The sequence below is a fragment of the Tenrec ecaudatus genome, chromosome 1 (assembly GCF_050624435.1).
Source record: "Tenrec ecaudatus isolate mTenEca1 chromosome 1, mTenEca1.hap1, whole genome shotgun sequence".
NCBI classification, from domain to species: domain Eukaryota; kingdom Metazoa; phylum Chordata; class Mammalia; order Afrosoricida; family Tenrecidae; genus Tenrec; species Tenrec ecaudatus.
Window position 1 is genome coordinate 256,218,064 of NC_134530.1, and position 60,948 is coordinate 256,279,011.

Here is a 60,948-nt window from a genome sequence, read left to right on the forward strand (position 1 = left end):
ATTGGATGTTGTTTTTCAAATATGGCTGTGGTAGTTACATAATTTCATGTCAACTTGCAGGGGTGGAGTCTAGCTCGTCAGTCAGGTCATAGCCTGATGAGACCTCCTTGTGGACATGGCCTTCTCATACGAGGGTCTTGGGAAACCCCCCCCCCCTTCACCTTCCTGCTGACTGACACTAATGGCAGCCAGAACCCTAGAGATGTGTTCGCCACCATTGGATCCCAAAACCCACCAGCCTGTGATCTTATTGCATTTTACATCATTGCATGTGGCTGCATGAGTCTGAAGAGGAAATTGTGGACTAACATCAGACTTATGGATTTGAGTTGGACTGGGCTGGGTTTTCCTGGTGTATAATTAGTTCTTGATATAAAGTTCTCTCTCTTATACATATGTGAATGTCACTGGATTTGTTTCTCTAGTCAACCCATTCTAACACAATAACCTTTATTATGTTGATGAATTTCTCTGCCATTCCTGGTTTTTAAAAATCATTTTATTGGGGGCTCTTACAGCTCTTATCACAGTACATACATACATACATACATACATACATACATACATTGTGTCAAGCACATTTGAACATGTTTCCATCATCATTTTCAAAACATTTTCTTTCTACTTGAGCCCTTAGTATCACCTCCTCATCCCCCCTTTCTCCCTTCCCCTCCCTCATGAACCCTTGAAAATTCATAAATTATTATTATTTTGTCATGTCTTAGACTGTCGGATGTCTCCCTTCACCCACTTTTCTGTTGTTCATCCCCCTGGGGGTTGTAAGTCAATCTTTGTTATTGATTCCCTTTCTCCCCCCACCTTCCTTGTACCCTCCTGGTATGGCTAGTCTCAATATTGATCCTGAGGGGTTTATCTGTCCTGGATTCCCTGTGTTTCGGGCTCTTATCTATACCAGTGTACATCCTCTGGTCTAGCCAGATTTGTAAGGTAGAATTGGGGTCATGATAGTGTTGGTGAAGAAGTATTAAAGAACCAGAGGAAAGTTGTATGTTTCATTGCACCCTGACTGGCTCATCTTTTCCTTGTGACCCTTCTGTGAGGGGATGTCCAATAGTCTACAGATGATCGTTGCGTCTCCACTCCGCCCTCCCCCTCATTCACATTGATTTAATTTTTTGTTCTGGATCTTTGATGCCTGATCCCTGATCCCTGATGATCACACAGGCTGGTGTGCTTCTTCCATGTGGGTTTTGTTGTTTGTCAACTAGATGGCTGCTTGTTCATCGTCAAGTCTTTAAGACCCCAGATGCTATATCTTTTGATAGCCAAGAACCCTCAGCTTTTTTCACATTTTCTTATGCACCCATTTTGCCTTCAATGATTGTGTCAGGAAGGTGAGCATCACAAAATGTTGGGTCATTAGAACAAAGTGTTTTTGCATTGGGGGAGTACTTGAGTAGAGGCCCAATATCTGTCTGCTACATTAATATTTAACATATAAATATATGTACATAGATCTATTTCTCTATCAGTATATATAAATATATTCATATATAAACACACCTGTATTTAGACCTCTATAAATGTCTTTTGCTCCTAGGTCTTTCTTCTGTTTCCTTTTACTTTCCTCTTTTCCCACTATCATGTTCGGCCTTCATTCAGCTTTCATTAATGTAGCTACATTGCACTTGAGCAAGCCTCCACAGGCATCGTACGCCCTCCACACTATCAATTTTAGATCATTTGCTGTTCCCTTATCCCTTTCTTTCCCTTACCTCCCCCTCTTCCATGTCCCCTCAGAACCTTTGGTTCCATTGTTTTCCTTTCCAGATTGTTTATCCCACTTAACTTACCTAGCTAGACAAGCAAAAACAATAATAAACACAAAACAAGACAACAAAAACCAAAACAATAACAAAAAAGAAAAGCCAATAAATAGTTCCAGGCCTGTTTGTTGATCTTTCAGAAATGGATGTTGGATATTGTCAAATGCCTTTTATGCTTCCATTGATATGATTATGTGGTTCTTATTCTTTGTCATGTTTACGTAGTAGATTATATTTATTGTTTTCTAATATTGAATTATCCTTGTATCAATCCCACTTGTCACTAATCCTACTTGATCATGGTGAATTATTTTTTATTAATATGTTGTTGAATTTTATTGGCAAGAATTATTTTTGAGAATTATTATATTTGTGCTCATGAAGGATCGTGGTCTTTAGTTTCCTGTCTTTTTTTTTTTAACATTTTATTAGGGACTCATACAACTCTTATCACAATCCATACATACATCAATTGTGTAAAGTACATCTGTACATTCTTTGCCCTTATCATTTTCAAAGCATTTGTTCTCCACTTAAGCCCTTTGCATCAGGTCCTCTTTTTTTCCCCCCTCCCTCCCTAGTTTTCTGTCTTTATGGAGTCTTTGTCTAATTGTGGTATCAGTGTTTTGCTCACTTCATAGATCGAGTTTAGGACTTTGATTTTCTACATTCCAGAATAGTCTCTTTAGAATTGGTAACATCTCTTAACTGAATATTTGGTGGAATTCCCCTTTGAAGCCATTTGGTCCTTCTTTCTGGTTTGGAAATTTCTCGATGGACTTATCTGTTTCTTCTATTGTTTTGGGCCTGTTGAGGTTTTCTACATAAGTCTACTCTAATTTGGGCAATTGATGTATTTCTAGATGTTTGTCCATTTCTTCTAGATTATCAAGCTTGTTGCAGTACAGTCTTTCATAGTACTGTGTTATTATTCTTTTTATTTCACTTAGACCTGTTATGATGTTGCCCTTTATATATCTAATTCTAGATATTTGCATCTTCTCTTTCTTTTCCTTCATTAAGTTTGCCAGTGGCTGTCTATTTTGTTAGTCCTTTCAAAGAACTGAGTTATTTGTAAGTTTAATGGGAATATAATTCACAAATAATATCATTTAATAGTTCAATCATATTGAGTTGTGGAATTATTACCACAGTACATTTGAGAACATTTTCTTCTTTCTTGTATTAATTGTTATTAGCTTCCCATTTCCCCCCAAACTCTCCTGACATAACCCTAAGAGACCATTAATTCAGATACAGTGTCTATAGATTTACCTACCTTGGATTTTATATACAGAAAGACATGTAAAGGTGAAAACTAACAACCATAACAAAGTAAAACAAAGAAAAATGTCAATAGAAAAGAAAACAGAGATTATTTAAAAGTAGAACAAATTAAAAATGGGTCAAGAAGGAGATCAAATGATAAGATATGGCATTTAACCTAACTCCATCTGCCATAGTCAACTTTATAATGCTCCCTGATAACAAGGTTATTCACATTCCCCCACTGGGATCAGAGGGAATTCCCTGGAGAGTTAAACTACTTGTGTAGCCTGTAAAACTGATTTGGGCTTCCCCTGTCATCCACGACCTTCTGCAAACCAGGTGTTCACAATTTAAACTCTGATTCCACGCTCTCCTTCAGATTGGGATTCTATTATTTATAATCCTTGGGTCACACAGGCTGGTGTGCTTCTTCCAGGTAGACTTAGTCGCTGTCTCACTTAGATGATTTCTTGTTAGAAGACAAACCTTTAAAACCCAGATAAAAAAACAAAATAAAACCCCAGATGTTATTTTTCCTGATAGCTGGGCCCAATCTAGTTTCTTAGCTGCGCTATAACTTCAGTGATCTTTCCATGAGAATGAACATCAAAGAGGCCATGTCATGAGAACTAATTTTCTTAGACTGGAGCTAAGTGGGACTCCAAAATCAATTCATATATCTATGGTTTATATAGGCCTCTGGCTCCAATGGAAGGAGCTCTGTGGCATAGAGGTTGCACATTGTTCTGTTAACCACAAACTCAGCCATTCAAATCCACCAGCTGCTCTGACGTCTACTTCCATGACGACTTGTATGTAGTCTTGGAAACGCACGGTGGGCAGTTCTACCCCGTCCAATAGGATCACTATGAGTCAGCATCAACTCAATGGCCCTTGGTGTGGGTTTCTTTCGGTTTCCAAGGGCTCTAGATGAGCTTATCAGGCTTGAGGAGCAAGAGCTGAGAGATGCGCCCTCCAGCGGCCGAAGAATAAGGGAGCTCTAGCATCCTTTTACAACAATCCCTGTCATGTTGGAGGAAGGACAATTTCACGTTTCACTTGACAAAATAGATCTTGTATTTGACAGCTGGCAGTAAACCTGCTTTGTGACGATTAGAAATCTCGCAGAGAAACATGTAAGCTATCTGAATTCCCCATCGAGAGACTAATTGACACTAAAATTTTCAACTACATTTTTCTTTAGAGCTTACATGATTTCAATTTTTTATTAATTCATTTGGGACTTATTTTAAGCAAAAATGAGAAAACAAAATTTTAAAGTGAAAGAATGCTGTTGTTTGTAAAAATTGCAAATATATTTGTTTGTTCAAAATAGAAAGCTATTAGTGGATCCAATCTTACTGGACAAAGGTGTGGCTGTAAAGGCACACAGGAGAATTCTAACACAATAGTCTCTCTGTAATGCTGTCTCAAGGAGCAAGTCAGCCTGCAGGACAAGAGCAAGGGAACTGCCAAGTGCTCTCTGTTCTTTCACGAAGTAACCACAAAGATGAACTCAATGTTATGTCAGTATAACTGGATGGTAGCTTGTTCCTGAGGCATTCATGTGTGCATGGGATTATCATTCCAAAGGTCACTTCTGATTATTGTAGATGACTCTGGAGATATCAATTTTCAACCTACTAAATATTAACATCGCTTCTCAGTCATTTTCCAATTTGTTCACACGACCTTTCCTCTACTGTGCAAGCCTTCCAGACAAAGCCAACCTATCACTCTATAAAGATAGACAAAGGCATAGGGAGCTGAGCGCTTTTCCCATTTTACTTAGTAAACACCTGCTATCTTTTGAGAAACTGCAAGGCAACACTGACTCTGATTTGTTTTGTTTTGACAGATGTTTTCTTTAACGAGAGGTGAAGACATTCATCAGGCTTTCCATTCACTTCTGAGATTAGCAAACCAGGAACAGAGGACTTGCTCAGTAAGCCAACAATCTCTTTGGCGAGAAGACATGATTTCCTGATTTCCTCTAAGTCATCCCGAAGGAGGCCAAAATTACCGTTAAGTTTAGCAAAGTGATCAATGAGCAGGAGTTGTTAGTTTCTGCTGATTTCACACTGACTCATGGCGACCCAACAAAAATGTCACCCAATCTTGTTTCATTTTCATAATTGTTAGTATGTGCCAGTACTTTGAAGGAGCGTTGGTGGCACTGTGTGTAAGGTGGAGCCCTAGTGCTTCTGTGAGTTGGGTTGAGTTGCTAAGTGCAAGGTTAGTGGTTCAAATGCACTAGCTGCTCAGTGGGAGAAAGAGGAGACTATCTGTTGCCATGAAGATTTACACTCTTAGAAACCTTACTCTGTCCTTCAGGGTCACTGTGAGTTGATGGCAGTAGTTCTTTTGGTTTTGTTTGTTTGTTTGTTTTGAGGTCTTCTAACCATAGGGAGCTCATCTTTCAGCATTTTAGCAGACAACATTCTGCTGTGATCATGGGACTCCACTGCCTAATTTGCAGAAGCAGCTAGCTGGACTTTTCTTCTAATATGTCTTTGTTTGAAAGTTTTGCTGAGAAGTGTCTAATTTGGTGACCGTGCTTGAGTTTAAATGCCTGCAGAATAGCTTGCAGCGTCATAGCAGTATGCACCTCGTCATAGTGCAGACAACCAGCTGGTAGGATGTGGAGCAGGATTAAAGATTCTAAATGAAACTAATTTCTTGAGAAGTCCTAGAAAGAATGCAAGAAATGATTAGTTGCCATTTAAATGATATGAGCTCTGTGCTCATAGGTGTTGGGTTGGGAACGATGGTATGCAATAGAATACCATCTTCAGAACCTTAAAATCCAATTGAACAAATGTGCAAATTGTTTCAGGACTAATCATGACAATGGGTGGCCCCTTTCTCTGGTTGTTGTGGCCAGTTGTCACTCTTGTTGCTCTGTATCAGCTTCACAAATAGTCCTTTCCGTGAGATCTCAGCATGTGGATCTGAAGCTGACCACCTAGTTCATCAGCAGAACTTTTAAGATTTTTTTACTTCTCAGAAAAACCTGTTGATGAGTGTGACGGGTAGGATTATTGTGCCAACCTGGTCAATAAGCACATGTGGGATTAATAAGCCACAGTTTGATTAGGAGGGCAGAGATAAATGGCTTAGCAAGCCCTGCCTGTCTCTCTCTTGCTCTCTGGTGATCAGATCCGTGGGCAGTTGCTAGTCCTCTGCCTCACCTTGTGAGCAACACTACCCATGGGGCACCCAACAGATAGATCCTGCTGCGAGAGCTTGAGGTTCCTTTGAGACCTGCTTTGCCACACTGCTGGTGTATACATCACTGGAGCTTGGGACTGTCAGATCCTATTGTCTGCCTGACTGTTGGTGACCTGCCCTGCTGTTTGCTGCCTGTGGCTGGACTGCCTGTATTGCTCTACAGAAGACTCAGCAGTCTGCTTCCTTGACCTTGGGCCCAGCAGCCCTTGTGAGTTGAAGGACTTCCAGTATATTAACTGTTCCATGGAAGTGACTTGAACAGTCTTTTGTACTGCTGTGTGGACTAAGTAGCTGTCATATTCCTTTGTGTTGTATCTATCTATCTATCTATCTATCTATCTATCTATCTATCTATCATCATGTGTCCTGGTTTTGTTTCTCTATAGAACCCTGTCTAACGCAACTTGTTAGGAATGAGAAGGATTGTTGTAATACTAGTCTCTCTCCAAGGTCTTTAAAAGATCCTGCGAGGAACTTACCAGGCCAAAGCAGGAGGGCTCTCCTTTGCAGAGGCCACTGAGACCTCCAGGCAGAAGAGCAGCACGTCAGCAGAAGCAGGCCTCCTATCCAATGTTAGATTTAAAGACTCGAAATGCAACTAATTTGTTGGGAATCCACAAAAAGAATTATAGAAATGATCAGTGATCTGTCAAATGCTATGAGCTCTGTGTTACGTGTTGGGGCAATGGTCATCAACCTGTGGGTCGTCACCCCTTTGGGGGTCAAATGACCCTTTCAAAGGGGTCGCCCAATTCATATCAGTAGCAAAATGACAGTGATGAAGTAGCAACGAAAATACTGTTCTGGTTGGGCTTCACCACACCATGAGGAACGATTTGAAAGGGTCGCGGCATTAGGGAGGCTGAGAACTGCTGTGAGAGTGAAGCTCTCATCCAGGTTCATCTAGTGAGACAAACACACAGGGAAGTTGCCTGGGAACGTTTCCCAGACACTTGGAACAAAAAGATGGAAATAGCCATGGTGAGGAAAAGCTTTGAGCTTAGTTGTCACTGTGAGGTTTGTGTATCCATTCAGGCACTCAGTCCTGCCTCCCATGTGGGAGTCTGGGGAGCCGCGTGTGGAGCTCACCCAATGGGCCTCCCATCGCAGGCCCTTTCCATGTGCTATAAGATCAGGTCAGCTGATGTCGCTGAAGTCCGTGCTACAGCGCTTGGTACGCGGTGGGACTCTGAATTTGGAAGTTGTCATCTACTCCCTGACACTCACTACCCCCAAATTTCTGCCTGACTCTTCTTGTTGGAGGCAGCAGCTTTTCATCCTACTAATTTGTTTTTCAAATGTGAGGGGGGTAGTGCATGTGGAATTGGTTTCACCGGGTCAGACTACTAATCAAGCTTTCTATTTAGAGATTCTGAAAAGATTGTGTAACCGTTTGTGACCCAAAAAAGGCCTGATTTGTGGCAGACAGGGGACTGATTTTGCCACCACGATAATGCACCTGCTCATGCAGTCACCTCAGTGTGCAAGTTTGGGGCAAGATACAGTATGCTTCTCTTTCCCCATGCAACTTCCTCATTTGACCTTGCTCTGTGTGACTTTTTTTGTTTCTGTGAATGAAGAGGGAGGATGTGAAAAGACAGTAAGTTGACAACATAGAAGAGGTGAAGGACAAAACGAGGGAGATGCTGTCAGCCATCCAAACAGATGAGTTTGAAACATGCTTCCAAGAATGGAATTGCAGATGTGGTAGTTACACAATTTCATGTCAATTTGATAAATAAAATGAAGGGGTGGAGTTTAGCCTGCCAATCATGTCTTGGCCTGATTGTGGCTCCTGGTCAGTCTGACATTCTCATGAGAATTCCTTTTCTCCTGGAGCAGGGCCACATACTCTGTCGGCTTCATCTTCATGTAAACAAGCCACATGGGGCCATGCTGATGGCAGTCAGAGCCCTGGAGATGCTTCCATCACCACTGGACCCACAGGACTTTCCACCCACCACACTGTGATCTTCCTGCATTCAGTGTCCCTGCATGTACTGCATGAGTCTGAAGAGGAATTTATGGGATAATATTGAACTTATGGGCTAATATTAAACTTATGAACTTGGTTTGGACTAGGTTGGGATGTTTTACTGATGCATAATTCCTTCTTGATATAAAGTTCTCTTTTACACATACGTTAGTGTTTCTGGTTTTGTTTCTCTGGTCACTCCAGCTAACACTCACTCTTAGTAAAACACTCAGCACCCCGCTGAGAGATGCTCTCAATCCTCTCAAACTTGTTATCTGCATCATGTTAGTATGTGAAGTCAAGTTAATAGTTTTAATACGTTAAAACCTGGTTGCCTTCCTCTTTTAATAATCTGATTTCAGTCATCTGGCTTCAGCCACATGTTCTCCCTTTGGATTCTAAGTGCAGATGACCTATGGATACACACATATCATACATCAGCGAGGCTCACACACTGGTCCTGGATCTACCTATGTGTAGGGAGCTGACCATGGTGGTCCTGCTTCCTAGCGATGACTTGGGTTTAAGCACGGAGAGCCCTCACGCCATTATACACATCCACGTCTGAAACACATCCTTCTTAGCATCCTCTTTGGGAGGGTAGAGATGCTTGAAAAGTTGAAGGCTATTTCCAGTTCTTGTCGTCAATCCCCTGTACAACAAATGAAATGCAGCTCATTTTTTTTTTTCCATCCCCACAATTGGTTGGGAAGTGGGCACCTGTAATTCAGAGGGTTTTGATGGGCTGACTTGGAAGTAAACGCTCTGTCTTTCTTCCTGGTTTGGAAGCATCTGTCTTAGTCTGGAAGCTCCAATGAAACCTGTTTGGCAGCACAGTGCCACGCAAGCTCCATGGACAGTGGAGAGGTGGCTACCTGTGAAGGGCACTGGCTTGGAAGAGACAAGAATTATACCGTGGGATGACTATTGCACTCTGTGGCCTCCAGGAACTCACATTTAATTTTTGAATGGTCGGGGTAAGTTGTGGGAAACTTACCCCAGTCACTCAAACGGACTCAGATTCTAAGATGTTAGGCTCTTGTCCGGTGACCGGGACACATATGGGGCAGCATTCCTCCAGGGGACATCATTCACATTGAGCATGACCACAACGTCATCCCCTAGAACTGTGCAGCTCTGCAGTCCCGCCCTGTTGCTATCTGCGTTGACTGAGAATAATGCTAGAGAGGAAGCCCTGTGGTGCCATTCTGCTGCTGGAAAGGTCTTCCGTTTAAACCCAACGGGCACTCCATGGGCAAATGATGTGGCAGTGGGCTTCCGTACAGCTTACAGACTTTGAAAGCTGAGAGGGAGGGGATTGTCACCCTGCTTGAGGATAGTGGTGAGTGGGAATGGACTGAACAACAATGTTATGACTGTTATTAAAGGTGTTGGGTACCTCCTGTGTGCTAGGAACTGTGTAAAATAGGGAGATAGTTAAACATGGCCCAACTGTCCAAGGAATTTGCAATCTGCTATGAAAGAAAAGCAAGTACACTTAATACAAGATCTCACTTGGGGGAAGCGATCAAAAGGATTGTCATATAACCACCATCACCCCCCAGGGACAGACAGCAGAAACGAGGGTGCAGGAAGATGGCAGATGGTGTAAGATATGAAAACAATGCTAATTTATAACTTATCGGGGGTTCATCAGAGTGGGGTGGGGAAGGGGGTAGGAAAAAGGAGGAGCCGATACCAAGGGCTCAAGTACAGAGAAAAGGTTTTTAAAATGATGATGGCAACATATTTACAAATGTTGTTGATACAATTGATCTATGGATTGTTGTAAGAGCCCCCAATAAATGATTGTTAAAATCATTTTATTGTTGGCCCATACACCTCTTATCACCATCCATCCATCCACCCATCCATCCATCCATCCATCCATCCATCCATCCATCCATCCATCCATCAATCAATCCATCCATCCATTGTGTCAAGATAGACACAAGATAGAGCATCTCTTACCTCAAACACCTAAACTTTAACCCTAGTTCTAGCATTCGCCAGAGCATTTTAGACAAACTACTGAACTTTTGTCTTTAATTCTTCGCTATAAAGTGAAAGCAGTGGTTCTTGCCTTGTTGTGGTCTGGAGTTTTTCTAAAGACCAGATATACCGCTATCTTAAGCGTGTTTTCTATGTAGCTAGAGGCACTGTATGAACACACTGAATTATGATGTTCTAATATAAGAAAACGGCTTAGTAACTTGTGTGAAATCCCATGGTAAGGATTAGAACTGGGGTTAATGGGTAGGTGCTTGATGTAAGGGATACAAGCCAAAGGAGGGAAATGGAGGTTGAGCTCCAAACCTCGAGGAAAGGCTGGTATGCTGAAACTCTGAGAGGGCAGTTGAAGCCAGTGCAACAACAGAAGCAGAGCTGTACAGAGAGAAGCTTAGGAACCTATGCATGGAACAGCTGCAAAGAGAGAAGAGACGAAGAAGAGATAGATAGAGGTGGGGGCCCTTGAAACTGAGCTTACACTCAATTCAAACAACTATTGTGTACGCTCATCGGAGTACTATACTTTCCTGGAGGGCTAAACAAAAGCAAACTGACTTGATGGCCGTGAATGTGTTTCCTGAGTTTTAGCTATGCGCTAGCTCTGGTGACATGGTAGGTCCAGTACTGGCCGCTAACCACAGGTCAGGAAATATGAAACGGACTGCTCCCATGAGGATAGACAATCTTGGAAAAGCTAGGGAGCAATTCCATCCTGTCCTGTAAGGTCACTATGCGTCTAAATTTACTTGATGGCCTGAGTAGCTATAGGCCTTCCTTGCCTTAACTCAAGGGGGATGTTCTGTGCTGGTGGTGCTGTAAGTGAGCTAACTGCAAGACCTGTGTTCAAACCCAGCAGGTGCTCTGCAGGAGAAAGATGAGGCTGTATGCTGTCACGATGATTTACACTCTCAGAAACCCTTGATGGGGTTGTTAGGAAGGAGTTGGACTAGACTGGAAGGCAGTGGCTTTGATTTGGGTTTGGAATATCCTCCCTCCTAGCAGTAATATTTTCTCTCGCTTCAGGAATTTAACACTTAGCAGTTTCCACTTTATCCAACAAAGCAGAAACATGACTTATAGCTGCATGCTTGTATTTGTTACTGCGTGCCTCAATGTAGAACAATTTCAGAAGAAAGTCACACTATTCCCTGTAAGATCGGGCTCCCTGTCCAAGTGTGCTCCATCCCCAACATCATTATCTTGGAGCTCTGAGGCAGTTTCTGTGTCTGCCTTGCCCACTGAAGCAGCCCCTCAACTAAAAACAGAGGGCTTGACACAAAAATATTTTTGGTTGATTAATCAATAATTACTCCATCCTCTTTTACCTAAAATGATACGTTTTTTTAAACATTTTATTAGGGGCTCATACAACTCTTATCACAATCCATACATATACATGCATCAATTGTATAAAGCACATCCGTACATTCTTTGCCCTAATCATTTTCAAAGCATTTGCTCTCCACTTAAGTCCTTTGCATCAGGTCCTCTTTTTTTTTTTAATGATAAGTTTTATATTTTATCATCTTATACCTTTGTCCATGACCCTGGGTAGTACAAAAAAGTTACTCAAAACAGATCTAGTTCAGCTCAAGAAGGAGGGTAATGTAGAAAACCCCTTAGGAGCTTGCTGTTGCTTTTACTATTGTCCTGAAGTGATGGAAACAGTAGTACACTTGCCGCTGATTTTGAGGTTGGAGGTTGGAGTCCGAGATAGTTAAGGTTTCTTGTGCCAAAAAAAGAGGAGAAGATGAGAGCAGATTAACCGGTCTAAAGCTCAGGACCTAGAACGAGAGGGCTAGGTTTGTTGAGTATTAGTGAGCGCCCATGGTCTAAAGGCAAGGTGACCAATGGGCACCCTGAGGAGACTGAGTGAGGCAACCCACAATGAGTTGACCAGGACCCGACTAGATGAAGAGATTTTTGAGCCTGTGAACTGGTGTATATTTTTGCTGACTTTATGGATGACCTGTCCTTATTTGACTTTGTTTATAAATGCAGACTTCACAGGTTTTGAACTTCAATGAAGATTCTTCGTGTTGAAAAATATGATTGCTTCCGCAGAGCACTGGGCTGATGTAAGTGGGCAGTATAGAAATTGGATACCCAAAATCAGGGGGATAAAGGCATGGAATGATTGACTTACAAACTTTCATACATGGGGTGAATATATTCATAGGATTAAGGTGAAGGTGTCACTTAACTGCAATTGTTAGGCTAAAGAATTGTGCACAGGTGCCAAGTTGGCAAGGGGTGGATTGAGATCATTAAACTTTATTGTGCCAACCTGGCCGATAAACACATGTGGGATTAATTGAAGGGAAGAGCGATAAATGGCTTGGTGAGCCTCGCATTTCTATTTCTTGGGTTTCTTGCTTTCTGTTGGTCGGACCAGGGTGCAGCCCCCTTAGCCAGTTCCCTGCTTCAGCTGGCAAGGCTCACTTCCTGCAAGACATCCCTGAGGAGAAGCCACATGGACCTACCCCGATGCAGCTCTGGGAGCTGGAGAAGCCGTGTGGAGATTCCTGCCAGCACTGAGATGCTTACATGCTCACTGACTCAGCCTTCCTCCTGCAGTCAGCATCACTGTGTGTGTTTTGTAAGATTGAGGAGGACTTTGTGGATTGGTGTTGGACATATGGGCTAATGTTGGACTTATGAGCTTGGACAGCACTGGGTTGGAATGCTTTCTGAATGTACACTTACCCTTTATATAAAACTCTCTCATACATATGTGAGTTTCTGTGGATATGTTTCTCTAGAGTACCCAGACTAACAGCATCTAATTCTACTCTGACACACATGGGGTTGCCCAAGTTGAAGCCAATGCAACAGCAACTAGGGCTGGCCTGACCGTCAGTAGATAGCACAGGTGCTTTCCCATTTGTAGGAGCATTTCCAGTAAGTGGGCTGTCTCATGACACCATCTGGCTGCAAGTCAGCCTCTTTGCCCACATGATGTGGGAAGAGCTTCACCTGGGCTTCTCACTCACGCAGCTTTGCCTTGGGAAGATGGCCTAGGTGGGGAGAGTGACGAAACCAGGTTACAGATCAGAGCACCACCCACAATCCATTGTGGCAAGCAAATTTGTACATTTGTCGCCATCATCATTCTCAAAACATTTTCATTCTGCTTGAGCTCTTGGTATCCGCTCCTCATTTTTACCCCTTTCCTTACTCCCTTCCTGCCCCTCCTCCCTCATGAACCTGTTAGGCAGGCTAGCGCAGGGCTAAAAAAATGTCCATTAAAGCATGCCCAGAGAGCCAAGCACGGGAACAAGGAGTGGCGCACTGCACATGCTCAGAGGTTCAGGTTTCCCACCGGTGGGCATGGTGGGCGCTAAACCTGGATTGGCCCACCTAGGCCACCTGGATTGGCCCACCTGGGCCAGGTGAATTCAATGCAGCCAATGGGGTCAATCAGGGGTCGTCCACCACGCCTCCCCGTGGAATCCTTGAAAAGGCAGGAGCCCAGAGTCGAGACACATGCTTTTGTCTGCGTGATGCTGAGCAGCTTCTGCCAGGCTGCATGGTCGGGAGGAGTCCTATGGGTGCCGTGTAAACCTGAAACTTCTTCTAACTCTCATAAAACTCACTTGGATCATGAACCAGGCTTTGGCGTGAATTCTTTCTCACGTTTGAGCCAAGGACTGAGGTACAACTCTATCTCCAGAGAGATCTAACAAACCCTTGATAATTTATAAATTATTGTTATTTTGTCATGTCCACTGTCTCCCTTTGCCCACTTTCTGTTGTCCATTCCTCAGGGAGGGGGTTATATGTAGATCCTTGTGATCCATCCCCCCTTTCTACCCCACCTTCCCTCCACCCTCCTGGTATTGCCACTTTTACCACTGGTCCTGAAGGTATCATCCGTCCTGGATTCCCTGTGTTTCCAGTTCCTATCTGTACCAGTGTACATCCTCTGATCTAGCCGGATTTGTAAGGTGTCAGGGGAGCCCACCCCTAACAAATCATCACAAGTTCAGTAGGTGCAATTGTATAGGAAAATACATATATAGAGAGAGATTATAATAAAATCATAGAGAATAAGGAGAGATAGAAGAGAGATTGAAATAACGGAGTCAGACACATCTCATGGTAGCATGCTCACCTCAGCTCCTCTTGGTGGTATAAGGCAGGAGAGAGAACAGTAGAGCGAGCGATTTATTACTAACCAAGGCTTATATATCTTTTGGGAACAAGCAAACCCCCTAATTACAGGTAAGACCTACGTCACAGGAGGGGGTTGTGCTATAGGTACTACAGTAATGGGGGGATGATCTTCATGTAATAGGAAGGGGTGGCATTGGGGGTACACCTGTGATGAGATGGGCGGGCCCTAGATTCATGATGACCACCTAACCTTGATTTCCCTAGAGCTGGAGACTTTATTTAGCCTAAGCTTTCAGGGGAAGCAATCCACTGTCCCTAACAGCAGGGAGTGAGCCCTACCTATTATGGGAGAAACAATGGTGCTTGCTTGCTCTGGTTGGCTGGAGTCTTCAGGGCAATAACTTGACAATCATTTGCCATTAGTTGTAAGCAGTGTCCTAAGTCTAACATATATTTGGGGGAAACTACTTGGGAGAAATCTTTCTGTTTCCCACAGTACGGTACAATTGGGATCATGATGGGGGTGGGAGTGGGGGAGGTGGGGGGAGGCATTTAAGAACTAAAAGAAAGTTGTATTTTTCATTGTTCCTACACTGATTCCTGACTGGCTTGTCTCCTCCCCCATGACCCTTCTGGAAGGGGATGTCCAGTTGCCTACAGATGGGCTTTGGGTCTCCACTCTGCACTCCCCGTCATTCACAAAGTTAAGATTTTTTTGTTCTTTGATACCTGATCCCATTGACACGTCATGATCCCACAGGCTAGTGGGCTGCTTCTATGTGGAATTTGTTGCTTTTCAGCTAGTTGGCCGCTGGTTCATCATCTTCCCTCGCTTTTCAGTGCTCGTGGTACTCCCAGCCCTAGCTTCGGCTCCTCGCCAGTGGGCCCACTCACATTTCTTGTCCAATCCTCTTCTCCAGCATTGCTATTGAGTCGATTCTGACTCATAGTGACCATGTTGGACAGAGTAGAACAATCCCTGTGAGTTTTTGAGCCTGTAACTCTTTAGGGCAGCAGTTCTTAACCTTTGGGGGGTTGAACGACCCTTTCACAGGGGTCACCCGATTCATAACAGTAGCAAAATTAGCATTATGAAGTGACAACAAAAATAATTTTATGGGTGTGGGGTCACCACAACATGAAGAACTGTATTACATGGGTCAAGGTCTTAGGAAGGTTGAGAACCACTGCTTTAGGGCAATAGGAAGCCTTGTCTTTCTCTTACAGGTGGCTGGGCATTTCAAATTGTTGACCTTGCAGATCATAGCCCAACTTGAAACCACTGTGGCACCAGGGCTTCTTGGTTTCTCTTTTTCACTTCCCCTCCCACAATGCAGAGCCTGCAGTTCGTTCCCAATGCTCTGATCCCCAGAGGTGGATTGGTAGCTTATTCAGTAAACTAGGGCTCTACCTTCTACCTCCTCCCATGTGTTTTCCTCTGGCTATAGAGAGCATCTGACAAAGGTTAGCCCAGACCTAGTGCTCCAATGGGCATTTCTCATTGTGCCTCACAGGCTGGTAGACAGAGTTCAAAGACACCCAACCTCAAGTCTCATTCACAACAGTTAAGCTCCCTTAAGAAGAACAGGAATGTTAATGGAAAGTAAGACCCCTGACACCTTCCTTTTATGGAAGGGTATTCTGGGCTTAATTCTCCAAAAAGGCTGGTTGCTCTTTTTCTGAAAATCCAGGGGGGGGCATTTTCACAGATTACTTAAGCCATTTCAACACCAAGCTTTGGACTGAGTTTCACTTTTGTCTTGAGATGAGAGAAGAAATTATACCAAGAATACAGCCTCTTGGCACTTTAAATTTACTCAGTGTCAAATGCAAACCTGCTGAACTGATCAAAGAGGTGAGTTCAATTCTCTGCCAATAAGCTCAGCAACAACTCGCTTTTAGTAAAAACAAAACATCGTTAGATTCAGGAAAACCAGGGGTAGAATGATTTTGAAGTTGAATTCTATTTTGAGCTGTGGTTTGTTGTTGCTAGATGTCATCCTGTTGGTTCCAACCCACAGTGACCCCATGCACAACAGAACGAAACACTGCACAGCACCTGCACCATCCTCACAATTGTTCCTATGCCTGAGCGTATGCTTGCAGCCAGGTGTCAATCTATCTCGTTGAGGGCCTTCCTCTTTTTTCCACTCCCTCTTTTTTCTGTACCCATAAAGAGTTGTGGCTTACAGTTGCTAAATGCCACTCTTCCAGACACAGGCGACCAGCAGGAGCTGGTAGTAGAACACTTGGGGGTCTTGGTCCAGGGTCCAGGCTGGAAACACCAAGCAGCAGAACTCATGTTTTGGGCCCCACTTGTCTTGGGCCTCAGAAAGGGCTTCAAAGTTAGACTGTTGAAATGATGTCCTAGTCAGATACAATATGGAGTCACCAAGACCGATACACTGAGAAGCTGAGTCCTTTAACTCATGTCCTGTGAATGAAACTATGTAAATTTGATAGAAAGCATTTGGATAATATTTGGTGAATGAAAGAATTCCCTTTCACCAAGGGAGAAGATCATTCACTTGATGCCATGCAATACTGAGGCACCGTTGCCACAAATCAACAGATGCTCCACAGGAATGAGAGGAGACCCTTACTGGAAAATCAAGTTAAGACCAGAGAAGAATTGCGTCCACATTTCAAAGGTGGCATTTATATTTCTGTTGGTGGGTATGGGGGCTAAATGGGGAGGAGCCACCTCATGTTGGGAAGGGATGCTAAACAATAACTGTAGAGAAACCAGTTTTTATGTCCCTGGGAGAGACTTTTGAATAAGTGGGTTAGTCCTGGTTGGCTAGAGAAACAAATTCAAAGAGACACTCAGATGTGTATAAGAAAGAGCTTTATGTACAAGAGCAGTTGAATATTATGAAAACATCCCAGCCCAGTACAGATCAAGTCCGTAAGTCTGATATTAGCCCATATGTCCAATACCAATCTATAAAGTCCTCTTCAGACTCACGAAACACATGCAATAATTCCAAATGCAGGAAGATCACAAACCAGTGCATGGGAAGTCTTGTGGATCCAGTGGCGATGTAAGCATCTCGGCACTGGCAGGGGTCTCCATGGGGCTTCTCAGACTTCAGAGGTCTGGCTCCATCAGCCTCTCTCCATGTGTCCTCTTCACAGGAATGTCTCACAGGGAGTGAGCTGAGAGAGAGAGTGTCTCCTGCCTCCAAGGAGGAAACACACAGGAGTTCCCAGAATCCTCAGGAGAAGGCTATGCTCACACAGAGGACTCATTGGCTATATCCTGCTTGACAGGCTAGACTCCACCCCTATACTCTTAATCCTTAAATTGATACCGGATTATGTAACTAACACAATACGTTTCTAATCAACCCTTGGCGAACCACAAAATGGACTAAGTACAATGAACCTTAGACACTGGCCTTATGGGGAACATGGCATCTCCCAAAGGTCACACCAGAAGGACTCGATCGGGAAGCCCCACTGAGTGAACGGGGCCCTACCTCAAGACCACTTGTAGCTCTTGGACTTTGGGCTGAAATTTCCTGATGGACGAGAAAGCAAATGATGGGCACCCCAAGACTGTGGGTATTGTCATCATTGAAACTTGGGTGGGACCCCAATAAAGGGGACCAAGGAGCACCTTATATTTAGTATCCCAATGCTAAATAATGTTCCCCTTGCGTTAATAAGACAGGTATCCATCTGAGAGGCAATCTGCTTGTAAAGAACATTACAAGAAAATTTCCCCTAGCACCAACCCGCATGCTCAATGTTAACAGAGTTCAATCATTCAAGAATGCAATCTGTACAAAGTAATTACTCATGGATAGCAGCTCACAGTTGGACTGCACTAGCTATACCAGCATAAATTCCTCATATCAACAATCCCTTAAATTCTATGCCATTGGATAAATTATTGATGTTATCAGTGCAATTGCCTTACACCTCAGGGGAATGATTGATAATGTGTTTCTGTCTCAATACTCACTTTTATGAAGAGATCACTGAAGATAAGTGTGCTGCAGCACAGTGGTGAAGAAAGCAGATCAATACCTGGTCATCAATTGGAATAGTGTCTGGGGCCTTAAAAGCTTGTACTCAAACAAGCATCAAAGCGAGGCGTCAACTAGGTCTACACAGAAGCACAGCAACTTGTCGGATTCAAAGATGACAATAACAAAATCCAAATATGATGAAGGGAAAAGTATCAGCTTAAATTGTGAACTCCCAATTTGCAGAGGGCTTTGGAGAACAGGGGAGCCCCAATCCATCTTCAGATAAGTCTCTGGCAGATCCCATTTGACCACAGCTGAGGGACTCAACAGCTTGACGATCAGACAGCGATAATTGTAAACCTGACTATGGTGGGTCGAACCATGGTATATGATACCTGGTCAGTTGACCTCCTTCTTGACCCAACCTGAATTTGTTGTGGGCTCAAGTATTTCTTGCTTGTTTCATGACAAATTTCCTCTGTGGCTTGTCTTAATATTGCTGGTAGTCTTTTCTTTCTGCTCTTAATTTTTATCTTATTTTTCATTTTGGGTTTTTAAAATTGTTTCTGTTATGCTCCCCAGTTTAAGAAGCACAGAAGGAGTGAATGCATAGAGACAATAACGGATGCACTGATTTATCAGGGATAGGGGTGATGAGGGGAATTTGCTAGTCTGGGTAGACTAGAGAAACAAATCCAGGGAGACTCATATGTGTATAAGACAGAGTTGTATATAAAGGGTAATTGTAAATTAAGAAAGCATCCCAACCCGGGCCAGGCCAAGCTCATTAGTCCAATATTAGCCCATATGTCCACCACCAATCTATAAAGTCCTCTTCAAACTCACAAAACACAAGCAATGACACCGAATGCAGCACGATCATAGGCCAGTAGGTAGCAAGTCTTTGGATCTGGTGGCATTGTAAGCATCTCAGCACTGTCAGGGTGTCCACGTTCTTTCTCCAGCACCCAGGGCTGCATCACGGTAGGTCCATGTGGCTTCTCCTCAGGGATGTTTTGCAGGAAGTCAGTCTTGTGTCTTGTCAATAGAGCGTCTCTAAGGGAATGAGGAGAAAGTGTCTCCTGCCTCCAATGAGCAAATACAAGAGTTCCCAGAATTCTCAGGAGAAGGCCATGCCCACACAGAGCCTCAATGGCTATGAGTCAATGGACAGACTAGACTCCACCCCTTCATTCTTAATCCTCTCAAGTCCCAAATTGACACTAGAATACATAACCACCACAGGGAGCAAATAATGAATGCAAGACTGGGGAGGGCGCACTACACCTGATAATGATGATGTGCAACTTTTTAAAACAACAACACAAGTATAGAAGTGTAAGGTATGTGAATTATATATCAATACGCCTTTCTAAAAATAATTACCTTGGACCTGAAGTGGTAAAAGGGGATTTCGACTTAAGCCCTTTGCATCAGTATATGTATGGATTGTGATAAGAGTTGTATGAGTCCCTAATAAAATGTAAAAAAAGAAAAGGGAAAGAAAAAAAAAGAAAAGAAAATGATTAGGGTAAAGAATGTACAGATGTGCTTTATACAATTAATGTATGTATATGTATGGATTGTGATAAAAGTTGTATGAGCCCCTAATAAAACATTTTTTTAAAAGGGGGGGATTTCGTTGAATCAGATAGTTAACTTGAAGATATATTAATTATGTTGCCTATGTTTAAAGCCACCTTTTCGGAAATATAAAAATTTCAAACATGCTACAGTACCCGACATTTTCTCATTTTTGACTAAACTAGAATACCTACGCACTGGCTGTGACAAGTGCTTTATCAACCTCGTGGAGTCCTGTCATGAACAAAGGAGTTTTGAAGCCACCAACCTGGCCAGTTGGGGGATGGTGGGTAAGCCTGGGTGGCCAGATAATATTGGGATCCTAGGGTTCTGGTCGCTTTTCTCCTGTAGGGAAAACACTGTCACATATGACCACTTCAGTACCTGGACAAACCCAGGCGTTAGGGATATTAAAGATGAGGAAGTCTCACCGTCCACATTGAAGTTGGAAGAAAACTACACTTTGGAGTCTGTGACTGTCAGTTTGGAAATTACCAATGCTTTTGACAAAGCCAAGACTGACTTTTATGGAATGTCATCTAAGAGAAACCGGTCCCTGTGTACCAAGTTGGTGCGCTGATGCTTTGTAGAAGTCAACGAGGAGGGCATGGAGGCAGCCAGGGTGGCTGCATTGGTAGCAGTGGTGGAATGTGGAAGCCCAGCACTCGTTCAATACAGAGCACCATTTTTCTTCTTCGAGCACAATAAAGATGTTCTGTGGAAGGTTTTCTTCTCCATGAGAAATTCCTTCCTGCCACCTTCTGTCTGTCATGAGCTCACTCCACATGTGTGCGCAGTTGACCTCAGCCAGGGAGCAACAAAACTCCTAAATAATGGTCATTTAAAAAACACAAAACAACAGAAAAGGAGCTGAGAACTTCGATCTTGGTGATACCTGTACTTCACCTCATGTTGCAACACCTTTAGGATGCTGTGGGCTACACTGGAAATTGGAGCAGAGTTTAGAATATCAATTCAGGGTTTTAAAAATACCTATCCTAGAACTGTGGGCGTCCTAGTAGCATAGTGGGGCTATGCCCTGAACTGCTAACAATACGGCCAACAGTTCCAACTCACCAGCAGCTCCAAGGGGGAGAGATGAGCCTGTCTAATCAATAAAGATTTAAAGTCTCCCCCAATAAATGACAACTTAGGACATATACTTATTATTTTCATACTCTCTTGGCTTTTTAATGTCATGCTTTAGTACGGCAGGCATCGTTCTGCTTTGCAAATGAGCATTAGTGAAAGTTTTGCTCTGTGAGTTTACTTTAAAACAACAACAAAAAAATTAAGTGCTAGAGATGTAGGAGCAAATGGCTATTCATAAACTTTATCCCCAAACTTTCACCTGAACAATGTCTCTCCTCTTCCCTGGATGTCCCTTTGTCCAGGTCCAAGCACTCCAGGTCCAAGACCACCACGACCACTTTAAATCACTGTTCATCTCCCCAATGACAGCATCCTCTCCTCTGCTCCTTGGAGATCCCAGAGGGACCCACATCATTGTTCAGTCCCTTAAAAAATCTTGAAAACACATTTTAACCATGTTGGCAGGAGAAGGAAAAGAGAGAGTGATGATGGGGACTGGATGTAGGAGAAAATAGCCGCCTTAATAGTAATTCCTTCACATGGTGAGAGGTGCCTCTCCTGGGAACCCAATAACTGCCACCAAGCTGTTTCTGGACTACAGCAAACCTACAGGGGAGGGTAGAATTGCCCTTGTGGGTTTGGTTTCCCAGACTGTAACTCTTTGTAGAAGCAAAAAGCTGCCTCTTTCCTCCTCAGGGCCACTGGCAGTTCTGAACTGCTGCCCTTGAAGTTAACAGCTCAACAAGCAACCACTATGCTGCCAAGACTTCTGGGAAAGCTTTGGTATTTACTGGCCCGCAGTATTTTCAGCTGCAGGGCATTGCCAAAAGGGAAGTGGTCGCTCAAAACTTCTGCTTGGGTTTGGTTATCAGTTGCACTTCCCAAGGCACAGAATCTTCCACCAGAGCTTTGTGTAAAATAGGCTCAAGGACACTCACACAAATACCAGAGACTACAAAGTTTAAATAGACATGGCAAAAGGAATTGTACCCAGTGAGGGGAATCCTTTCATCTCTGTAGAGTAAGGATATCATTCAGTTTCTTTCTTTTCTGTTTTTGTGTTTTTGGCTCTGATTCACTTTCATCAGTGAACAGAATATTTCAGGAATTCTTTGGAAATTCCTCCAAATACATGTTGACACGCCTGACAAACTTCCCGTGTTCCCTAACATTAGCTTTAAGGATAAGCAAGGGACAATGGCAAGACTTTGCCTCGTTTACTTTGGACCGCTTACCAGGATGGTCTAGTCCCTGAAGAAAAACATTATGCACGGCGAAGTCGGCCAAAAGAGCAAGATTCTCCAGAAGATGGATCGACACATTGACTGCACCCATCGACTCAACCATAGCAAGGACTGTGAGGCTGACCCAGGATGGGCAGCGTCTCGTTCTGTTGCATATGGGGTCAGTGCGGGTTAGAACCAACTTGATGTCTATGTACAACATAACAATACAATCACTCCCCAGGGTACTAAGAGCTGCGGACGGACTGGACGGAGAGCGTGGGGAATAATCTGTGGAAAGTTGATAGGGGTTTCGCTGGAGAACTTGTTGGTCAGATACCAGTATGAAGGAGCCCATCCTGCAACCCACCATCTATGAAATAACTGTCTAGACTGACAGCGATGTTAGTAACCGTACAATTCCGTAAATGGATGGCAAGTTGCGGGAGACCGCTTTCTCCTGTTGGCGTGGGGGAACTCGACAAACAGCACGTCCACCAATGAGTCACCAGTAAGACAAATGGCTTCAACATTAAGCTATGTGACTAGAGTGTGCCTTTGACATGACTCAAAGGTACATACTTTACTTCTGTGGTTTTCCTCTCTACAGCCCACAACCGCAGGCTAACTATGAGGAAACTATCAGGAAAAAAGTGGGGAGGATATCCTATATTGATCAGGACTCCTTAAGACTGTCACGGTCACACAAAACAAGGGCTGGCTGGGTGTTCCCCAATCAGGGCGCAGACCCCACTTTGCAGCTCCACTTTAAACAAACTGTGGGGAGAGGTGGGAGCGGCTTGGCAGGGCTGGGGTGGGGGTGGGGTGATGCTCTGTCACCCATTCCCAGGTCCAGAAACCCAAGAGACAAGGAAAGGGGTGGGGGCTGTCCCACAGGTTCTGGGCTCACGCTAAGGTGCAGACACAGCAGGCTTGGGCAGCTGGCAGAGAAGCGGCTGCGCCAGGCAATTCAGCTTTAAGAAAGCTCTCCTGCAAGCTCCCTCCCCACAGCCAAGATACACAAAAGGAAGGTCTGCTGGACCACGGGGCCCTGAAGGAGGAGCCCAAGAGGAGATCACGAGGTTGTCGGCAAAAGCTGCGCCTGCAAAAGTGGAGAGGAAGCCAAAACAGGCACCAGGAAAGCATAAATCATCGGACAAAAGAAAGTACAAACAAAAGGGAAAAGAGGAGCAAAAGGGAAACAGGCTGAAATCGCTAACTAAGAAACTAAAGATTACCTGCCGAAAGTGGAGAAACGAAAACAGGAGGCGAGTCCAGCGCAGTCTGACCTCACCACAACAGGGTGAACCACCAAGGGTGTGCAACAGAGCAGCCAGGGGAGCGCAGCCATGAAGTCCCCAAGGAACACCAAAAATCTGCTGCGGGGGTGGGGGGAGTAGGGAGTGGGGGTCAGGGCGTGGCACCCCATCAGACAGGAAAACACTCTTAACAATCAGCAAACAGAAAACACTCAGAAAGGTCAACAAACAGACCTAGAACCTAGGCTTTACATGTTTTGCCCTGTTTTTTTTTCTTTTTTAAATTGTTTTGCTCTGTCTTATTTTCAGGCTTATTATTGTCTCTGAATGTCTATCTAGATAAAATAGGCGGGGTAAAGAATCCTGAGGAAAAAACAATGGGATCAACAGTTGGGGGTGGGCATGGGAGAGGGGGAGGTGGGAGAGAGGACAAGGAAACAACACATGATCTAAAATCAATGGTGAGGTGCATGTAGGAGGTCTGGTAGGGCTTGATCAAGGGCAATGTAACCAAGAGGAATTATTGAAACCCAAATGAAGGCAGAACATGATAGAAATAACTAGGAAGCAAAGGGCATTTATAGAGGCCTAAATTAAAGCATGTACATATGTAAATATATTTATGTATAATGATGGGGAAATAGATCTATGTGCATATATTTATAGGTTTAGTTTTGAGGTAGCAGATGGACATTGGGTTTCTATAAGCTCTTTTTTCTAATAACCTGGCATTCTGTGATGCTCACTTTCTCGACATGATCACCAAATACAAAGCGGGTACATAAGCAAATGTGGTGAAGAAAGCTGATGGTGCCCAGCTATCAAAAGGTATAGCGTCTGGGGTCTTAAAGACTTGAAAATAAACAAGTGACCATCTAGCTGAGAAGCAACAAAGTCCACATGGAAGAAGCACACCAGCCTGTGTGATCATGAGGTGTTGATAGGATCAGGTAGCAGGCATCAAAGACCCAGAACAAAAAAATCATATCACTGTTAATGAGGGGGCGTGTGGAGTGGAGACCCAAAGCCCATCTGTAGAGAATTGGACATGACCTTAAAGAAGAGTTGTGGGGAGAAGACGAGCCAGTCAGGGTGCAGTATAGCACCAATGAGACATACAACTTTCCTCTAGCTCTTTAATGTTTCCTCACCCCCACTATTGTGACCCCAATTCTACCTTACAAATCTGGCTAGACCAGAGCATGTATATGGGTACAGATAAGAGCTGGAAACACAAGGATTCCAGGACAGATAACCCCGTCAGGACCAATATTGAGAGTAGCAATACCAGGAGGGTAAGGGGAAGATGGGGGAGGAAAAGGGAACTGATCACAAGGATCTACATATAACCCTCTCTCAGGAATATGGGCAACAGAAAAGTGGGTGACAGGAGACATCCTTGGCCAGTGCAAGACATGAAAAAAAAAATTTATAAATTATCATGGGTTCATGAGGGAGGGGTAAAAATGAGGAGCTGATACCAAGGGCTCAAGTAGAAAGAAAATGTTTTGAAAATCATGATGGCAACAAATGTGCAAATGTGTTTGACATAATGGGTGGATGTATGGATTGTGATAAGAATTATACAAGCCCCCAATAAAATTATTTTAAAAATTGTATACAAATTGTTCATAATGTTTCTGTACTGATCTGAAAACAACCAATAAAATGCCAGTTACAAAAGGAAAAAAAAGCCATTTACATTTGAGAAATTGCCCCAGCGAAAATCAGGCCAAGGAAGCATGACAGCTAAATGTCATGGGGTATCTTAGATGAAATCATGCAACAGAAAACAAACAGTAAACAAAACTAAGGAAATATGAATAAAATGTGTACTTCAGCTAATATCAATATTGGTTCATTAATTGTAGCAAATGTGCCAAATTACTGTAAGATGTTAACAAACTACTATCTTCACAACTTTTCTGTTATTCAAAACAATTCTAAAGTACAAAGCTTATTTTAAGAATAAGATTTGCGGACCGGTCTGTTGAGGGTGTCCCGAGAAGTCACCGCCCGCCCAGGCGGCCCAGCTTTGGCCTCGCAGGCCTCTCCTTTGCGTGCTTCCAAGGGACACACCGCTCCAGGCCTCCGGGGGTGACAGCGAGCGAGTTGCTCTGCTGTGACCCTTCATCTTCTAGAGATGCATCCTGACTTGTCTCCATACCTGCACACTGAAGAATGCAGCGCCTTGATTAACTTGCTAAAGTAATGCCACAGAAATGTAAGAGTTCAGCGCAATGTGGATTGCTTTCTCCATTAATGGAAGGGGATTTGGGAACATCTTAGTAAGCGATCTTGGAACTTAGTAAAGATAAGCAAGTGATATTCATGGTTTTCCCCAAACCACCTTCTTTGTGACAGCACGGCGTTCTGAAATTTTGGGGGCATTGCAATGATCTCAATCGGGAGATGAGGAAATGCCTGAAACATGAGTATGCAGAAAAGAGGGCCAGGAGCAGGGAGCATGGTGATTTGATGCGAAAGAGACTTGAATCCTCCAGAGGAGTCTGCGAAATGAAGTACATTTTCTCCTGAAGCCTTGACTGAGCGAAGACCTCAAGACTCTTGGTTGAGAATCTGTTTTATTTGGTCTCCACGATCCTGTGACTGCGAAGTGTGACCTCCTTTTGAACTTGAAGAAGGGGGGAGCCCAGGACTTTGTGGGTGTCAAGTGGGGCCTTTAGTCATAGTGGTCTGCCCCCTGCCAACGCTCTTCTAACATGTGACCCTCGCCGTCTACAACCAGCTAACATGGAGTAACCTATCTCCCTCAATAAAATAACTTATTAAAAAAAAAAAAAAGAATAAGTTTGCTTTTGGGGCCATTGCTGAAGGAGTAGTGTCCAAAATGAAGTTCAATCCCTTTGAGACTTCGGACCGGAGCCAAAACCGGAAAAGGCATTTCAGTGCCCCTTCCCACGTTCGCAGGAAGATTATGTCTTCCCCGCTTTCCAAGGAACTTAGACAGAAATACAATGTTCGGTCCATGCCTATCCGCAACGTCATCTACATTGAGCGGGTGCAGCGAGATAAAGCTAACGGCACCACTGTCCATGTGGTCATTCACCCCAGCAAGGTGGTGATTACGAGGTTAAAACTGGACAAAGACCGCAAAAATATCCTGGAGCGGAAAGCCAAATCTCACCAAGTTGGAAAGGAAAAGGGCAAATACAAGGAAGAATCACTTGAGAAGATGCAAGAGTGAAATATCTTGTACACAACTTTTATTAAAAGCGGCATATTTGAAAAAAGAAGAATAAGATTTAAACTACCTATCAGCTAAAAACAAAATGATATTAGTTCTAGCAAGTGCACTAAGGAAGACAAAAGTAAAAGGCATATTGATTGTAAGCAAATAAATAAATGTGCACTTATTTGAGGATGATGTGTAAAAATGACTTGGGAGATGTGGGTGACTTCCTCTAACTTCACAAGGAAGAAGAGGAGGATAAGATCAACAGCTCAAGGCTCATCCCTTTTAAGGGGCCTTGAGACACATCTCCACATTCCAATATTCTGACCAATTCTGACACCAACCATCCCTCCCACAGCACGTCTACCTCTCTCCTTTGTTCAGTAAGTCATTGTAATGGCCACATGGAACTCACGGACCACACTCACAGTCATGGGGTCCATTGGAGAAGCAAAAACTTATAAATTGGGATAAAAATGACTAGGATATATGAGGGGGTATCCCCCCCCCATAAATTAGAAAAGATTTCCATTGGGCAGAGCTTTCATAGTACACATTTTTCCACTAGGCAAATACTGAGCAACTTGCTCTCAGTTAGTGCACCAAGTGGCATCACCTGGGAAGGTTCTCTCTGGTCACAGTGAATTTTTTTCATAAAAGCAGTTTTGTACAAACCTCATTTTGGGGGATGGCTGATTTAAGAGAACAGTGTGCAGATGTTAAATTTTGTTTCCTGTGCAGGAAAAATGCTGCAGAAACTTGTGATGTTGAACACAGCTTATAAGGACAGTGCTATGGGAAACACTCAAGTGTACGAGTGGTTATCTCATTTCAAATGTTGATTGATGACAAACCTCTTCATGCGTTTGTGATCAAAGACTGATGAAGGACCATTGAAGAGCTGGGGAAGTTATCTGGACTCTCTTGGAGTTCCGTTCAGTGAATTTTGATGGAAGACTTGAGAATGAGAAGGGTTGCTGTGAAGTTTGTGTCTTGGGTTCTGACTGACCAGGAAAAAGAGCATCGAGTGGAAACATGCTGTGCTTTGAAAGAACATCTCTCAAGCGACCCAGGCTTTTCCCCCCAAAATCCTTAGAGGTGACAAGACATGGTGCTATTCTTATGACTCCAAAAGCGAACATCATTCAGGCCAGTGGAAGATGCCATTGTACCTCGCCCCAAAAAGGTTGTCAAGTGAAATCAAAGATCAATACAATGCTCATTTGTTTTTTAATGTGAGCGGGACAGTGCATTTGGAGTTTGTACCACCAGGTCAGACTGTTAATCAAGTTTTCTACATAGAGGTTCTGAAAAGATTGTGTAACAGTGTTTGACAAAAAACCCTGATATGTGCAGACAAGGGACTAATTTTTCCAACACTACAATGCTCATGCAGCCAGCTCAGTATGCCCCAAACCAGCATGCCTCTCTTGCCCCCACACGCCTGACTTATCTGACCCCACTCCATGCAACTTCTTTTTGTTTCTGCAAATGAAGAGGGAGGTGAAAGGACAGCAATTTGATGACATAGAAAAAGTGAAGAAAAGACGAGGGAGGTGCTGTAAGCCATCCAAACAGATGTTTTTAGAAATGTTTCCAAGAATGGAATAGCAAGTTTGACAAATGTATTACAAGTAATGGAGAATACTTTGAAGGTAATAAGGTTGTTTTGTAAAAAAAAATTTAAATCCATATCTTTGAAAAAAAATTCCAGGTTCTTCTTGGGGGGAATACACCCTTATAGTTCTTCAAGAAAGCTTTTTCCAAGCCTTGTTCACACGCTGGCCTCTATCTGACCATTGGCCAGGCCTCTCTCCCGCTTGGGTAAGAGTTATAAAACTCTTAGCTCTGCCAACAAGTTCCCCCACTCCACCGATAAGTGTCCCTCCCTAAGTGACCCAAGTGACCACTGAGTGACCAGCACTAGCTCCGAGGGTCAGTAACTGTCTCTCCATGAGGTGCCTGGAGGCACTCTACTTTTCCAGGAGGCCTCCTGCGCACTCAGCGTTCTTACTCTGTGGTGTGGAAAACCCACCTGACCATCAACAGTCAGTCTCCTACCCATCTTCTGGGTCTGCTGTCATGGTTTCCTGTGGCTGTCGCTGCTGCTTCTCAGTGACTCTGCTGTTACAGATCTCTTTTTGTGTCTCCTGCATTGAGGGCATTCCCAGCATAGCGATTCCAGGTGCAAAGAATGTGTTGTACTCCTGGGTCTAATTTCTTGATAGTTGTGAAGAACCCCCTCCCCCTTTCTTTCCCCTCCCCCCCTGCCCCACCGCCAAGTTCACCTGCTAACCTCTCTGCCAGCTTCTCTCTCTTTTCATTTCCTGAAAGCTAAAAGGTGTGGCTCAAGCCAGGTATGATTTCAGTAATATTTAAGGCTAGAGATTTGAATAACATTTTTAAGGGTGTTAGTGGAGCAAGGGTAGTGGCTTGAATCATACCTTCTAGTAAGATAAGACTTAAAACCAAACTCACTGCCACAGGGTCAATTCTGACTCACAGAGACCCTACAGGGACAGGGCCGAACTGCTCCTCTGGGTTTCTGAGATTGTGATTCCCTACAGGAGTAGAAAACCTCATCTTTATCCTGGAGAGTGGCTGGTGGTTTTGAACTTCTAACCTTGTGGTTAGCAGCCCAATGGGTAACCCACTATGCCAACAGGGGTTCGTAAGATATGAGGAAGCTGCAAAAAGTTTTTGAAACAATTAATCAGAACTTATTATTTTCTAATTCCATTTTCCATGAACTTTTTGAAGCACCCTCATATATCCTACACTAATCCTGCCTCAGTAACATAATGGACAATGCACTCCCAAATGCAACCATAAAGCAGGCATAGAGACTGGGATTCACAACACATCACAAAACTGAGGATCATATCACAAAACAGAAGACAACCACATACTACTGGGAATTATGACAGACTAAGGTGACACATAATTCCAACAATCGCAGGTTTCATGCAGCTTATTTACATAGTCATAGCAATCACTGTGTGGGGTCACAAAGACTCGGACTAGAAGGGCTGTGTTCACAGTTCACTGCACCACAACATGACTGTCAGTTTATACTTCTATGGTGACATGCTGGCCGCTATGCCCCAAGCTATTCAAACATCAGCAGGGTCGCCTCTGGTGAACAAGTTCCAGTGAGCTCTCGGAGTGGAGGGAGCTCCCTTTTATTTTTCTTTGTTTTTCCTCAGCTCCAGTGGAGTCTAAGACAGACTCAAATGATAAACCTGGTAAACAACTTCTGAAAATTAGCCAATGAGTAGTAGGCTGTGGATAACAGCCGAGTATTGTCTGAGGTGGTATACATAGATGAGCCCCTAGGTTGGAAAGAACTCAAAAAACACAGTGGCTACAACAGGCTTGGACAGACGGACAATCTTAAAGGGCCAGGTAACGTTGTGTTATTTTCTGTATGGAGTTGCCATAAGTCAGAGTTGATTCAACAACAACAATCTTTTTTTTCATTCATTATTTTTTGGGGAGCTCTTACAAATGTCATACATTCCATAATTCTAATAGATCAAGCATAATTGTACAGTTGCTACTACAATCAGTTTCAAAACCTTTTCTTTCATCTTGAATTCTTTGATATCATCTCCCTTTTGTCCCCTCCCCCATCCTTCCCACAGGAACCCTTGTTGTTATTGTTATATATTATTATCCTGTTCTATAAATATATATAGCTGTTCTATAAATATAAATATAACACATATAAATATAAACTTATTTATATATAAATATAATTTATAAATATATATATACCTGTTCTATAAATATATATAGCTGGATCTTACATCAGCTACCTCCCCACCCCACTCCCATCCCCTACTCTATTGCCCCATATCCTCAGGGAATCGCTCATTACTCCTGTTGCTGTTTCTGAAGGGTCATCCATTCTGACATTCCTGAATCGAATGATCTTAATTATACACATGAACATCTGTAGGTCTAACAGTATCAATGAGGTGAAACACAAGCCTTAATAGTAAGGGGAGGAACCATTAAAGAACCAGAGGATAGTTATATGTTTCATCAATGCTGTACTGCCGACTGAATTCTTCAACACCACCACCCCACAAGCCCCTCTGTGAGGACCTATCCAATTGTCTTACAGGTGTTGGGTCTCCACTTTGTCCATGCTCCTTCACATCAACTTGATTGCTTGTTTTTGACCTTCTGGTACCTATTCCCATTGACACCTAATGATCACACAGGCTGGTGTGCTGCTTCCATGTGGGCTTTGTTACTTCCCTGCTCAATGGCCACTTTTTTGACTTCAAGCCTTTAAGACCCCAGGTGCTATATCTTTTGATAGCCAGGCACCATCAGCTGTCTTCGCCACATTTGCTTATGCACCCATTTTGTCCTCAGCATTCATGTTGGGAAGGTATCATACAGTGCCACATTATTAGAACATCAACAACAATCTTAAAGCTGCTGACTGTGATTTTATGCGTGGCTCTTTCCAATGCAGTGTCTCGTATTATTACATGTCACTACAGGGGTTAGTTCAATCAGACACACTCATCTATTTCTCATGTTTGAAATGAACCTGTACATTACAAAAGTCTCCAAGTCCATTTCAGTTTTACTTGTCCTCCTTTTTCACTCGTTCTGACCAATATTTAGCTCTGAGGGGTAAGGAATCTGGAGGGATTTTAAAGCTAGGAGAGAGCCTTCACTCTCTTTTAAAGATGTTGGTTTTTTAATGAATGTGTTATTTAATTTGTTTTTAAAGAAGCATATTCTATGTAGCTGCACTGTCCTCTCTACAGATGAAATCAGTAATAAAGTCCTGTTAAATGCCCCATAAGTGTAGTGCTCTTTTCTTCTGTCCCATCCTCCCTCCCTCCAATCTCTAATTTCCTATACCTCCCCTGTCCCTGCTCATGGTCTCCTCGTAGTCTTCAGTCTTATCTTGTGGGCCAAAAACATTTTTGCTTTTCTTTGTTTTTCCTTATAATAATGGTGTCATTAAATATTATTCTTTTATAAGACTAATTAGCTTTGCTAAGCATAATGCCCTCTGGTTTTGTCCATGTCTTGCAGTGTTTGTTGTTGTTGTTGATGGATAATATTCCATTGTAGCTATGTACCAGGGTTCATTTATCCATTCCTCTGTAATCAGAACTTGTGGTTGTTTCCATGTTTTTGTCATTATGGAAATTTCTGCAATAAATAAATATAGGCGTGCATATGTCGTTTTGTGTTGTGTTCTTTTTTTAATAAATCATATTTATTGGGGGTTCTTATAGCTCTTATAACAATCCATATATCACTTGTATCAAGCACATTTGTACATATGTTGCCATCATCATTTTCTTTTTTTAATTAATAAATCTTTTTATTGGGGCTCATACAACTCTTATCACAATCCATACATCAATTGAGCAAAGCACCCTTATACATTCGTTGCCTTCGTCATTCTCAAAATTCGCCTTCCACTTGGGTTCCTGGAATCAGCTCGATTTGTGTGTTGTGTTCTTTATTTTTTTAGGCTATATCCCCAGGAGAGAGATTGCATTTGCATTTGTATCAGGAAGCACCATATGGATTGTTGCTTTGCGATATTGGCAACATCAAAATACAACCAGATCATTTCGGATCACACATTTTTCTCTTATTCCTCCGGCCCAGTTAGTGTCCTCTCACCCCACCCTGCTTATTTTGAATTCTGTGCTTCAGAAACGGTTTTTTCCCCTTGTCAAGTAGCATTTCTTCTATATTTAGATTTACCTCTGTTAACTCAAAACATACTAGGGACACACAATGGTGGGAGATTTGATCAACTTGGTTGAACTAAATCTGATAGGTTTGGGCTGGATTTTATCTCCTTTTTACATGAACACAAAAATAAGACCTCGGCTTACACAGCAGCCATTTTATTTGTATTCGATTGTTGGTGAGAGATCATCAATAAACCAAAGACCTCACTTCCTTTAAGTCATACTGATTCCTCTTTATGAGGCAGAGAGGGAGTAATAGGAAAAAAGTTAAGCTTTGAAAGATTTTCAGTAGTAGAGGCATCAGTAAGCGTCAAAGTCATAAAGCATAGGCTTGTGTTTCACCTCATTGATACTGGTAGACCTACAGATGTTCATGTGCATAATTAAGATCGTCCGATGCAGGAGTGCCAGAATGGATGACCCTTCAGAAACAGCAACAGGAGTAATGAGCGATTCCCTGAGGATATGGGGGGAGAGTGAGGGGGATGGGCGTGGAGTGGGGAGGTAGCTGATAGCAAAGGTAACTGTATAACCCTACTTGTTTACTATAGGCGACCTTGATAGAACAATAACTACAGATTTATTCATTTACTGATGCCCTCCTGAAGAGAATTTAAAATTCATTCACTTTTGTTAGTGGATGTGTGCTACAGGAAAGTTGTGGGGTTTTTTGGTTTTGTTTTTTCCATGCTCCTCTCAGAATTGTTTCTTCTTCTTCAATATGAAAGTTTTATTATAAAGTGGCATAGTAATCTCTTTGGGGGATCAATTCTGTTTGGAGTTCTCCGAGCTTCATGAATAGCTATTTTATGTTCTGTCAGTGTGGTAGGGAAATTCTCCCTTATCACTTCAACAACTATTTTCTTTGTAGCTGATATTTCTTCTTTCTGTTCTGGCACATTTATCAAGTATATGTTGTTCCATTTTACAGTGTCCCATAAATCTCGGGTATTTTTCCCCTCAGCTTTTAAAGTCAATTTTATAACTCAATCTTCTTATGTTTTGGTCTTGAGAGAAAGATCTTCACTATCACTGCTTCTTGTTTCCATTGTTTCAATCCTACTGGTTTGTTCTTTCACAGTGCTTCCTACTTTTTGCCTTTTGCATTTCTCTTGAGAGTTGTTGAATTATTTCGAGCTTTTCATTGATTTTGTCAGACTAGTCATTTAGAGCATTCCTGAGTTCCTATATTCCCCATTGTACATACCGCTGTTTCTGTTTCCTGAAGCTTTTCCTCCAGTCACTTAAAGTATGACAACTATTGCTGTAATCTCCCTCCTGGGATGGTCCCTGGTCTTCTCCTCCTCCCAGAGGTCCGGAAAGAGCAGGGGTGAGGTGACCAAGACCCCAGGCATCCTGTGGGACAACTCAGAATCCATAGCTCCACACCTGCCCCTCACCCTTCCTGATTCTTTGTGTTAATTCCTCCTCGTGAGGCGCTAAATGTAGTTGACAAGTGTTTGTGTTTTTCGGGGGAAGGTGGGAATTCAGGCGGTCATAAGTTTTCTGCCACTTTCCAAGTTTTTCTTGGGAGAGATTGAGTGGCTCTGACTATGTGGCCATGTTTGATCTTATCTCCTTTGTGCTCATATTTTAGTTCTCATCTTTTTCACTGCTTCAAAGGTGTTTTGATTAAGATGATATCTTACGTTATGAAGGAGAGATTTATATTTATTAAAAAAAGAAGAAAGAAAGAAAATAGCTCACGTGGTTGCAGAGGCTGGCCAGTCCAAAATCTGTGGGTCAGGCATCAGGCTGGAGGCTTCTCCTGACTGATGAAGCTATCGGGGTGATGGATCCAAGATTGACAGGTAAGACCTCAGGTTACTGGCTCACAGACTGCAAAAGCTAATAAATCCCAAGACCGTAGGCAGTATGGCAGACCACTGGCTCAAGTCCCAAGAATTGGAGATTGGATCATGAGAGTTTGATGCTGGATGTAGGTAGAGAGAGCAAAAAGCCAGAGCTTTACTATAATATCGGTATATTTTAGAAGTAGTCTGTATCACTGAGGAAACTCCCTTTTCACCTAGTAGCTGCTCATAACAGATCTGATCATGGAAGTGATCACATTAAAACAGGGAATGACTACCTCGTAATTGCCAACTCAGAGCATCACAAGGCAGCCAAGATGATATTCAACCAACCTTACCCGTCTCAGATGGCATGGTTGTGGATTATAGTAACCCTTCCTCTCCTTTTGTCACTCATCTGAAAGCACCTCAAAACAAAATTCTTTATTACTCTTTCTCTAGACAGAGCCCATAGCTGTCCTTATGAAGACACTGAAAAACAGAAGTGATCACGGGTAGGGAAATAGTGTTATTTGCCTTTCCCTACTGACACATTTTATCAGCTGACAATGACTCTGTGTGATAAGTCAGAGGCTCCCACATATCTGTTGCTGTGTGGCCTTGACTATATTTAGACTTCAACCACTCTGTCACAAGGGTTCCTAAGCAATACAAGTATAAACCCGAACTTGACAATTTGACACTCCGTAAGACAAGGAAAGAGAGCCTTTGACTGAGAGCTAAAAGTCCCCACCTGACTGTCAACGTGGAAAGCTGAGTCACTTTGCCATTCTTGCTCTCACCTGTGAAACAGACAACTAGATGACCTCTAAAGCCACTTCTGGCTTGACATTTGAGGACCTCAGAGTCTACATTTATAGGTGTGTGTGTGTGTCTTTTCTTTTGAGTTAGTGTTGAGAACCTGACAGAATGTTTACCTGTATAGTTGTAAAAGAAAACTCCATTTATGCAAACTTTCGATAGTCTCGGAGTCTAAGGGGAACCACATTGGACCGAAGGAGAATTCCATGAGTGTTCTCATCATGTACAAGTGACAGTTGGTGGGTTTCTCCACAGAGTTGCTAGAAATCTCTATTTGGAGCAAGGGAAGTTGGCCCTCTGGAGGAGGAAGTTATATTACAAGGCTGAAATTTTAACACTGTTTGATCTAAATTAGAATAAATAAGAACCTTGAGTGTTTCCTTTTCTTTTTTAGTTTTTTTCTGAGATCCAAACATTTAAGCCTCCCCAGGATAATCTTATCACTGACAATCGCAGTCCAGAATCCAAATGTATTCATTGCCATATCATCTCCTTTTTTATAGGAAAGATTAATGATAGATGCTTTTTCAGGTGGTTTGAAGATGTTATAAATAGTTTTTTTAAACAAGCTTAACAAATTGTACAGCTAAATATCAAGTTACTTTCTTATCTCTCTTTTAATTATGATAATGACACTCTTAACATACAGACCTGACTTTTATAGTCTTTATTTAATTTTTTTATTAAATACTTTTACTGGGGCGCTCTTACTTCTCATCACAATGCATACATTCATCCTTTGTGTCAAGCACATTTGTACATTTGTTGCCATCATCATTCTCAAAACATTTTCTTTCTACTTGAGCCCTTGATATCAGCTCCTTATTTTACCCCCTCCCTCACCTGCCTTCCCTCCCTCATTAACCCTTGATAAATTCTAGATTATTATTTTCCTATCTTACTTCATCCTCTGTCACCCTTCACCCAATTTTATGTTGCTCATTCCACTGGGAGGGGTTCTATGTGGATCCTGGTGATCAATTCCCCCGTTCTCCCTGCACCTTCCCCTTTTCCTCCTGGTACCTCTATTCTCATTGTTAGTCCTGAGGGTTTTATCTATCCTGGATTCCCTATGTTGCAGGCTCTTATCTGTAGCAGTGTACATGTTCTGGTCTAGTATGACTTGTAGAATTCATGCGATGATACTGGGGAAACTAGAGAACTAGAGGAAATTTGTATGCGTCATCGGTGCTATACTGCACCCTGACTGGCTCATATCTTCCTTGTTACCCTTCTGTAAGGGATATTCAATTGTCTACAGATGGACATTGGGTCTCTACTCCATGGCCTCCCTTCCCATTCACATTGGTATGATTTTGTTCTGGGTCTTTGATGCTTGATACCTGATCCCATTGACACCTCATGATCACATGGGCTGGTGTGCTTCTTCCATGTGGGCTTTGTTGCTTCTCAGCTAGATGGGCGCTTGTTTATCTTTAAGCCTTTAAGACCCCAGACACTATATCTTTTGATAGTCGGGCACCATCCACTTTCTTCACCACGTTTGCTTATGTACCCACTTTGTCTTCAGTGATCTTGTCATGAAGGTGAACATCACAGTATGTTGGATTATTAGAACAAAGTGTTCTTGTGTTGAGGGAGTACTTCAGTGGAGACCCAATGTCCATCTACTACCTTCATTCTTAATATATCCTCTCGTTACATATAAATATATTTACATATGTATATGCCTATATTTAAACCTCTGTAAATGTCCTTTGCCTCCTAATTCTTTCCTCTATGATGTTTACAGTTTAAATGTTCCCAATTGATGAAGTTCTTGTTAACTATTCTGTTGTTTATGATCAATTTATTTTATTTAATAAAAAGTAAAAATAATTTTTTATTAGAATCACATATATTTATAGACTAATATTGTGAAAATTATAATTCCACCAAGCTTCAATTTTATTAAAACAGAACAGGAAATTACAGTGTGGTAGTTACATAATCTGGTGTCAATTTGAAAGGATTACAAGTCAAGGGGTGGAGTCTGGCCTGTTAATCAAGATGTAAACAATAAGGCCTCTGTGTGGGCATGGCCTTCTCCTGAGAACTCTGGGAACTCCTGTTTTTCCTCCTTGAAGGCAGCAGACACTTCACACTCTCTGCCCACTCCCTTGGAGACTCTACTTACAAGACTCACTCCCTGAGAGATTCTCTACTGACAAGACACATGGCGCTACGCCCAGGAGCTGGAGAAGCCACATGGACCTACCCTGATGCAACCAGACCTCTGGAGCCAGAGAAGCTACATAGAAACACTTGCCAGTGCTGAGATGATTACAATGCCACTGGATCCAGAAGACTTCCCAACCACTGGCCTGTGTTCTTCCTGCATTCGGTGTTATTGCATATGTTTTATGATTCTGAAGAGTACTTTACAGATTGTATCAGACATATGGACTAATACCAGACTTATGGACTTTCTCTGGATTGGGCTGGGATGTTTTCTCAATACTCAATTGCTCCTGTATATAAACATTTTTTTATTCTCTATGCATTTGTTTCTTTCATCAACCCAGAAAACACATGCAGTAATTCAAAATTACTAAGGAAGACAGAAAAAAAACCCCTCAAGATTTTAGCTGGGATTTTGAATGTTCATAATAGAGAATAATGAAGATAACCACTTAGGAGAATGATCTCTCTCTTTACTATCACAGAATGACAGGAGAAAGATAAAACTTTCTGCTTTCATTAAGATTTAGAGCCTGACACCTGACCCCTTCAACACCTTGTTGTTCCGCAGGCTGGTGTGCTTCTTCCATGTAGGCTGTGTTACTTCTGAGCTAGATGGCTGCTTGTTTACCTTCAAGCCTTTAAGACCCCAGATGCTATATTTTTTGATAGCCAGGCACCATCAGCTTTCTTCACCACATTTGCTTATGCACACTTTTGTCTTCAGTGATCATATCGAGAAGGTGTGCACCCACTGATATGATTTTTTCTTCTTTGATGTCTGATACCTGGTCCCTTCTATACCCCGTGGTCACACAGGCTGGTTTGCTTCTTCCCATGGGCTTTGATGCTGCTGAGCTAGATGGATACTTGTTTACCTGCAAGCCTTAAGACCCCAAATGCTATTTGATAGCTGGGCACCAAGAGCTTTCTTCACCACATTTGCTTATGCACACATTTATCTTCAGCGATTGTGTCAGGAAGGTGTGCATCATGTAATGCCAATTTAATACAACAAAGTGTTCTTGCATTGAGTAAATATTTGAGTGGAGGTCCAATGTCCATCTGCTGCCTTAATACAAAGTCTATCAATATATGCATATAGATCTATTTCCCCACCATCCTATATAAATATATTTACATATGTACATGCCTGTATTTAGACCTGTATAAATTTCCTTTGTCTCCTAGTTCTTTCCTCTATTTCCTTTTACTTTCCTCTTGTCCCACTATCATGCTCAGCCTTCATTTTGGTTTCAGTAATTTCTCTTGGTTACATTGCCCTTGATGAATCCCTACCAGGCCTCTCACACCCTCCTTGCCATTAATTTTGGATCACTTATTACTCCCTTGTCTCTATCATTGAAAATGAGGGTGAGTGCAGAGTGAAGACCTAAAGCCCATCTGTAGGCAACTGGACACCCCCTTATAGAAGGGTTGTGGGGAGGATACGAGTCAGTCAGGGTGCAGGGTAGCAATGATGAGACATACAACTTTCCTGTAGTTCTTAAATGCTTCCCTCCTCCGCTATCATGATCCCAATTCTACCTTACAAATCTGGCAAACCAGAGGATGTACATTGGTACAGATAGGAACTGGAAACACAGGGAATCCAGGATAGATGACCCCTTCAGGACCAGTGGTGAGAGTGGGGATACCTGGAGGGTGGAGGAAAGGTGGGGTAGACACATGGAAGAAGCACACCAGCCTGTGTGATCATGAGGTGTGATCACGGCCCCTGGAGATCCCCTTGCAGAGGGGTCTAGGGGAGGAGACGAGCCAGATGGTGTGATGTAGCAATGATGAAAAATTCAACTTTCCTCTAGTTTCTAAATGCTTCTCCCTCCCCCTCCTCACCCCCACTGTCATGATCCCAATTCTACCTGACAAGTCTGGTTAGACCAAAGGATGTACACTGGTACAGATAGGAACCAGAACACAGGGAATCCAGGGCAGATGATCCCTTCAGGACCAGTGGTTTGAGTGGCGATACTGAGAATGCAGAGGGAGGGTGGGTTGGAAAGGGGGAACCAATTATAAGGATCTACATGTGACCTCCTCCCTGGGGGATGGACAACAAAAAAGTGGGTGAAGGGAGACGTCAGACAGGGCAAGATATAGCAAAATAATAATTTATAAATTATCAAGGGTTCATGAGGGAGGGAGAATGGGAAGGAAAGGGGGGAAATGAGGAGCTGATATTAAGGGCTCAAGTAGAAAGCAAATATTTTGAGAATTATGATGGCAAGAAGTGTACAAATGTGCTTGACACAAGGGATATTTGTGTGGATTGTGATAAGAATTGTATGAGTCCCTGAGGTAGTTAGTTTATTGTGTCAGCCTGGCCAATAAACACATGTGGGGTTAATTGAAGGGTGTAGGAACAAATGGCTCAGGGAGCCTTGCCTATCTAGTTCTCTGGTCTGTTGCTTTCTGATGGTCAGACCAGGGTGCAGCTGCCTTAGCCAGTTCCCTGCTTCAGCTGCCAAGGCTAACTTCCTGCAAGACATCCCTGAGGAGAAACACATGGACCTACCCCAATGCAGCCCTGGGTGCTGGAGCAGCCATGTGGAGACCCCTGGCAGCACTGGAATGTTTATACGTTCAGTGACTCAGCTTTCCTCCTGCAGTCAGCATCATTGCGTCTGTTTTATGAGATGGAGGAGGACTTTGTGGATTGGTGTCAGACATATGGGTTCATGTTGGACTTGTGGACTTGGGCAGCACTAGGTTGGGATGTTTTCTTGATGCGCACTTAACATTTATATAAAACTCTCTGTTATACATATGAGTTTCTGTGTATTTGTTTTTCTAAAGTACCCAGACTAACAGAGCCCCCAATAAAATGATAAAAAAAAAAAGATTTAGAGCCTCAGAAACACAAGGGCAGTTCTCATCTGGGCTATAGTGTTGCTGTGAGTCAGACTAACTTGATGGCACTGAGTTTGATTCTGATGAGAGTCTTTGGGTGGTACAAATGGTTAACACACTCGACTATTCAAGAGGTTGGATGTTGGAGTCTACCCAGAAGTTCCTCAGAAGAAAGACCTAGTGATTTATTTCCAAGAAAAAAATCCACTGCTGAAAGTACTTCCAAACACCATTGCACTCTGACACATCTGGGTTTGACTTGACTTGACAGGAACTGGTTATATCATGGCATGAGAATGTCCTAGGTGGGGAGGGATATTGATTGCCACTCTCTGTATACTCTGCCCAGAGGCAGAAGATGAAGAGATCATCTTCTCAGAAGCGCTCCCGTAGCCCCTCCACCAGCAGTAGCTCCCCATATTGGGGGAAAATGAGTGTGAAGGTCCCCTGGTGGCAGAGGAGAACGTCTATGTGAAGAGAAGAGAAAACTTTTGGAATGAAGACTGGTGCACTGGTGAGGCCTGTGTAGAATGTCCTCTGCCGACATATATTATTTGAAAAGGGCACACTTGAGATTGCATGTATACATCATTTCTTCTAGTGATGTATGAAGCTGAAGAAAATTCAAAAAAGTCCACTAACGCCAACAATGACCTTGAGTCTATCCCAGCTGAATTTCGAGAACATGGCAAGAACAGAGTCTCTACATTGAGCACTAATGACAGAAGACCCTGTGACTGTGGGGGGACATCAAGAACATCATTCAAGAACAAAGCAAAGAATCATTAGAAAGTCAGAGCAAATCAAAGCGAAAGAAAAACAACCAAAGTGAATGTCAGAAGAGAGTCTGAAACTTGCTCTTAATTGTAGAATAGCCAGAGTCAATGTAAGAAATGACGAAGTCAAAGAGGTAAGTAGAAAACTTCAAAGGACAGCTTGAGAAGACAAAGCTAAATATTATCATGAAATGTGAAAAGACCTAGACTTAGAAAACCAAAAGGGAAGACATTCAACCGGCATATCTTAAACTGAACGAACTCAAGAAAAAGTTTAAGCCTCAAGTTGCAATATTGAGAGATTCTGTGGGAAAAATATTGAATGATGCAGGAAGCATCCAAAGAACATACAGGGTGACTGTACCAAACAGAACTAATAGACATCCCATCCTTTCAAGAGGTAGCATATGAGCCAGGACCAATGATGCGGAAGGATGCAATTCACTGAAAGCTGCACTGAAAGCATTAGCCAAAGGAAGTCTCCAGGAAATTATGTAATACCAACTGAAATATTTCAACAGGCTGGAGAGGCTCTAGAAGCCCTTATTTCGGAACACAGCTACCTAACCAACTAACTAGAAGAGATCCATATTTGTACCCATTCCAAAGAAAGGTGACCCAACAGAATGCTCAAATTATAGAACAATAGCATTGCTATCACATGCAAGTAAACTTTTCCTGAAGATTATCCAACACTGGTTGCAACTATACATTGATAGGGAGCTGCTGGGGATTCAGAAGAGGATGTGGAACAAGGAATATCATTGCAGATGGATCTTGACTGGAAGCAGAGATTACCAAAAAGATGTTTACTTGTGCTTTATTGACTATGCCAAGGCATTGACTGTATGTATCATAACAAACTATGGATAACTGTGTTAGTCCAGGTTGACTAAAGAAAGAAATCCAGGACACTCATATATATATGAGAGCTTTATATCAAAGAGTAAATGCATATTAAGAAAGCATCCCAGCCCAATCCAGATCAAGTCCATAAATCTGATATTAGCCCATATGTCTAATACCAATCTATAAAGTCCTCTTCAGACTCACGGAACAAATGTAATGATGCCAAGTGCAGGAAGATCACAAGCCAGTGGGTGCTAAGTCTTTTGTATCCAGTAGTGGTGGAAGCATCTCAGCACTGGCAGGGTCTCCATGTGGCTCCTTCAGTTCTCAGGGCATGGGTTCTATCAACATAGTGCCATGTGTCTTGTCAGTAGAGTGTCTCTCAGGGAATGAGTCTTGAGTCTTAGAGAGTTTCAAAGGGAGTGGGCAGAGAAATTGTCTTCCACCTCCAAGGAGGAAATAAGGAGTTCCCAGAATTCTCAGGAGGCCATGCCCACACAGAGGTCACATTGGCTAGGACTGATTGACAGATAGACTCCACCCGTTCACTCTTAATCCCCTCAAATCCCAAATGGACAGCAGATTATGTAACTACCACAATCATCTTGAAAATAATGAACATTCTAGAACATTTCATTGTGCTTATGGGGAACTTGTACATGGATCAAGAGGCAGTTGTGAAAATGGAACAAGAGAATACCGCAAGTTTAAAATCAGGACAGGTATGCAGCAGGGTTGTATCCTCTCACTATACTTGTTCATTCTGATTATTTGCTGAGAAATATACTTATTAATAACCTGTGATACACAGATGACACAGCCTTGCTTGCCTTTTAAAGTGAGGAGAACTTGAAGCATTTGCTGGTGAAGATTAAGGATTGCAGCCTCCAGTTTGTATTATGACTCAATGTAAATAAGACCCAAATCCTCACAAGTGGACCAATGGGAAACATCATGATTAATGGGTTGAAGTTGTCAAGGATTTTGTCATTCTTGGGAAACCAATCACTGCTCAAGGCAGCAGCAGTCAAGAGATCAAATGAGCTCTTGCATTGGGCAAATCTACTGTGCAAAACCTCTTTAGAGTATTCAAAAGCAAGTATGTCACTTGGAGGACTAAGATGTCTTACCCAAACCATGGTATTTTCAATGGCCTCATATGCCTGTGAACATTGAACAATGAATAAAGAAGACCAAAGAAAAATGGATGCATTTGACTTGTGGTGCTGGAGAAGAATATTGAAAGTAACATGGACTGCTAAAAGGACAAACCAATCTCTCTTGGAAGAAGTATGGCCACAGTGCTCCTTAGAGAATGGATGATGAGACTTCCGCGTACATACTATGGACATGTTGTCAGGAGAGACTAGTCCCTGGACAAGAACAGCATGCTTGGTAAGGTTGAGGCACATCGAAAAGAAGAAGGTCTTCAGGACAATGGTATGAAGCTGTGGCTGCAGCAATGGGCTCAAGTACAGGAACAATTGTCAGGATTTACTCCTATAAAGCGTAACAGCCTTTGAAACTCACAGAGGCAATTCTACCCTGTCCTATAGGGGTGCTATGAGTTGGCATAGACACAATGGACTGACTCAGTGGCTGTGCAATGGGCTCGAGCATTGTGAGGATAGTGTGGGACTGGGCAGTTTCGTTCTGTTGTACACAGGATCGCTGAATCACAACTAACTCAATGGCACCTGACAACAACATCTTGGCTTACTAGGTACTTACTCGTTTTTATTTAACAAGCACCTAGGACTGCCTTTCACCCTTGCTTTTTCCCATAGGCCTCTTAGAGCCAAACAACCTCAGTGCCATCAAGTCAATTCCAACTTACAGCAGCCTGCACAGGGTTTCCGAGGCCTCTTAGTGGAGGCCAATGAGATGGCTGCTTAGCTCTGGGTGATGGAATGCAAAAGGTGACCAAAGAACAAAGCCCCGAGCCTGGACTTCTAGGCGCTTTGGAATGATCAAACCACTTCAACCTACTATGACTGTCTTTCCATGAAGGTTGTTTTCTTTATTCCAGGAACTAAAAGTGGTTAGTCTAAATCTTAGGATCGCAGCCACAGCCCTCAGCGCCAACAACCAGGAAGTCGTCAGGGAGAAAGTCTTGGGGGGTGGGGGGGGTGGGCAGACACGCCCTGGGGAGGCCCCATCCCGCTCCTCCTGGAGCTTTAGCGCCCATACTTCCTTTGGTTATGGGTCTCCGTTGTTAAACTCTTATTTGTTTGTTTTAACTGTGGAGAGTATTTTTATCAACACGACAGTGATCTTCCTTGCCCCCTTTAATCATACACAAGTTCTCGGACTCATTAAAGTCTACGAATCCATTTGCACTCTGATCCATGCTAATAAACCCATGGATAATCTCTGTCCTCCTTACATGATGAGGTTTGCCAGAAAGAGGTGAGACATTTCATGAATCCACAATTATTTCACCCTTTTAAATATTATATATTTTGATAAAATCACATACCCAAACGTTTGAAAAGAAAAAAAAAACATCCCTCGCAACATTATTGGCTTTATCGTTCAACAGTAATCATTTTGGCATTACAGGGAGAAAGTGGTTAGTCTAAATTTTAGTATCATGGCTAAGAATGGCCTTTTGCACACAGCAGGAGTTATCCATGCTCTGGGCCGGGTAAGCTGGCCTGCTTAGCATGGGGGCGGTCTCTTTACCTGTGAAGGGAGATCCGGCTGAGAGCACTTTGGTACCCCAAAGTCAGGTATACATGGGTATGTGCCCAGGATGTTTTTTGAAACCTGTTGTCTTCCCCGTGCCACGCAAAACAAACTCACAGCCGCCGAGTCTATTCGGCCTCCGGAGGACCCTCTAGGGCACAATAAGCCGCCCCAAATTTGCTTCCACCCAAAGCAGAGTTGGGAATCCAGGCCGGATGCAGAGGAGAAGAGCGCGTCCTCTCAGAGGAGACACACCTCGACCTCTTGGGTCATTTGGTCCTTTAGTAAGACGGGAACTGTCAGATGTTTGCGGGCAGTTGAGTGGGAGGCAGAGTTCCCTGGAAGCCTGGCTGTCGGGAAGGATCCCAGCCACGGCGCTGCGTCAACACTGTGGAGAAAGCCTTCGGGCCAGACACGCCCTGGGCGGCCCCACCCCGCTGCGCCGAGCGCTATAAGGCTCCCCTACTTCCTTCGGTCCTCACCCAGCCTCGAGAGTCCTCCCGCAGGTAAAGCCGGGCCGGGGGCCAGCGCGCCGGGAGGGGCCGGGCACCTGACTGCGAGCGTCAGCGGAGCCGGCGGGGTGGCAGGAGGGGTGCCAGGGCTGGCGTCCCGAGAGAGGCACAAACCGAAACTGGAGGCCTGGCTGTTTGCTTTCGCGCAGGAGCACCCTCCTCCCCGCGGCCCAGCCTGGGCCACTTGCCCGCTAAGGAGCGGGTGGGGGGAGGGGAACCCAGTGCCCGCTGCCAGCGCGCTTCGCCCCCCAGCCCGCGCCCCGTTCTGGCCCCTCGCCGCTGTCTCAGCCACCCGCAGCTCAGAGCACCCACCGGTGCGTGAGAGGCCGGGGCCAGTTAGTCGCCACTCTAGCACTATGGGATCCAGGCGGCACTCTGAGGCTGCGGTGGCATGCTGGGTTGGGCACTGGGCTGCCAATGGCAAGGGTGGCGGTTTGAACCCACCAGCTGCTCCACGGGGGTAAGTTGAGGCTCCCTGCCCGCTTCTCTAGGCTCCGTAAAAGTCAGAATTTATTCGATGCTGTGGTGGCTTTGTCTGTTTTACTTATTTAATAAATCCTGCACCGCTAAGGGTTCACGAACAGCTCCCAACCAGGAGGATAATTAGATTTATTTGCCAGGATTTCCTGTTCGGTATAGTAGACACCTGTTTCCGAACGAATACCTTCTTATCTCCGATTACTTTGGGACAAGGAATAACCACGCTGACTCACTGCCAAAGGGCGATAGAGCAGAGCCGCCCTCCGTGGTTAGGCCGGAGCTCTCTGCAGGAGTCGAAAGCTCCTCCCAGCAGCTGGGGCTTCAAACAGGCGACTTAACCGTTCGCAGGGCGTGACCACTAGGCCATCAGGGCTCCTGGACAATGTATACATTACCCAAATATATCACGGCCCCAAACCAAGGGGTCAGCAGGATGCTTGTGACCCGACTGAAGTGCGCAAGAGCCCAAGGAGCTGGGACAGGGGCGGAGCCCTGTAGACACCTAGGTCTAGCCTGGGTACCTGCGGCAGCATGGGTGTGCGGGAAAGATGGGGTTCTTGCCCCGCTGAGTGAAAGGGGAGAAAATGCATGTTTCCGGGGAGCTTGGGGCCATGGAGACAGGATGAACCGAAGACCCAACGCCAGAGTGGCAACTCAGGCCTCTGTTCTTTACCCTAGTCCGTGACCATGGAGCAGCTGAGCGCCACCAACACCAACTTCGCTTTGGACCTGTTCCAAAGCCTGACTGAGAAAAATTCGACCGGCAACATCTTCTTCTCCCCCTACAGCATTTCCTCAGCAATGGCCATGATCCTCCTGGGGGCCCAGGGCAACACGGCCGCACAGCTGTCCAAGGTCAGCAAGGCAAAACCTGTCTCCTGGGTGACCTCTTCACCGCCTTCTGGTAGCTCCAACAGCTCCTTAGCTTTCTGGCTTCTGCTTTGCGTGTGATACAATGTTACTCATAAATAATACCTGTGACATAACATTGCCTTTCAGCAGGATTGAACATGCTGTCCTGAAAATAATTTTTTAATATATTGGTTCTGATAGGATATTATAACAAATTTTCTCATCCCAAGAGTGATGTGACATAGTATACACACTATGGTGGAGAAGCTAGTGGTGTGGCCCTTGGAAGGACCTGTTCAGACAGATTAAATACTGCTGGGCTGATCATAAAGCTATGCAAACAGTTCATCTCTCAGTGAATGACATGGACTCTGTTCAGCTGTAGTTTTGCTCATCGTGTCTTAAAAGTAAGGAGTAGCTCAGCCATAGTAAAATCATAAAAGATCTCTTTATGTATAGTTGATACTTATGGGAAATTAAACTTTTGCCAGAAATCTAAATTTTAAGCTGTAATATTAAAATAAGTGAGTTACTTATAAGCCATTAAAAAAGCTCAGTGTGTATAGTAGTTTTGTATTCCTGCATTGCTAATCATTTTTATTACTTATTCCTGAGACTCAAAAAAATACATAGGATATGTAATATGAACATGGACATCCACTTGTGTTTTTCTTTAAAAGCATGTATCCATAGCTTTGTGAGACATAATTACTCTTTTTACATCTCTTATTAGCCCGTCATATTTGCAGAATATAATTTCAACAAAAGGTGATGTCGAAACAGAAACATGTCTCACAAAGTTACATATAGTTTATATTCTTTGTTCCCTAATGAAAAATTCATAACAACTGTAGGAATCATCATTATTAATAACAAAAACGCCTGGCTTTCCAAACACCACTAATCCCCATTGTTATTTCAAAATCAGTGGTCCTCCAAAGCATGCTTTCGTTCCTTTAGACATTCCACTTTGATGCGGTGAAGGAGCTCCATTCCAGGTTCCAGAGTCTGAATGCGGACATCAACAAGCGTGGTGCCGCCTACATTCTGAAAACTGCTAACAGGTTATACGGCGAGAAAAGCTATCACTTCCTTCCCGTGAGTACTTCCGGTGGCGCACTCTTACACCCAATCGAGAGTGTGGGTTGTTTAGCTTCATCGCAGGAGCAGAGTCGGCTTAGAGGCATTTAAAAGCATTCCATTTCTCTATCATTTGGGGCTGATGGTGATCTGAGAGGAGAACCTGCAGGCAAGGGGGGGCAGGAGGAAAGCAGGGTGCAGAGGAGATTCCTGCTAGGTGATCGGTGGATATATGCCACAGTCCCGGCAACGGGACAATGGGCCCTGGATTCACTTTAACCACATTGAAATACAGGCAGTATTTGCTCATTTATGAATACCTTACTCGGAGGTCTTTATGAAAAGAATGCCACCAAGCCTACAGAAGCATAAAGGTAAAATGTTGCTGGCAGTTAGCATTTTACGAAGATTTCTGTCACCCCGAAGGACTTTAGAAAGCCATTTCAGTATGATGTGCAGCTATTTCTCTCTCTCTCTCTCTCTCTCTCTCTCTCTCTCTCTCTCTCTCTCTCTCTCTCTTTCTCTCGTTCACTGTCTGTGTGCAGGAGTTCTTGACGTCAACTCAGAAAATGTACGGGGCCGACTTGGCCAGTGTGGATTTCCAGCATGCCTCTGAGACAGCCAGGGAGGAGATAAATAAGTGGGTCAAAGACCAGACCGAAGGTAAGGGAAGGAGAGAGCTGTTTGTGCAGCATCTTTGCATCATTCCCACCTGCATTTCCTCACTCTCTTTTATCCACCCTCCCTACCCATCCTACCCAGACCTGCTCTCTGCCCTAAAGCAGGATGTGTATGAGAACTCTGTCCTACCTTCTTTCCTAGAAAGCTTCCACATATTAGAAGTTTACCAAAGTGACTATTTCACTCCAATGTAAATAAAATAGCTCTTTCCCCGCCAAGTTCTGCCAAGTGACATTTTGAAACCATAAGCTAATATTATTTATAAAACAAAAGGGAGAAGTGTTAAAAAATCCAACTCTAGCCAAATGTATTTAATATCTATATGAAAAGAAGTCTGAAGCAGTAATCACAAACTTTATTATTTGACAACATCTTGCCAAATAAAGGAAGTATTTAGGGTGGGGAATGACTTCTTCTGGCTCAATTTACCAATTTAGTCAGTCTCTCTTCCAGCATCATTTTTTTATGGGTCAGGGCACTTACAGACTGCTTGGCTCCCATAAGAGGAACTGCACCAGATCCATGGGCAGAGCCCTTGTTCAGTGTTGTAACTTTTGTACATTTGTTACCATTTTTACTGTGAGAGGCACTATACAAGGGAATGACAAGTCAGAATAGATTCAGTGGCTGTGAGTTTCTGAGTTTCTGTGAGAGCCAACTTAGCAGATTTGAAGAGGCGATTCACTTGTTATTGAAAACTTTTTTATTCCTTTTTAACTTGAAAAACAAACACCATTCAATAAACAAGACCCATCATGGACCACACGACTAGAAAGGGACCCTTGCCCTACTTGAAGCTCTAGTACAGATTTGTTTTTAAGTGTTGTTTTTCACAAGGGATGGATGTGCAACGCACCAGTGTGCCTCACAAGTTGACTTATTGATGACACATGTGTCAAGATTCCTAACTGAATCCCATGTTCGGGGACAATTAAGACAAAAGATAGATGTTTGAATTGCATTTTAATGACAGAACAAGGTGGGTTCAAGTTTGGAATTCCAACATGTGAATTTTTCAAATGTAATATTGCTTTATCTTTCCAGGGAAAATCCCAGAATTATTGGCTGCGGGGGTAGTTGGCAGCATGACTAAGCTGGTGTTGGTGAATGCCATCTATTTCAAAGGCAACTGGAAGAACAAATTCATGGAAGAAGCCACAACGGATGCCACATTCAGAATAAATAAGGTAAGGCAAAGTGATTCTCAAGGACTGTTTCTTGCTCTAAAAAACATGGTTAATTGGAGTGCTGTGCCTTTTCCCTTGTTCAGAAAGACACCAAAAAAGTGGAAATGATGCATCAGAAGAACAAATACCCATTTGGCTACATCCAGGAACTAAAGTGTCGTGTGCTAGAATTGCCTTACGAAGGTAACGACCTCAGCATGGTCATCCTGCTGCCGGATGACATTGAGGATGACTCCACAGGCCTGAGGAAGGTAATGTATTCCTGGACTTCATGGATCATGTTGCCTTCTGATATACTAATTGCTCCTGTATTTACCACTGGGGAGTGCTTGATCAGTGTTAACTGATGCTGTTCCATGATTTCTTGCCAGTTCTTTGTGATTCCTTCGAAGTTAGCCCATCTACAGTTACTACTGCAAAGCCCTAAGTTTAGGGTTTCAAGAAAGATGTGTAGCAAATGCTATAGAACTGCATGGTGGCAAGCATGGAGAGATCCATGTTCCAGGCAGCATCAAGTACCAGCTGCTTACAGGACGTAGCTCTGGCATCAACTCTGAAGCATTGTTTCCCTGAGGGGTGCAAACAAAAAGGAAACAGTAACCCAAAACATACATGATAATATACAATGTTACATATTACATCACGGTACGACAAAGTTCTGTGATTTATTATGCATCCTTGCTACACTCCATATAGGCCATGAGTTAAATTTCCAAAGCTTCGTGATAAAAGGTCTCATGTGTCATGGTAGCTTGACAGTTAAGCCTGTTCCTAATATGAACTTTACATGCGCTTTCCATTATGTGATCAAAATCGATGACATCTCTTGCCAGGGCTAGAAATGGGTCAAACTGTGAAGACTGCCACTTTTCTGTATTGTCCGCGGCCTGTGATATGTTTTTATCCAACCATACTTGCTATTAGGAAAGGATCTAATTATTAGTCACTTGCATTTGTAGAGCATGTATTAAAATTTGTACATGATATATTTTTTTCCTTCCATTTTATTTTTATTGCTTCTTTCCATTATATTTCTGTGTTTGTATTGTCTCTGATCGTGAAGGGAACATCTCTCGCCTCATGATAAGAGTTGTCCCCATTGAGAAGAATGATGATTTTATTCTATGTTGACAATAATAGCAGTTATAATAATAGCTTACATTTAAGTATCACTCGGTACTCCAAGCACTTTACAGGTGCCAGTTTACTTAATTCCCCTTTCCATTGTGAATTGGGTGAAGTTTTACAGAGCAAATAAGGTTTCCATTTGACAATGCAGACACATTTTAGTTCATGGTATTGATTGTAATTCCTACAATGAAGCCTCATTTATCCCACTTTGCCCCTGTGTTTCCCATTTTCATTCCTCCTTTTCTAATCCTTCTGCAATTTGTCCTTGGGAAAACGCTGCCCTTTTGATCTCAACTGGTTGATTATTTGGAGATGTGAACACCTCCTTCCTGTTATTTCCCCGCTCACAAATCTGTTGGTTGTTTGGCTGAAAATTGAGCCACAAGGGGAGTTTACTTCTAGATCCAAAAGGTGTTTGGGAGTTCCACTCGTCTCTATTCAAACAGTAGACAAGGACTCCTTATTGATTTGGGGTTTTATTGCATAAGTTTCTTACACTCTATCTAGGACCTTCTCAGGGGATCCTTTGGGGAGCTTTTCCTAGTTGGCAGTGTTAGCTGAGCACCAACTAGCTCTTCTGGTCTCTGCATCATGGAAGCTGAGGATCACGTGGTTCACTGGGCTGCTTGTTTTCATGAGGTTTTCTTTCACTCTTCTTTGCTCTGGATGGGGAAAGTCCAATAGTTTCACCTTAATTAGTCATTCACAGATTTTTAAGACTCCAGGTACCATTCACCAAAATACGATGTAAAAATATCTCTGTGGACTTTGCTATGTCAGTTGACCTTTGTGCTTCCCCAAACTATAGTCCTGAGTTCCAGGTCCAGCAACTTACTGCCTCAAGGTGCTCGCTTATGACCCGGATGTTTTCATGGCTGTGACCCTGTGTACTGTATTATCTTCATGGATAGAATTGCCACATAGATAAATACTACATGTGTAGAAATATCCTGTCAGAACTAGAATAGATTCATGGGTCCCTGGGTAATTGCCCCATTCTGCATCCCACACCTGTTTACTTTGTGTCTATATGCATGTATCAATTCGGAGATTATTGTTACTGCAGGATTGTGGGTGTAATTGTGCTTTCCTGTGTTGCCTTTGACTCTTGTACTTCCTCTCAGTTTTTCCTTTGTCTTTGCTGACGACTCTCTTATTGTATACCGCCTTCCCCTCTGTTGATTTATTACATGCTCCCAACAACGCTATGAGGAGGACACTCTTATTGTCCCCCTTTTGGATAAGCATCTAGATCTAGCTCATCATCTCTGTCTCTAAAATTTTCATTTGGGACTAAAGTCCTTACAGCTGACTTCCTCAGCTCCACCGAGGTTTACAGGTTACCATAACGCCAAAGGACTTCAGAATAAGGAAGACTTTAAAAGTTCCCCTGGCACCACTTTGCCAAGTAGAAAATCCACAATGACCCAGGAATTGTTGATGTCCACAGGGCCTTTGATGACTTGGGACTCAACTGTTATCAATAATATTACCCATTACCAGAAGTTAATTAGATCCACCCCAAAGAATCAGATTTGGCACAAAACATGAAGGAAACAATTTAGGCAACTGATATTTTGTATTTACTCATGTAAATACTAGTCCCAATAATGCTTTATACTTGATAATATTATGTAAGATGTAATTCACCTCCAGTTTGTCTTCATTCTTATTCCAGATTGAGGAACAATTGACTTTGGAAAAACTGAATGAGTGGACCAGTCCTGAGAACCTGAGTCGTGTTGAAGTCAATGTCAGCTTGCCCAAGTTCAAGTTAGAAGAGAACTACAACCTCAACTCCTACCTAGCCCAGCTGGGTTTGCAGGATCTCTTTAGCAGTAATAAGGCTGATCTGTCTGGCATGTCAGGAGTCAAAGATCTTTATATATCCAAAATTATCCATAAGTCCTTCGTGGAAATAAACGAGGAGGGCACCGAGGCAGCGGCCGCCACGGCAGGCATTGCCACTTTCTGCATGTTGTTGCCAGAGGAAACTTTCGAGGCCGACCACCCATTCCTTTTCTTTATCCGACACAATACCTCAAAGAGCGTGCTGTTTCTCGGCCGTTTCTCTTCTCCGTAGAGACCATGGAGAAACGGGGTCTGGCCTGGAGTTTTCTTGTCTTTCTTCTTGGAAACCCAATGCACTCTCCACTGCGCGACACAGCCCTTGTCTATGTTTTCAATGGTAACGGTTCACTCTTCAGAAACAAATCTTGAATTTCCTTTCTATGCTTAACCCTTTCACTGAACATTGGAATCTATTCGCCTCTCTTATGTGGCAAAACTCTAGTGATTGATTTTATATGAAAATACAATGAATTCAAATAAATCAATAAAAAGGAATGGATCCAACTCTTTCCTGACAGCTATCGGAGAGCCCAAAAGTACGATGATTTATTTTATGGGTTGGGCTTTTGAAACTGATTGATACACACCGGCTGTGGATGACAGCCCTACATAGGCATTCCATTGGAGTGTAGAAGGGGCGCCTGATCAAGGACCTGGGCTACGAAGACAGCTGGGTCTCTTTATAGAATGAGTAATCTACTAGGTCCCTTTTTGTTTTTAAGTAATATGTTGTTGTCTCTTTGGTGAAATAGTAAATGATATTTCGTGACGTTTAAATAATATTGTATTTTGTTTAGGGAGCAGGTTTGCAGGGCAGTTGAGGTTTCCATTCAGTGAAATTGATGGCATTCTTCATCATGTGTGACCATTCTCAGCACTCTCACAACTTCCACCTCTCTGTTCCATTGCCATTAATCTGCACCCTCGTGTTTGTTTTGAAGCAGTCTTTGCTTGCCTTGTTCTATCCTCTGTTTTCTAAACTAGTGAATTAAAGGGCCACCTGGGTCAAAGCGTCCAATCACTCTTCTCTTTTCCTATCTTCTGCCTGTGTGTAGAGTTTGTGTGGGATCAAGTGTAGCCAGAAGTTGGTGTTTTATGACAGCAGAAGTCAAGAGAGCTCAAGACGAAAACAGAGGGGAGACAGCCAAACAAGTGGGTGCAAAGAGTCACTGTTAAGACAGCTCCACTTAGTGTGGCCTGATAGAGGCTCTTGGCGTGTGTTGTATGATGCTGTCCTGACAATGGGATAGGCTTGTGCAATGCGATGGCTTTCAGGTCTTTGTCAAGCTACTCCTGTGGACGGGTCCTTAACGCCTCATACTGAAAATGAAATAGAAATTCTAGAACTCTAAGCAACAAACTAACAGCTCCAGAGCTATGATTTAACATCAAATTGGAAAATACCTAAAAAGATGATGTATAAATTCTAAGGCCAGAAGAAACGACCCATAATAGATTCCAGAAAGAAACCAGGATGGACAATGCAAAAAAAAAGAGCACAAGAGACTGCAAATTTGTCACCCGGGTGGTGTCTGAGCACCTCTAGCTTCACCTGTTGGTGGAAGCAAAGTCAAAACCAAGACCCTGCTCCCATTTATCTGCAGGCGCTAACCATAAGGCAGACCCAACATTACACCAGCAGGCAATGCGGAGTAGTAATTGGTTATGATTCAGAATCAGGATTGCTTCTGATTATCTGAGCTTCATACTTTGCGTGTCCCAAGTTTCAATTATTGATAGATGTGCGAAGCTGCTTCTTCTCAGTTTTAGCTGTGACCCATCAGCAAATAAAGTCCCCGAAGGCTGGCTTCACTCCCTTCATGTCATTCTGGGCAATTCTACTTTGAGAAGGCAGCTCTTCCTCAATCCTGTTTGGAGAGCCTTCTGACCTGAGAGGCTCATCTCCTGGCACGATCTCTGCCAATGTCCTGCCTCTCTGTTCATAAGGATTTCAGTGTCTGACAAAGTTCCACTGCTACTCATAAGGTTTTCAGTGGGCAATTCTTCAGACGTGGACATCCTGGTCCTAGTCCTTCTCCACAGTCTGGTCTTCGTCTATAAGCTCTGCTGACACCTGTTTCCATGGGGGGACCCTGCTGATATTTTAAAGATCAGCATCACGTCAATGCACCAACCACCACAGTCCAACCGGCTGACTGACAGGTGGGGGCAGTGAAAAAGAGGAAGGTCCTTGAAGAGATGGATTAACGCTGTGGTTGCAACAATGGGCTTGAGTAAGTGTGAGTGTGGTTTGTTCTGTTGAACATGGGTCACTGTGTGTCAAAACCAATGCGAAGGCACTCAACAACAACATATGGTGTCTACAGGAAGTATATTGAAAGCTTAAAAATTTAGAGACTCTGAACTGGGTCATTTTCATTGGACACCCTTCTAAGAATTTGCATTTCTGGTTTGAAAGAAAAACAATAATGCCCTCACTCCACAAAAATAGTTGTAGCTATATTAGTACTAAGTAGATTTTCTGATTATAGAGACAAATACGTCATGATAAAAGACTCAACTCAGTAGGAAAATACGTCAACTCTGAATTTTAATGCATCCTATACCATGCCCTTGAAATGAAATAACAAAAACAAAGCAGGTAAAGCAGAATTTGAGAAAAAAACAAAGATATATACTGTCACCAATTAGTCAATAACTTAATGAAGCCTAAGATTTATTATTCTAGAAGATAAATAGATATATAATACTCACAAGGACAAACCTCGTAGTATTTTTAGATGGTCATTTTTGTAGGAAAATCTAAATTTTAAGATTTAGAAATCTGTTAATTTGCTATTTACAAGTTAAATTTAAAAGCTAACACATTTCTAGGTAACATCAACATTTACACTTTATTAATGCCACTTTAACACATTTAAAAATGTTCAAATACCTAGGAATAAATCCAAGAAAATTTGTTTAGAACTTCATACAGAAGACATAATATAAAAAATATAGAAAACATAGATAATAAAAATTATTTTGAGAAAACAAGATCTAAATAATGGAGATGCAGACTAGGTCTGTGCCTCAACAGTGTAAACATGGTAATTGATTTACAGCACCAAAGCGATCCTAATAAAAATCCCAACAGTTTTTTGGTTTGTTTTGTGAAACATGAACAATGGTTCTACAATGACTATAACAATGCAAATGGCCAGGAATATCCAAGACATTTGAAGAAGAACCAAATAAGAAGATGTACTTTATTAAGACTTGTTCTAAAGCTACCTAAATGCGTGGTTTTGGTGCTTAGATGGTCAGAAAGAAGAATGGTATATGATATGAATGGTATATGATATGAATGGTTTATGACATGAATGGTATATGACATGAATGGTATATGATATGAATGGTATACGACATGAATGTATACGATATGAATGGTATATGATATAAATGTATACGACATGAATGGTATATGATATGAATGTATATGATATGAATGGTATATGATATAAATAGTATATGAGTCCTAATTTATGGCTGGTAGTGCCAGTAACCCAATTTTCCTAACTGGCCTGTTCATTTTTATCACCCCAGTGCGCTTACAATGTCTCCTTTACGGATGAAAGTCAATGTGGATAATAAATTACCTGGTCATCATTTTATGACAAATGTGGTACTTCAGAGTAGGGGCAAAAGGAGTTTTTCAGTAAGCTCTTGGATAGTTGATACCTATGCAAAAAAAAATTGCCAGATGGACTGTACACTTAACTGTGCACACCAAATATTTCCAAAGCAATAGAAAGTAGTATAGAAATCTTCACCAACCCGAGGAGCAGTTTCATAACAGGACACCTGCACACGCTGTTTCACACCCATCTTTTGTTAGATTGACTCCTAGACACGTGGGTGCGTTTTGAAGCTCATTTTGACAAAATGCAATTTGAGAACTCAGGAACTACATCTTTAAGAGAATGCAAGAAGCCTGGGAATGGTTTATGTGGGACCACTCCCCAAAGAAGGCACTACCCAGAGTGGTCTGGGAGAATTTCTTCAGCGAGAAGATTCCAGTTCTAGAGCGTTTCCCACCTTGTTAACGACAAAGCTACAAAGTAAACAAAAGCATCCACAGTGGGCAGGAAGTTTTGGAAAGTCGCCATTTTAGAGCACCGGCTTCAGACATCAGAGTTTTCATATACACAAACTCGCCTTAGCAGACGCAAAGGAAATCATAGAAAACTAAAGGCCCCCGATGTACACTGGTGCAGAAAGGAGCTGGAGGCACAGGGAATCCAGGGTGGATGATCCCTTCAGGACCAGGAGTGTGAGGGGCGATGCTGGGAGAGTGGAGGGTGAGTGGGTTGGAAAGGGGGAACCGATTACAAGGATCCACATGTGACCTCCCCCCTGGGGGACGGACAACAGAAAAGGGGGTGAAGGGAGACGTCGGACAGGGCAAGATATGACAAAATAATAATTTATAAATTATCAAGGGCTCATGGGGGAGGGGTGAGCGGGGAGGGAGGGGAAAAAAAGAGGACCTGATGCCAGGGGCTTAAGTGGAGAGCAGATGCTTTGAAAATGATGAGGGCAAAAGAATGTACAGATGTGCTTTATACAATTGATGTAGGTATGGATTGTGATAAGCGTTGTATGAATCCCTAATAAAATGTTTTAAAAAGAAAACTAAAGGCCCCAAACAAAGTCATCCGAGGAAGGGACAAAGGGGAATATAGTCCATGGGTACAAAACCAAGGGAAGGATGGCATCGAGAAGGCCTGGTGTAGCATAGGATTTCTACATTGGTCTGTTGCTGTAGCCACATCACTGCCACGCTGGTGCCATCCTCAATGTTTCCTTACTCAGGGAAAGACCTACGACTGTGAGCTCAGCTTTTCACCTGCCCTAACTGCTCTGGGAGCCAAAGACAGAGAGAGAAACTCATCGACCCTAATGAGAGCAGCACTGGCTCGTTCTTGGGTGCAGCGTGTCTGTCCTTCAAGTGGTTGGTATTGTTCTCATGCCATACATGAGAAAAAACAACCTGCTCAGACCCAGCGCAGAGATGGCGTTTGAGCTTTCTCTTTGCGTAATTCAGAAAGTTTCTTTATTCATCCTGAGCCGGCTCCCTGAGTTTCACCACAGAATCTCGTTCTAAGAGATTCTTGGGCTCTACTATTAGTATCGTGGCGTTATTCTCAGCAGGGAAGCCTAGCTCATTAAAATTAAAGTATCAGTCATTGGACTACCTTAAATAAACACACTCTTGAAAAGCCAAAAAATAACTTAGAATTGCTTGGAAATAGAAACCTTCAGTAGAACTGCTAAGTTAACATTTTTCAGGCCACAAATTCTTCTCCAATGTCCCTGCCAAGAACTGCCACGGATGACTGAAGACAAGAAATATACTGGAGGGCAAAATTCTTCCTCTGTTAAAGCTGCTCAGGATCCATTATGTGTCATTGTTGGAGAGGTTGATGATTCATAAATATATTCAGACTATAAAGTATAAAACCTTCAACTAAATGTTTAGGGCTCATATTATTTTCTATATTTAAAATGGCAGAATTGAAAAGTTAAAAAAAAAACCAACAACCCTAAACTTTCTGATCTGGAAATCGGCTCAATAGCTGCTGCCACTTCCGTCTACTTTCAGGTGTAGATGGATCAAGTGCGGGGAGTGTGGGCGTGAATTCTCAAAGGCTAGTTTGTAGTGTGACAGCTTATAGGTCTTGTGGAACATACGTACTTTTCTAATACACGGGAGAGAGAATGGAAAAAGAAGCCGGTCAACAAGTCAAAGAGCAAACACAAATGGATGCTGTGGACCAACATCTGGAGCTGTGCTAACATCCGGTGTAACATCAGGTGTAACATCAGGTGTAAACATCAGGTGCTAACATCAGGTGTAAACACGGCTCATTCTGTGCACGACATGTTTTGTCTCTGCAGAAAAATAAGTAAATTAAAATGGTAAGTGTTTTTATCATGGCACAATAATTTTTAAAGCTAACTTTAATTTCAGGGGGGTGTTTTCAGTGGGAATTTACATACACAACAAATTCGCTTCCCACTTAACAGTTTTTACCCAATGTGTTCAGTAACAGTGGTAACATATTTCACAGTCTTTCCGTTCGGGTTGCCCCCTTTCCGGTCTTCCTGTGGGCCTTCCCCTTTGTCGTTACATCTTTGCTTTGAAGTAAATATTGGCAGGTCTCCTATACTTTTTAACTAGTTTTATTGGCACATAATCCACGTAATGTCCAATTTAATGGTTCAATCACATCAAGAAGAATTGTACTTTCTCCCCACTGGCCCAGGATTCAATCGTCTTTAAAGTGAGTTGTGTAATCACATTTAGTTCTAGGCCTCCCTCCCACTTCCGCTTTCCCCAAATCTCCTCAAACTTCCCATCTCCTCCCCGTGACCCCGCCCCCTACATCCCCTACTAGCCCTTGCACCAGCTGTTATCTCTTTCTATCTACCCCTTCTGTGCTTCACAAACTGGTGAATCCAACAGAAACAGTTGAGACAAAAATGAAATAAGATGGTACGGATACAACAATAGTAATAGAAAGATGAAAATACAAACAAGGCGTAAGAAAGAAAAGATCACCTTCAATATTTAAAGAGCCAGGGAAGAAATTTTTGTCCTAGAACAAGCGGGAGATCCTTGCACTGACAACAAACTCATGTTGGGCCAGAGGGGGGTCAGCTGAGCAAGTATCACGCTTCATCCAGCATAATCAGGATACAATGATCTATGTTTGAGACCCTTGGCCTGTCACTAGAGGGAATCTGCCAGTGGCTTAATCTGACCAGACGCTGCAGATGGGCTTTGGGCTCCCACTGTTCTCCAAAGCCTTCTACAAATGTTCACAATTTTAGCTCTGATACTTTTACCTTCATCAAACGTAAATTCAGTTGGATTCCACAACCTGGTGTGCTTCCTCCGTGTGGACTTAGTTGAGTCCTCGATTAGATGGCCGCTTGTTTGAATACAAGCCTTTAAGACCCCAGACACTATTCCGATTGATAGGCGGACCCCATTGGCTCTCTTCCCCACACTTTGCTGTAGCGCCCTGCTCTTCAGTGATCAGTTCAAGCAGGGCCATGTTATCAGAAGTAACTGTTCTTGGGTTGGGGCTGGAGTTAATAGATGATTTGTTAAAACCTTTTATTGTGAATTAGGTGGAGGTTTACATGTCAGAGCATCATTTCTGTATTCAACAATGCAAGCAACTTATCAAACCTCCCAATAGCTTGCTCTGTACCCGCCTTTTTGCTCTTTTCTCTCCTGTAGAATATCATCTTCATTCTCATTAACACTATACACCCTCTGGTCTATTGCTTCCCGTCCCCCCTTTCCCTTCTACCACTGACAACCATCGGTCTCATTCTTTTGCTATGAAAAAGCTTTATCTTGATTTTTTTCTTTTATAGCAGTGGTTTCATGCAATAACTGTGGCTTCATCCTTTTGTGATTGACTAACTTCAGTCAACCCAAAGTCCTCCGAATCTATCCGTGCCACGAGGTATTCCACAGTTTCATTGCGATTCTTTAGTGATGCGTCGTAGTCCATTGTGGATATGCACTAAAGTTTATTTATGCATGCTTCCACTTCAGTTAAAGTTGTTTTCATCTTCTTGCTACTGTGAGCAGTGCTGCACATATCTGTTGTGTTGTGGCCCTCACTTCTCTAGGATTTATACCTAGTAAAAGGATTCAAGTCACACGGTATTTCTATTCCCAATTGTCTAAGGAAGAGCCATAAGACTTTCCATAGTGATTATATAGCTTTGCAGTCCCACTAGCAGGGTCTGGGGATGCCAGCCTCTCCAGCACTTCTTATTGCCTGAGTTTTTGAAATTCACTAGGAATGCTGGTGTGATGTGGTTTTCACACAGATGATTTTGAAAGGAGTATAGTACTCCCAAATGATATTACTCATTACACAATAGTTTCAAAGGTCTCTTTTAAAAGAATGAATATGCATGGTGTCCTACTGCAAAGTTTGATGTAGAAAATTAAAATATTTAGGATACCAGGTAACATTTCTTTCCCCCATTTGCAGGTAAATGTAGCTATTTTCTATCAAGGCAAAATAGATATTTCTACTCTACAACTGAATAAACATTGCATATTTATATTAAAATGTAAAGATTTATGTGCTTTTTAAGCTCATTAACTTCTTGCCATACTTTGTCATGTGACCACGCCCTACATTATTTGCTATAGTTGTAGAACTGACTTTAAGCATATCAATATTTTCCCATGTTTATGGGCTTTTTAGTTAAGCTATCCAGAAATATTGTTAATTTAGAATAAGTGAAGTCCTCCACATCAAAGATAAGTTCCTACTAAACCACAAAAATCAGCATAAGACTGAACAAATAAATTCTCTCTGTTCTGCTTTTAAATTCATTCCCTTGCTCTATCAATGCTTGTCATTATGTGGTATGTGCTAAGCTCTGCTATAAGCCACAAGGAGAGCACACTGAACCAAACAAGATCTTGGCTTCTAAGCTTCTAAGAAGCTTGTGTCTGGTTCACAGAACAGTCCCAATAACCAATTTGTTTGACTGACCCCATTGGTTAGCAATGGGACCAAGTTGAGAATTGATGCCTTAAGATCAGTAAGGGGTTGTCTTCTAGGCATTCTGGGAAGCCAAGCCTTCTACATTATTTCGTAAACTGGTATTCTGGGTGGTTAGCTTTACCAGTTTAGGAAGAGCTTCAAAAAGTTCATGGAAGAATGGAATTAAAGGTAATGGAATTTTGGAA

The 60,948-nt window shown here is 42.8% G+C and overlaps 2 protein-coding genes, 1 long non-coding RNA gene and 1 pseudogene across 3 annotated transcripts; 3 read left to right on the forward strand and 1 right to left on the reverse strand.

Annotated features, from left to right (window-relative positions):
* Window positions 1–17,234: 17,234 nt before the first annotated feature.
* LOC142426126 (uncharacterized) lies at window positions 17,235–23,766 on the reverse strand. Its single transcript, XR_012779726.1, has 3 exons — window positions 23,503–23,766; window positions 21,301–21,476; window positions 17,235–19,838 (listed from the first exon to the last, which is right to left on the reverse strand). It is a non-coding gene; the product is annotated as an uncharacterized LOC142426126 (long non-coding RNA).
* Window positions 23,767–25,666: 1,900 nt separating this feature from the next.
* LOC142437437 (COX assembly mitochondrial protein 2 homolog) lies at window positions 25,667–26,044 on the forward strand (annotated as a pseudogene).
* Window positions 26,045–26,374: 330 nt separating this feature from the next.
* LOC142440178 (large ribosomal subunit protein uL24-like) lies at window positions 26,375–26,731 on the forward strand. The gene has a single exon (XM_075542718.1). It carries the CDS (start codon window positions 26,375–26,377, stop codon window positions 26,729–26,731), a length of 357 nt encoding a protein of 118 aa, XP_075398833.1.
* An 18,054-nt stretch (window positions 26,732–44,785) lies between these two features.
* SERPINB1 (serpin family B member 1) lies at window positions 44,786–52,994 on the forward strand. Its single transcript, XM_075531607.1, has 7 exons — window positions 44,786–44,946; window positions 46,111–46,287; window positions 47,245–47,382; window positions 47,910–48,027; window positions 49,090–49,232; window positions 49,316–49,483; window positions 52,042–52,994. Exons 2-7 carry the CDS (start codon window positions 46,120–46,122, stop codon window positions 52,444–52,446), a joined length of 1,140 nt encoding a protein of 379 aa, XP_075387722.1. The 5' UTR covers window positions 44,786–44,946; window positions 46,111–46,119; the 3' UTR covers window positions 52,447–52,994.
* The last annotated feature ends 7,954 nt before the right edge of the window (window positions 52,995–60,948 follow it).

Coding starts and splice junctions, on each gene's coding strand:
- SERPINB1 (XM_075531607.1), top strand. CDS start 46,120: ATGGAGCAGCTGAGCGCCACCAACACCAACTTCGCTTTGGACCTGTTC. Junction 46,288..47,244: donor CGGCCGCACAGCTGTCCAAG/GTCAGCAAGGCA, acceptor TCGTTCCTTTAG/ACATTCCACTTTGATGCGGT. Junction 47,383..47,909: donor AAAGCTATCACTTCCTTCCC/GTGAGTACTTCC, acceptor GTCTGTGTGCAG/GAGTTCTTGACGTCAACTCA.
- LOC142440178 (XM_075542718.1), top strand. CDS start 26,375: ATGAAGTTCAATCCCTTTGAGACTTCGGACCGGAGCCAAAACCGGAAA.